This window comes from Neophocaena asiaeorientalis, unplaced genomic scaffold (assembly GCF_003031525.2).
Source record: "Neophocaena asiaeorientalis asiaeorientalis breed wild unplaced genomic scaffold, Neophocaena_asiaeorientalis_V1.1 scaffold171, whole genome shotgun sequence".
NCBI classification, from domain to species: domain Eukaryota; kingdom Metazoa; phylum Chordata; class Mammalia; order Artiodactyla; family Phocoenidae; genus Neophocaena; species Neophocaena asiaeorientalis.
In genome coordinates this window covers 227,997-300,085 of record NW_020174013.1, presented here as the reverse complement: position 1 = coordinate 300,085, position 72,089 = coordinate 227,997, and positions in this window count along the sequence as shown.

The following is a 72,089-nucleotide window of genomic DNA, read 5'->3' as shown; positions in this document are numbered from 1 at the left end:
TGTCATTTTTCTCCAGGTATTTTTTGATGTCTTCAGTGATCTCTTGGTTATTAAGTAGTGTATTATTTAGCCTCCATGTGTTTGTATTTTTTACAGATATTTTCCTGTAACTGATATCTAGTCTCTTAGCGTTGTGGTCAGGAAAGATACTTGATATGGTTTCAGTTTTCTTAAATTTACCAAGGCTTGATTTGTGACCCAAGATATGATCTATCCTGGAGAATGTTCCATGAGCACTTGAAAAGAAAGTGTCTTCTGTTGTTAAATGGAATGTCTTTTAAATATCAATTACGTCCATCTTGTTTAATGTATCTTTTAAAGCTAGTGTTTCCTTATTTATTTTCATTTTAGATGATCTGTCCATTGGTGAAAGTGGGGTGTTAAAGCCCCCTCCTATGATTTTGTTACTGTTAATTTCCCCTTTTATGGCTGTTAGTATTTGCCTTATGTATTGAGGTGCTCCTATGTTGGGTGCATAAATTTTTACAATTGTTATATCTTCTTCTTGGATTGATCCCTTGATCATTATGTAGTGTCCTTCTTTGTCTCTTGTAATAGTCTTTGTTTTAAAGTTTATTTTGTCTGATATGAGAATTGCAACTCCAGCCTTCTTCTGATTTCCATTTGCATGGAATATCTTTTTCCATCCCCTCATTTTCAGCCTGTATGTGTCCCTAGGTCTGAAGTGTGTCTCTTGTAAACAGCATATATATATGGGCCTTGTTTTTGTATCCATTCAGCCAGTCTATGTCTTTTGGTTGGAGCATTTAATCCATTTACATTTAAGGTAATTATCAATATCTATGTTCCTATTACCTTTTCTTAATTGTTTTGGGTTTGTTATTGTAGGTCTTTTTCTTCTATTGTGTTTTCTGCATAGAGAAGTTCCTTTAGCATTTGTTTTAAAGCTGGTTTGGTGGTGCTGAATTCTCTTAGCTTTTTTTTTTTTGGTATGCGGGCCTCTCACTGTTGTGGCCTCTCCCGTTGCGGAGCACAGGCTCTGGACGCACAGGCTCAGCTGCCATGGTTCAAGGGCCCTGCCGCTCCATGGCATGTGGGATCTTCCCGGACCGGGGCACAAACCTGTGTCTCCTGCAGCGGCAGGTGGGCTCTCAACCACTGTGCCATCTGGAAAGCCCTCTCTTAGCTTTTGCTTTTCTGTAAAGGTTTTAATTTCCCTGTCAAATCTGAATAAGATCCTTGCTGGATAGAGTAATCTTGGTTGTCGGTTTTTCCCCTTCATCACTTTAAATATATCCTGCCACTCCCTTCTGGCTTGCAGAATTTCTGCTGAAAGTTCAGCTGTTAACCTTTTGGGGATTCCCTTGTATGTTACTTGTTGCTTTTCCCTTGCTGCTTTTAATATTTGTTCTTTGTGTTTAATTTTTCATAGTTTGATTAATATGTTTTTTTGATGTCTTCAGTGATCTCTTGGTTATTAAGTAGTGTATTATTTAGCCTCCATGTGTTTGTATTTTTTACAGATATTTTCCTGTAACTGATATCTAGTCTCTTAGCGTTGTGGTCAGGAAAGATACTTGATATGGTTTCAGTTTTCTTAAATTTACCAAGGCTTGATTTGTGACCCAAGATATGATCTATCCTGGAGAATGTTCCATGAGCACTTGAAAAGAAAGTGTCTTCTGTTGTTAAATGGAATGTCTTTTAAATATCAATTACGTCCATCTTGTTTAATGTATCTTTTAAAGCTAGTGTTTCCTTATTTATTTTCATTTTAGATGATCTGTCCATTGGTGAAAGTGGGGTGTTAAAGCCCCCTCCTATGATTTTGTTACTGTTAATTTCCCCTTTTATGGCTGTTAGTATTTGCCTTATGTATTGAGGTGCTCCTATGTTGGGTGCATAAATTTTTACAATTGTTATATCTTCTTCTTGGATTGATCCCTTGATCATTATGTAGTGTCCTTCTTTGTCTCTTGTAATAGTCTTTGTTTTAAAGTTTATTTTGTCTGATATGAGAATTGCAACTCCAGCCTTCTTCTGATTTCCATTTGCATGGAATATCTTTTTCCATCCCCTCATTTTCAGCCTGTATGTGTCCCTAGGTCTGAAGTGTGTCTCTTGTAAACAGCATATATATATGGGCCCTGTTTTTGTATCCATTCAGCCAGTCTATGTCTTTTGGTTGGAGCATTTAATCCATTTACATTTAAGGTAATTATCAATATCTATGTTCCTATTACCTTTTCTTAATTGTTTTGGGTTTGTTATTGTAGGTCTTTTTCTTCTATTGTGTTTTCTGCATAGAGAAGTTCCTTTAGCATTTGTTTTAAAGCTGGTTTGGTGGTGCTGAATTCTCTTAGCTTTTTTTTTTTTGGTATGCGGGCCTCGCACTGTTTTGGCCTCTCCCGTTGCGGAGCACAGGGTGTGGACGCACAGGCTAAGCTGCCATGGTTCAAGGGCCCTGCCGCTCCATGGCATGTGGGATCTTCCCGGACCGGGGCACAAACCTGTGTCTCCTGCAGCGGCAGGTGGGCTCTCAACCACTGTGCCATCTGGAAAGCCCTCTCTTAGCTTTTGCTTTTCTGTAAAGGTTTTAATTTCCCTGTCAAATCTGAATAAGATCCTTGCTGGATAGAGTAATCTTGGTTGTCGGTTTTTCCCCTTCATCACTTTAAATATATCCTGCCACTCCCTTCTGGCTTGCAGAATTTCTGCTGAAAGTTCAGCTGTTAACCTTTTGGGGATTCCCTTGTATGTTACTTGTTGCTTTTCCCTTGCTGCTTTTAATATTTGTTCTTTGTGTTTAATTTTTCATAGTTTGATTAATATGTGTCTTGGCGTGTTTCTCCTTGGATTTATCCTGTATGGGACTCTCTGTGTTTCCTGGACTTGATTAACTATTTCCTATCCCAAATTAGTGAAGTTTTCAACTATAATTTCTTCATATATTTTCTCAATCCCTTTGTTTTTCTTGTTTTCTTCTGGGACCCCTATAATTCGAATGTTGGTGCATTTAGTGTTGTCCCAGGGGTCTCTGAGACTGTCCTCAATTATTTTCATTCTTTTTCTTTATTCTGCTCTGTGGTAGTTATTTCCACTCTTTTATCTTCCAGGTCACTTATCCGTTCTGCCTCAGTTATTCTGCTATTCATTCCTTGTAGAGAATTTTAATTTCATTTATTTTGTTTTTCATCATTGTTTGTTTGCTCTTTAGTTCTTCTAGGTCCTTGTTAAACATTTCTTGTGTTTTCTCTGTTCTGTTTCCAAGCTTTTGGATCATTTTTACTATCATTACTCTGAATTCTTTTTCAGGTAGACTGCCTATTTCCTCTTCATTTGTTTGGTCTGATGGGGTTTTGCCTTACTCCTTAATCTGCTGTGTGTTTCTCTGTCTTCTTATTTTGCTTAACTTACTGTTTTTGGGGTCTCCTTTTCGCAAGATGCAGGTTCATAGTTCCCCTTGTTTTTGGTGTTTGCCTCCAGCGGCTAAGGTTGTTTCAGTGGGTTGTGTAGGCTTCCTGGTGGATGGGACTGGTGCCTATGTTGTGGTGGAAGAGGCTGGATCTTGTCTTTCATCTGGGCAGGGCCGCATCTGGTGGTGTGTTTTGGGATGTCTGTGACCTTATAATGATTTTAGGCAGCCTCTCTGCTAATTGGTGGGGTTGTGTTCCTGTCTTGCTAGTCGTTTGGCATAGGGTGTCCAGCACTGTACCTTGCTGATTGTTGAGTGGAGGTGGGTCTTAACATTGAGATGGAGATCTCTGGGAGATTTTCTCAGTTTGATATTATGTGGTGCCAGGAGGTCTCTGGTGGACCGGTGTCCTAAACTCGGCTCTCCCTCCTCAGAGGCACAGGCCTGACACCCAGCCAGAGCACCAAGACCCTGTCAGCTACATGGCTCAGAAGAGAAGGGAGAAAATGATAGAAAGTAAGAAAAAATAAAATAAAAGTTATCAAAATAAAAAATTATTAAAAATGAAATATTAATAACTAAAAAGAAAGAAAGAAAGAAGAGAGCAACCAAACCAAAAAACATACACCAATGATAAAAAGAAAAAAAAAGGACAGTCATAACTCTAGGACAAATGGTAAAAGCAAAGCTGTACAGACAAAATCACACAAAGAAGCATACACATACACACTCACAAAAAGAGAAAAAGGAAAAAACAATATATATCTATATATATATAAAAAAAGGAAGAGAGCAACCAAATCAATTAACAAGTCTACCAATGATAATAAACTCTAAGTACTAAACTAAGATAAATATAAAACCAGATATGAATTAGATGCAGAAAGCAAACCCCAAGTCCACAGTTGCTCCCTGTGTCCACTGCCTCACGTTTGGGATGATTTGTTGTCTATTCAGGTATTCCAGAGATTCAGGGTACATCAAGTTGTTTGTGGAGATTTAATCTGCTGCTCCTGAGGCTTCTGGGAGAATTTTTCCCTTTCTCTTCTTTGGATCTGACCTCTGAAGGCAGAGCCTCAGCTCACAGCCCTACCCGTCCTGGCGAGTGAGCAGAGAAGCTTCTCAGGCTGGTGAGTGGTGGTCGGCACCAATCCTCTGTGCAGGAATCTCTCTGCTTTGGCTTCTGTGTCCCTATTGCTGCCCTCTTAAGCTTCCCCCCCATCACCCTCCATCTCTGCCAGTGCAGGGGCTTCCTAGTGTGTGGAAACTTTTGCTCCTTCACAGCTCCCTCCCAGAGGTGCAAGGTCCTGTCCCTATTCTTTTGTCTCTTTTTTTTCTTTTGCCCTACCCAGGTACATGGGGAGTTTCTTGCCTTTTGGGAAGTCTGCGGTCTTCTGCGAGCATTCAGTAGGTGTTCTGTAGGAGTTGTTCCACATTTAGATGTATTTCTGATGTATTTGTGGGGAGGAAGGTGATCTCCACATCTTACTCCTCTGCCATCTTGAAGGTGTCCTCAGACCTATGGTTTTTATTGCAGAATTTCTCTGAATGAAGTGATTTTCAGAAACACATATATCTCATTATCACAGAACTGACTGGGATATCTTATTAGCTGAGACTCTGCTCTCTGCTTTTCTTGCTCTATAGTCTTTTCACCATACTTACAGATTAAAGTCTTGACTGAGATGCTTGCCATAAATAAATTTAAGACTTTCGCATTTCATTACTATGAGTTTAGCTACCAAGTCATTTTGCTGGATGTTCTCTTTTTTGTGTCTAAATTCTATATTCTTTGTGCTTTTTCCATTGTTTCAACTGAAAGTTCATTTGGCAGCCAACAGACTCAGCTATTTGGAAACAAGTTATACTTTGAGATTTTACACTATGAATATTTGTAGAACTTTATGCTTAGAGGGGTATGGTCTTGCCTCATGTTTTCTAATAAAAATGACTGGAAAACTGCCTCTCCAATGTTCATGTGAATAGAGTACAACATTACTCAGAGAAAACAAATGCCAATTATGAGATTTCAAAATTTCACTAACTTAATAGCCTCTTGATTAGAATTTAGTCAAAGTATTGACCACTGCCCAGTTGATGTGACATTCAGATGTATTCAAAGCTGTTAAATAACTTTAGCTACATTTTTCTCCCTTAAATTAACCTGGTGATACCCTTAACAGATAATTTTAAAATCTGTATTTTTATCTTGATATTTTCAATAATTATTTAAAGAATAATATTGGAATCTGTCAGATGACATGAGTTCAGATATTTGGAAGATAATATTAATTTGCTATTTCCTAAGTATTATCTTAACAATTGTTAAAAAAATGGGTACCAAAATCTCTTCCTTTTACATATGAGAAACCCCAAGTCACCTTAAAGTAATTTGTCTAAATTTACATAATTACTGGTGAAGCTTGAGATTTGAACCCAGGCACTCTGACCCCTAAGTCTGTGTGCTTAATCATTACAGTAAGCCTTTAACTTGGAAGAATTGAACATAATATTTTTCTCACTGGGAGAGGCAGCTTGCCTTGTGGTATTAACATATCAAATTGGTCACTTGGTTTAGCTCCTAGATCTCTGGCCAACAAATTTCAAGTAAGAGTAGGATGATAACTGTTAGTCTCTTTACCCCCAAACTCTAGGGATTCATCTACCATACCCTCTTATTTCACTCACTAGGTGCTGGGCCAGACATTAGTCACTCTGTACTCAAGAACTGCTTCTTGGTTGCATCTGTTCCTTGCTCTAACTATATTTTATCTCAATGAAGATGGTGAATAATAGGCTAGATCTGTCTTTTAACCATAGAAAGCCACCCCTTAATATTCTCTTCTGTAGCTCTTACAACTCTAATTCCTCTAATTATCCCACAAATACTTGGCTTTCTTTTTTTTAAATTCTTGTTTCTATTGTTCATTTCTGTACTACTTCGTGTTCTACTTTAAATGATGTTTTATTTAAAACATGTAGATCTAGAATCTTCTTTTCTCTTTTTGAAATTGTATTGTATTGAAGATTAAATTATATGGGCCTTAACTAGAATTTGTCAATTATTTCTCACCTGGGGAGTTTAACTGTAGATGAATTAAATATTCAATTATAGGACCAATTACCATAGTGAAAAAAACGTTGGAGTTTGTAGGAATAAAAAGGCTAAAGATTTTGATTGTGGAACAACAACATGCTTGTTGCATGGGCCATTAACTATTTGTGAGGAGCTGAATGAGTTCCTTCTTTCATTTGATCTCAGTTGCCTCTCTATAAAAATAAGGTTTGGACTCATTGTTCTATACTATTACTCTCAGCTTGAACATTGATGTAGAAGTGAATTCTCATGTCATTCAGTTGTAGTGTGGTATATTTTTGTTAATAGAGAAGATATTTTGTTATTGATTCAAATGATAACTCATTATTGTTTTCCTGTCCATGTCTAAGAAACTTTGTGCCATTAAGAACTTTTCAATTTGGTTTTATCCCCAAGGACTTATTTTACTTAAAATTCATTTGGCTTTTGGCTTATTTCTAATTGATTAAGATCACTATTCTTTTATTATTTTAAAAAGTTTTCCTATCTGGAGTTTTTTTTTTTTTTTTCTCTGTATTTTCATTCAAGCACTGATTAGGATTAAAGCATGTCAGTTCTTCAACTGACTTCCATGGACTGGGAAAAAAAAAGTTTGGCTCTTTCAGGATGATCTATGATTTGGCAGATACAAAACATATAATATATTAGGTTTGCGTTCTGTTTTCACCAGTACTCCGAAGCTGGACAATCAGAGGCCGGAAAGAAGATTTTCCACAGTGCTTTGAACAACTTCAATAAATTTCATTTAATTATATGTTGCCATAGTCTCAACATTCATAAAGTGAATGTTTTAACTTGTACAGTTGATAATTTATTACTAAAACAATTAAGGTCATTGTGAGGTGTAGTCTAATAAAGTTTTTTGATACTTAGAAAGATGAAAATGAACATTAAATAAATGCATTATATTTTATGGTCATCTTAATAAGGGAAAATGTTGCATCCATTAAAAAGAACAGGATGTCATATATAATGAAAAGAGTATAGCAACAATAAACTATTCTAAAGCATAGAGATATTACAGAATGTGTAAATGAATAGGAAACTGGTATAAAAAGGTATCAACGGACATGGTTTTTCAGAATGAAAAGACCCACTGAGTGTCCAGCACAATGAATGGGAAAATACCCACACCGAAGGACATAGTTGTGAAATTTCAGAATAGTAGGGACAAAGGAAATATCTTTTAAAATCTTCTAAAGGAGGAAAAAGCAGGTCACATACAAAAGATGAGCAATTATCATTGGACCAGTATATTCCACAATATGAACTGTGACTTAATTCCATGTTCCATTACAGGGAAATCAAGTGGAGAGGCATTATTGAAATATGTACTTTCACTCCTAGTTTGGCTCAGTATCCAAGGCAAGCCTGAGCCAGCAAGTGAATGTTATCTGAGAGTGTGAAAAACTTGGTAAGATGAGCCAAAGAAAGTGTAACACCTACTAAGCACAAGGCTGACCTGGGAACACAGAGATGCAAGACAAAGACACTAAGCAGATTGAAGCAAATCTTTCCAGTAAAGTTCTAGCTTATATCAAAAGGGCAAAGAGGAGGGTGGCATTTAGGCCAAATCCCAATGAAGCAAAACCTTGGCATTCATTCTCAATATATTTTTAAACTCGTGTGTGTGTTTGGGAAGAGATTGGGCAGTGATTTTTTCTTTTTTTTTTTTTAGATGAAGGAAACTGTTGAGGGAATGAATATGAAGTAAGGTAGTCCCTTGGTTGGGCTTGGAGGAGAAAGATTTAAATTTCCAGAACGACTTAGAAAGAAGGACTCATTCCTGAGATGTGAGACATTCAGGGCTAAAACTGTGACAGTCCCTGGCAAAGTGGGATGATTTGGTCACCCAAAGCGAAGTTCCAGGTATTCTGGGGATGGACAGATAAATGTGGGACTGAGACTGTGATGGAACGAAGAATAACAGAGGGAGAATAATAAAAGTGGAATGGGACTAGCCAGAGCTTAAGAGTAGACTTCAGGATAAGCCAACCTTTGAGGAAACCCTTCAGCCATCCGGAAGAAAGGCATGAGGAAGACTCAATGTAGTCTATGCCCAATAGATTGTGGACCGCTCATGTCTGCCCTTTCTCAGGTTTAAATGTGTCTCTGTGAAGAACAAAATATACAAAATTTCAAACCTATCTTTTCTCAGAGTTAATTTGTAGTGCATATAAATTTAATCAAAATTAGATTTTTTTTTCTAGATAGGACTTATGAGGTTTTGTTTTGATTCTGATTCTTTGTACCTACATACCATAGGGAATCATCGCTATCATTAGAAACCAAATACCCCCATCAGAACTTCACAATGATACACTCTGCTCTCCCTCCCTCTGGTGCCCTCCTCAGGCCTTTGCTTCATTGCCTTTTTTTTTTTTTTTTGCGGTACGCGGGCCTCTCACTGTTGTGGCCTCTCCCGTTGCGGAGCACAGGCTCCGGACGCGCAGGCTCAGCGGCCATGGCTCACGGGACCAGCCGCTCCGCGGCATGTGGGATCTTCCTGGACCAGGGCACGAACCCGTGTCCCCTGCATCGGCAGGCGGACGCTCAACCACTGCGCCACCAGGGAAGGCCCTGCTTTATTGCCTTTTGAAATTCCTAAGGATGCAGTTCATTTTCATAGACACAAAATGTGACAGATATTTCAACAAGGGCCCCATGACATTGACTGCTGTCAGAAAACAAGCCTAATTGGTCTATCCACTGAAGAATATACTAAGAATGCAGCCCTAGACTGAAATCTCCAAGGCTGGTTTTGAAAGATCTGCTGAACCTGGGAGGTTGGCAATGTATATTTTGAGAAGAGAACACTAACCTGGAAATTGAAGTGTGATTTAAAATTGCATTTTAGTGTTTCCCTTTTTTTCTCATGTAGAGAAAAGTGTAAGCTTTTTCCAGGTATGCCTTCCACTTTTCCATTGTCAGTACTGTGAGACCTGTTGCCATAATTCTCCATCATCTAATTTACCCCAGCAGTTCTGTATTTTGAAATACAGAGTAATTATTCTCTACTCTCGCTCTTCATTTTGTGTTGCATATGGGATTAACTGGAAATAATGTTTTAATATTTTAGGTATCTGCAAAAGTAACAAAGAAAATGAAATATGACTTAGAAAAGCAGGTTAATGCCTTTGAGGAAAAATAAATGATAGGAAAATTCAAATACTCAATGGGAAGGTAAAGCTTGTAGAGAAATAATGCTGCATGGTATACATAAATGAGAAATAATAAATTAGGTATTGAAATAAAACATTTTTTACAAAGGACAACTGCAAGTTAGAAAATGTTTCATATTTCCCATTATGGCTGAGCCTATTGTTTTCAAAGTCACTGATGAGACTTAAAACAGACTGTCACTTTTAAAAATAGATTCAAATCTGTATAACCTTGGAGCTCTTAATTCATTTGCATTTTACCATCTGCTTTGCATGCTTCTTAATTTAATATGCATATCTCAGAATTGATTCAATTTACAAGCTCCTTAAGAGGAAGACATGCTACTATTGTACTGCAGAAATGATGATATTCAACAGCCTGTACAACGTAAATCTGAAAGCACAGCATGGAAAGAACACTAGACTAAGAATTAGTAGAATTCAATTCAGTCATACTAACTCACTTTATGACCTTGAACAACATATCTAAATCCTCCAGCCTTCGATTTTCACATGTACAATGGATTAGGCCACTTTTGTAAGACTCTTCCCAACTCCAAAATTCTCACAAATATATTATTCTTATTGAGGGAAGGGTTGATCATTTCAACTAAGAAACAGACATGAACTGGTGCCTCTTCTCCCCTCTTTTGATAATTATATTTAGAAAAGGCTTGGCAAGTTTCAGCTGAAAAATTATAGTCCTATAACAAATTTAACTACAGATAAATATTGCAAATTTGATATTAAAGGCTGAATACTAATAAAAATGAAGCATGAAAAATAAAAAATTAAAATAAGTTTGGATATATCAGTAGCACAATAATTGTAAATATAAGAAAATTCCTTGATGAGAATGTCTTACCTAGAGAGAGAGAGAGAGACTTACTACCAAACAAAAACTAAATCCAGCTATAAACTAATTTAGGAGACAGCCATATGATATAAAGATATAGAAAAGTTGAAAAGTAAGAAATGGAAAATATCTATTAAAAAAACCTTCAATCTAAGTCAGAAAGAGAAAAACAAACACTGTATGCTAACACATATATATGGAAACTAAAAAAAAAGGTTCTGAAGAACCTAGGGGCAGGACAGGAATAAAGACGCAGACATAGAGAATGGACTTGAGGACACAGGGAGTGGGAAGGGTAAGCTGGGACGAAGTGAGAGAGTAGCAGCTGCATAGCACAGGGAGATCAGCTCGGAGCTCGGTGCTCTGTGTCCACCTAGGGAGTAGGATAGGAAGAGTGGGAGGGAGATGCAGAGGGAGGAGATATGGGGATGTATGTATATGTATAGCTGATTCACTTTGTTATACAGCAGAAACACACCATTGTAAAGCAAGTATCCTCCAATAAAGATGTTAAAAAAATAAAAAAAATTTTTAAAACTTCAATCGAAAGAAAGTTGAAGTAGCAATATTATCAAAATGGATAGACTTCAAAGGCAAATTGTATTGCTAGGGATAATGAGGATTATCACTTAATGATAAAAGGAAAAAATTACCATAAAAATATCACAGTTCTGAAACCTGAATACATCAACCATTGTAACCCCAAGCATATGAGATAAATATTGACAGAATTATCTAGGAAAATTGCCAAAACAGAATTTTGATAGGGTGTTTTTATACACTGATAATCAGACAATTTAATAAACAACCTCAACTTATGGACATGTAAAGGACCCTGCAGTCAACACTGAGAAAGTACATATACTTTTCCATGGCAGCATAGCCTATTAACAAATATTTGTATACAATCTGTGCATGTCTGCATTTATGATGGCATCATTTGCATTATGCTGGTAAATGTCATAAATGTGTAGATGAAAAGCAAGCTCTACAAGGCTCCCAGACATGGGAGTCTTTCATTATGGTGGCCAAAGAGCAGAAAGGATGGGATTTTAAATGTAGTTTTATGTGATTTGATAAATGTATGTATCTGTGTAACCACCACTAAAATCAATATACAGAACATTTCTGTCACCCCAGCTTGGGTCCCAGGTAGCCACTGAGTTGCTTTCTGTCATTTTAAATAAGATTTGGGTTTTCTAGAGGTTCGCAGGTATTGTATCATATAGCTTATACTTTTTTGGGGGGGGGGGGCGGTACGCGGGCCTCTCACTGTTGTGACCTCTCCCGTTGTGGGGCACAGGCTCCGGGCGCACAGGCTCAGTGGCCATGGCTCACGGGCCCAGCCGCTCTGCGGCATGTGAGATCTTCCTGGAACGGGGCACAAACCCGTGTCCCCTGCATCGACAGGCGGACTCTCAACCACTGCACCACCAGGGAAGCCCATAGCTTATACTTTTATATGTCTGGTTTCTTTCACTCGGCATGTCGGTTTTGGATTCCACTACTTTATTGTCTTAGTTGTTTGTTCTTTTACACCACCGAGTAGTATCCTGTAAATCCTTTTCCACTTACCTCTTGAACACAGGCATCTGGTTCCTAGTTTTTGACTAATGAAGAAAGTTGCCATGAACATTCCCATACAAGTGTTTTTGTACATACATTTTTAGTTTTCTTGGGTAAATATCTTAGTTGAATAGCTGGATCATATAGTAACTATATGTTTAAATTTTTTGAAAAATCAAATTTTGCAAAGATTTAATCTTTTCATGTTCCCACCAGCCACGTATGAGTTCCGGTTGCTCTACTGCAAGGATAATAGTCTTTTTAATTTTACTTTTAAATTAATTAATTGATTGATTATTACAAGTTTGGTGAATATCCATCATCTCATATAGATACAAAATTAAAGAAATAGAAGAACATTTTCTCTTTGTGATGAGAACACTTAGGATTTACTCTCTTAACAACTTTTGTATGTAACATGCAAAGGTGTTCAGTATGTTTTATTATGTCGTACATTACATCTCTGGTACTTATTTATTTTATAATATACTGGAACGTTGTACCTTTTGGACAATAGCCTTTTAAGCTTTAGACATTTGAGTGTGAGTGTATAGTGTTATATCATTGCCATTTAAATTTGCATTTCTCTGATAATTAATGATGTTGGGTATGTTTTCCTGTACTTATTAGTTTTTTGAATATTCCTTTTTGGTGAAGTGTATGTTCAAATCATTTCCCCATTTTTAAATTGGATCTCCTTCACTTTAGTGTCTATTGCAAATATCTTCTTCCAGATTGTGACTTCTTTTTTCTTTTCCAACAGTGTCTTTAGAAAAGCAGTAATTTAAAATTCTGATTAGGTTTTATTCTTTTATAGTTTATTTTGTGTGTGTGTGACTTAAGAACTATTTGCCTAGCCCAAGATCACACAGCCTTCTCTTGTATTTTCTTGTAGAAGTTTATACTTTTAGTTTTTACATTTGAGTCTGTCATTTTGACATTTTTTTTTTAAGATGTAGGTAAGAATTGAGATTTGTTTTTCCCCATATGGTTACCCACTTGTTCCAATACCATTTTTGAAAAGGCTGTATTGTGTTCCTTTGGTGGAGTCATGTTTCCTTGATTTTTCATATTCCTTGAAGTATTGTATTGCTGTCTTTGCATTCGAAGGAGTTACCTTTTCCAGTCTTTACATTCCCCAGGTGAGATCCATTTATGCATCTTAAGTCTTCATCATCATCTTTGCATTTCCAGGGTAAACCTCATATGTTATCCATATATATCACTGGATTTTATTTACTATAAATTGTTAAGGTTTTTTGCAGTTATATGCATGAGGATATGGTCTAGTAGTTCCTTATTTTGTAATATTTGTGTCTGATTTTGGTATCGGGATGGTAAAATGATTTCAGTGTACCCTCCTCTGTTTCATGAAAGAGTATATATGTGGTTGATATTAATTCTTCCATAAATGTCTGACACTATTCATCACTGAAATCATAAGGTCCTGCAGGTTTGGGGGGGGTGGAATATTTTTGATAGAAAAATCAATGTTTTTAATAAATATTGCAAAATCTAGATTTTCTGTCTTCTCTTTTGTTAGTTTTGGTCCATTGTGATATTCAAGGAATTTATGTTTTTTGAAAGGACCATATATTTTTGTTGTTATGAAAATTGTCCTCTGTTATATTTTTAATATCTGTGGGATGTTTAGTGATGTCTTCTTTTTAATTTCTGGTCATTTGTATCTTCTCTCTTTTTTTCTTGGTCAGGCTAGCTAGATAGTTATCACTTTTGTTTGCCTTCTCAAAGAGACAACTTTTGTTTTTTACTAATTTTTCTCTATTGTTTTCTATTTTATTGATTTTAAATTGTGTGTCTATTTCCTTCATTATACTAATTTATGTATAATTAGCTTTTCTTTTTCTAGTTTCTTAAGTAAAAAGTCTACCTCATTTGTTTTTAGATCTTTCTTCTTTTCTAATATAAGTATGTAAAGCTATAAATTAGTTCTGTTTTGGCTGAATCTTACAAATCTTGATATTTTGATAATCTCATTTTCATTCAGTTCAAGTTCTTTGGTGATTCTTTCTTTGACATATTTATTTAGAAGTGCATTGTTTAATGTGCAAATATTTGGGGATTTTTCCAGATAGCTTTCTCTTGTTGATTTCTCTGTTAGTTCTGTTGTTGTCAGAGAACATGCTGTGTATTTGAATCTTTTAAAATTCATTGATTTGTTTTACAGCACAACATATGGTTTATCTTGGTGGGTGTGGCATGTTTGATTGACAGTAATGTATATTCTCCTGTTCTTTGGTTAAGTTCTCTATCAATAAATGTCACTTAGGTCAAGTGTTCGATTGCATTGTTTAATCTTCTGCATCTTCACTGATTTTCTGTCTGCATGTTCTATCATTACAAAGGTAAGAGTGTTGAAATATTCAATAATAATAATAGGTTTGTCTCTTTCTTTTCAATTCTTCCAGATTTTGCCTCATGAATTCTTTTTTTTTTTTTTTTTTTTGCGGTACACGGGCCTCTCACTGTTGTGGCCTCTCCCGTTGGGGAGCACAGGCTGCGGACGCGCAGGCTCAGTGGCCATGGCTCACGGGCCCAGCCGCTCCGTGGCATGTGGGATCTTCCCAGACCGGGGCACGAACCCGTGTCCCCTGCATCAGCAGGCGGACTCTCAACCACTGCGCCACCAGGGAAGCCCTGCTTCATGAATTTTGAAATTCTGTTTAGGCACATACAATGTAAGATTGTTGTATCTCATTAGGAATTGACTCATTTATTCATTATGGAATGTCCCTTTTTTAATCTCTATGGATATTCCTTGATTTGAAGTTTAGTTTAACTAACTGTAGCCACTACTGCTTTCTTAATATTAGTGTTTGTATAGAACATCGTTTTTGTTTTTTTGTTTACATTCTTTTATTTTTATCCTTAGGTATCTTTATACTTAAAATAAGTATTCTTAAAATGTAGACAGGATATAGTTCATTATTGCTTTTTTTTTGGTCCAGTGTGATAATCTCTGATTTTTAATTAGAGTTTCTTAGACTATTTATATTTAAGTAATTTTTGACATCATTGGGCGTAAATCTACCATCATGCTATATGATTTTTGTTTCCTTTTCTCTCATTTTTCTTTTGGATTAATTCAGTTTTGTTTTATTTTGTTTTATTAATATGCCACCTTATCTCCTCTATTGGTTTATTAGCTATATTTATTTCTGTATCTTTTTGTGACTACTCTAGATTTTATATAGTATATCTTTAACAAAACATTTAAATTATATGTATGACTTAAGAACCTTAAAATATTTCCCTATAACATTTCCTTTCTAATCCTTTGTGCTTTTGTTTTGGTACATTTTACATATGTATATGTGTTTATGTATATATTAAAGTCTATAACATTTTTGATTTAAAAAGCCAATAATTAAAAAAATTTTAAATGAAATTGGCATGTGTTTATATTTACTATGTTTGGTGCTTTTTTACCTTTCCTGTCCTTTTTCTTTCTTAACTTTTCTTTTTCTTTTTTTTTGGTTGTTGTTATCGTCTACTTTTAAAACTGGTATCATTTTATAGAACCTGAAAAATTTCTTTCAACACTTCTTTTAGTGCACACTTGCTTGCAAACATTTTTTCTGATGTGTTTGCTTGAAAAAGTCTTCATTGCTTATTTTTTTGTAAGTTATTTTCACTAACTGTTCTAGTTTAATGGGTTTTTTCCTTTCATTTCATTAACTTGGGCTCACTGCGTCTTTGATGTGTTTTCTTTGTGTTCATTATGTTTGGTGTTCATTAATCTTGAATCTTTGGGTTTAATGTTTTCACCAAATTTGGAAAACTTTTAGACAACTTTGGAATTTTAATTTCCTTAAATTATTTTTTCTATCTCTCACTTTCTTTTCCTTCTTCTGGTACTTTGATTACATGTTTGTTATATAGCTTGCAATTAACCACAAGTCACTGAGATTCTTCTTTTTAAAAATTATTTTTCTTTTCTTTTCTCTCATTGCTTTATTTTGGGTACTTGCTATTGTTTTATCTTCAAGCTCACTGATCATTCTTTATACAATGTCTAATCTGGTGCTAATTTCCTCCAGCAATAGTTTCATTTCAGATATTGTGTATTTCATCTCCAGAAGTTCCATTTGATTTTTTCTTATATTTTCTATTTCCCTTCTCATTATGTTCTTCTTTAAATTTTTGAGGATTTGGACATAGTGGTAATAATGGCTTTAACGTTATTTTGGCCTAATGCCCTCATCTTTGTCATTTCTATGTCTGCTTCTGTTAATTGATTCTTCTCCTGGTTATAGGTTACATTTTCCTGCCTTTTCATGTATCTAGTCACTTTGGTTGGCTGTTGGGCATTATGATTTTACATTTTTTGAGTATTGGACTTACTAAGTCTATATAAAGTGTGTCTTGGCAGGCAAAGTTACTTACAGATTGTTTTGATGCTTTTGTGGTTTGTTTCCAGGCTTCTGGGATTGGGATAGGTATAGAGTAGCCTTCATTCTAGCTTTATTACTAAAGCATGATTCTTTTGGGACATCTGTTGACTGCCCCATATATTAACATGGTTTTTCCATTCTGGCTGGTGGGAACACAAATTATTTCTATCTCTGAATAAGCCCTGAGAGTTATTTGTATACAGATCCCCAGTAAATTTCCTTTTCCTGAAAGTAGTTCTTTGCCTGGCCCACAGCAAACATGTACAGATCCCTATTTAGCTAATGACTCAAGGGGAGTGTTATGCATATCTGGGCCTCTTTCTCTGCATAACTTTCTCCTCTTTGGTATTCTACAGTCCCTTTTCCCAACCAAGTTGAGCTTCCTTGGCCTCATTGAACTTCAATCTCTGTCTCCTATATTGAGACAGATGGCAGCTCTATTTGAATTATCCTTCCCTATTGTTCAGTCCTAAACCTGCCTGCAGGAAGAAAGCCAAGGGCTTCTGTTTTCAGCACATGTCTGTGCTATCTGTTTTCCAGTGACTGAAAAGAGTGGTTTCATATATTTTTCCAGTTTTTAATTTATTTACAGTGGAAGAATTATTTTTGTGCTATTGCTCCATTGTGAACAGGCAGGAATTGAATTTCTTTTTAAAGATATTTTGATATGTTTTTCTGCTGTGTAAAAATTCTGTTTATTCCAAAATGTCAATCTTAGCAGATTTACTACACAGAGACAATAATTTTATCTTATCAAAAAAAATCATTTCCAGAACTGTGAGAAATCTAAAGGTTAGATCATGAATATAAATATACTTTGAAATATGACCTCCTTTTTCCTTGCCTGCTCCATTTTGATTGCCTATTAATGATCTATGATTGCTCAGTCAGTCAATGGGGCCAGGTCAGATAATATATGGGACACAGTGAGTTTTAAAATATTTTAAAATATTATTGTTTCTCTTGACCAGGTTATAATCTAGTAAAAACAAGTCAAGACATAAAACATAATCCTTAGTGAAGTACTAGAATTTTTCAGAATCTAGAGAGGGAACACTTGGGTGGTATATACAGAGAATTCCAATGACCAGATTTTAACATTTGGCAGTTCTAAGAGTAGTTCTATGGACAAATCACTTAACAGTTCCATGTTACAACCAAGTAGTGGCTTACTCAGAAGTGCCTGAGAGCAGGTGAGACCCTAGGCAAAACTTATACCCTGGATAGATTCCATTCATCTGGAATAACAGGCTTTTCTCTTTTTGCATAATCTTCTCATATTCTTTTCTACTTATGGGCAGTTATGTGCTGGGTATAATGTGTAGTTTATGTTTTCAATTAATTTGTACTATTTATATTTTGTATATCCTTTTGATTACTAAGTTCTGGTAACTGGCATTAACAAAGGATTCCATGAGTGACCAGAGCTTTACTGGGTTCTGACTGGTTAATTTCACTTGTGGTTTGATTTCTCTGAGTATCAATCAGTGAAATAAAATTGCAGTATCCTTGCAGTGAGGTAATGCTGCCTCCATCTTACATTTTACACAGTAAATAATAGTTTTAATTTGTTTTTAGTACATTTCTGAGACCATCTACTTCAATGGAGTCTGCAAATGCAATACCAAATAGTGCAATTCTCTGTAGAATGGCTAAATATATGTGCACACACATTAGTGAAGAGGGAACATGCTCACCAGCTATGACTGAGCAGTTCCACTTCCTAAAGTTAGCCCAGGAGGGATGTTTACTATGGTTTACCTCAAGGTCAGTGGTTTGGGGAAACATCTACATATGCAAAACCTTAGGTAGGCATACCATTTACTTTCTGTAGAGCAGCTCACCAGGATGAATTTTAAAATCAAGTAAGCCATAAAGGTGTTGATTTCCATAATTTCAATTTCCCTTAACAGAAAAATTATCTCCAAGGTTCTTCCCTTAGTTTGGGCTTCAAAAATGAGAACTGAAGAAGTTAGTAAAGAATCTAAATTTATGTGGATTTCAAGGCACATGATGGAGGAGATAGATAGACGGGGTAGATATCAATAGAACACCTTAAACTGTTACTAAGAAATTAATTTCCTGATTGACGAAGGAGAACCACAATGATTCCTGCTCTGCGTATGCATCTTGATGCAGCTCTGCTGTGTTCTATAATTTTATTTATACTTTGCAGTGCAGAGAGAAGGAAGTTGATGCTCTTATCTGCAAATTTTGGAGAATTCTCTGACTAGGAATCAGAAAAACTGATTTTAAATATTTCTTATTTTTCTATCAACCAACTGGTTGACCTGAGGTAAGTCATCATGACTCTGGGGCTCAAGTTTCCTATGACTAATATGAGGAAGTTAACTAGATAGGCTCTAAGTTTTCTTCCAGCTTATTTTATGATTTTATCCATTTTAAATTAGGAGGATAAAGCTTAGAAACTTAGAAATAACCAGGACTGGTCTAGATTAATATTCCATCCAGACCCTCAATCTGTGCAAGCAATGGCCCTGGGGAATGAATTGTGAGTGGTTGTAATTTTTCATCTTGACATCAACCTTAAAGGTAAGTAAGCATGCATCAGCTCCTCATAATCTCCAGTGATGGCACTGTGGTATATAAATCCAGCCAATCCCTTTTAAAATTCACTTACATTTGCTGTACCTCTTAGGGGTTAAGAGTTTCATAAGATCATTGTCTGCTGTATAAAGAGTGCTTAAGTACTTCCTTTTTTTTCAGTCCTAAGTTTACCTTGTTCAATTTTAAAAAGGACCTTCCCTAAAGGAGACTCATCCTAGTATTTTAGATTTTGAAAGTTAAGTCTCTGCTTGTTTTAGGCATATCAGTCACCACTTTTTTATATTTTTAAGCTCTTAATCTGGTTGGCATCCTCTGGTTTTGTCTTTCCAGGTTGAAAAGTTTTACTCTTTCAGTTCCTTCTTGCATTGCTGGTTCTCTTCCCTAGCACTATTGCCACTTTGAATCCTTGTGATTGCTTTAGCTTTCCTTTTCTGAAATTTTACCATGTCTGTTTGGCATTTCTGAAAGTGCAAAAACAAAGAAATATATAGGGTTATAAAGGGAGAAGCAGAAGGAAAAGGCAATGTATTGTCTTATATTTTTGCCAACAATCCATGCCTGGCTGGACTTTTGGGTTACAGAAGCACCCTATGTCTGTGTTCTCAACGGGGTACCCACTACTTACCTAACTGAAATTAGATTTTTAAAAATGTCCTATTTACTCTTTCTGTTTTTTCTCTTCCTGCCTCCCTCTCTCTTTCTCTCCTTTCTACTCTCTTTTTCATTCCCCTTCCTTTCTCACTTATTGTTGCTTAAATAAGCCAACCACTTAGGCTGTGGAGTTTTAGAATGGGACAACCCATCCCCTAGTGATTTATTACCTATATTTCAATTTAAGATATTAAAGGATAAGAAATATTATTATGTACTACCACTGTAAGTCCACTTCCTTTAAATTATTGAAAATATAATAAGCCTAATTTAAATATATAGCATCAAAATAAATAATCAAAATAAAAGGCATACATTTTCTAGAAAGCAATGGAGAATGCTAAAGAAAGGCCCTCAGAGAGTCAAGCTACATGAATTAAAGACATATAAGCTTGAGCTATTCCATTACCTGTTTGAGATGTATTGCTTTGTTGCCCTGTTTCTCCTCAGGTCTAGTCCTTTTTCGGATTCAATCACTGTAAATTTATGTTTTCTTCTTTCCCTGATTCCATCTCACCTGAAGCCAACAAGCACTGAATTTGCTTTTGTATCTGCTGCTCAGCCTGATGGTCAGTAGGGATATAAAACGAGCAGAAGAGGACACGGTGCCAACATTTACTGAGTACCTACTATATGCAGGCACTTTATTAGGCACTTTTATTGTTTCATGAAATCCTCCCAACATCTCTGTGGGAGAATTGTTACATTCTTCCTTTTACACATGAGTTATCTGGGGCTCATTAAATGATTTTCCCTAGGACATGCAGGTGGAAAGTGACAGAATTAGAATTTGAGCTCAAGCTTTACCCTGCCACTATGCAGCTTTCAAACACCTCCACTAACTATGGCATTAAGAGATTGTTACAATCAAAACTGTTCATTATTTAGTTAACCTTTGTTTGAACATTACAACATAGAACTATCCCCTTCATAAGGTACTTTTTCTCTCTATTCCTATTTTTCAGGTGACTAAAATTTACTACAGAATTTTGTAGATCAAGCAGAATGGCTCAAAACTAAGCCTTTTTCATAAAATGGGTCTTCAGAAAATATTGAGAACAAGCTTTATGCACTCATCAGCCATTCTTCCTTTATATACTGTTCTTTGCTCTCACATAGTCAAGAATGAAGGTGTAGGTCTTTTCCTATGTTAAGAAAACAGTCAGAGGTGGCCTTTCTTTATGTGGACCAGTTACTGTTACAGTTGTTGACAATTTTTAGTATTTTTAGAATAATGCCGTAGATTAATTTTTAATTGTAGCAAACTTCATAGACTTCATAGTAAGTGGTTTTCTCTATTTATATCTAAACTTCTAAAAGATTCTAGAATTGATCAGATGTAGCAGACTTAAATGCAAATGAATAAATATGAAATAAAATAAAATAAAGTTTCTTGGTGGGTCTCATTTGAAATATTGATTTGAAATTAGAGTAGAAGTTGACTTAAAAAATATCTACTGATGAACATGCATGCTTCTAATGTTAATAAGTTATCAATTAGCTAATTTTATAATTGTGTATGGTCTGCTGAACATTGAATTTCCTCAGTAGGAAAATGTTATACCTTCCTTCTTAGGGGACCTTAAGGGGAAAAGAAGTAATTACTGTCAATGGTCCTTCACTTCCTAAGTGCCATAAATTGCAAACCCACTCGTTTGTAATTCTAGCCATGGATTTTCTTTCTCAAATTAGTTTAGGTAATAACTGGGGGCTGACAGTATGCTTATTTAAAATCATCACTAGAATATGTGTGTGTGTGTGTGTGTGTGTGTGTGTGTGTGTATTTATTTATTTACATGGTCTTTAGTTACTGAAAGAGGATTGGAACATTATTTATAAGACAAAAAATGATGGAAGTGATGGGATTTATATTTTTTCATTACCCCTTCCAAATTCAGTACAACCTGTACTCATGTTCCCTAACTGGTAGTCAAGTCGAGTGATTTGACTCAGCATGATAATACCACTTACCCTTGCATCACCATAACATGTAAAGACTTCAGCTATAGCAGAAACAAAAATTTTTATCTTTTCTATTTGTCAGCAGGGGTTCTTCACCCTTTTAGGTGCCCTGCACCCATTTGGAATTCTGATGAAGTCTGTGTATCCCTTCTCAGAATAATGTTCTAAAATTCATATAATAAAATACATAGGATCACAAAGGAAACCAATTACACTGAAACGCAATTAACAAAGTATTAAAAACAATTTTGTGATATAGTAATTTCATGCTTTCTTATTAACACATTAAATAATACTATCTAGTGGTGAGTCTAATAAGTACCATCATTTTGAAGTTGTGATCAATATGTCAGGATTTCTGGGACAACTTGTTATAGGATGTGAAAATTTCTGATTTCTATTGATGACAAAATTAAAGTTATTGTTATATATTACTGTTTATTTTCCTATATCCATAACTGAAAATAATTCTAATTTCAGTTAGAGGTTAGTAAAGCTAAGGATATCTTTTTTCCCATCATGAACTGCCTGAATTCTATCCATGGCCGCCTTGGGAATCCAGGGTGCTTGGAGAAACACAGTGCTTTCTAGTAACAGGTGATAAGTGCAATCTCATCTTTATATTATAAATATAAAAATTATTTATAATTTCCAAAGTGCCTTATTTTTTCCCTTAGCCTCTATCAGAGAATCCTTCTCATGCCACCTAGTATGTTAATTTAGGATGAAAAAAGGGAAAAGAGACCTTGGGAAAAGGAGCATATCTTAGTAGAAATATGTTTCATAAATATCATACTTCAAATTAAGCAAAAGACACAATTTGTGATAAGTGTAAAAGACACATTTAATTACAGTAAACCCAAGGATGGCAATGGGAAGTCTTCAGTCATCAAGTTAGTCAGTTAGTTTCCCTCTCTTGTTCCCCCTCCTACTTCCTACCTGGTCTCTTATTTCTGCACTTTCTTTGTGATTTCTCTATTCTTCTCTCTACATTGTGTCTTTTTCTCCTTCTATATGCATATGGCCACCCATGCAGCTTTTGAATTTTTTCCTCCTCAGTTCAATCTAGCAGATACTGTTGTCAATGAATCTTAATTCCAAATTTTCGAGAGACAAAATTTAATTAGTCTAACTTGAGTCTGTTCTCTCCTTTTTCAGTAGCAACTGAGGGACAGGGTCATGAAATATAACCATAACTTCTGGGTTAACTGCTTTTGAGGTAGAGGAGGTGTTAAAAGTACTCAGAAAAGTATATTTATGGGATGGGCTAACCGCTCTCAAATTTCAATTTAGAATGGCTGAGTCAATCCTCATAGACTTGCTAGAACTATGTTCATGTGTCATGTCTTCTCACCCTTTGCCTACCATAGATCATGTCCTGGAAATACGGATTCACCAAGAACTTGGTCTGTGAGTGGCAACCAGATAACCAAGGTGTTCCTTCCCTTTCCTTTCCTTCCCCTCTCCTTTCCCTTCCCCTTCTCTTCCCTTCCCTTCCCTTCCCTTCCCTTCCCTCTCCTCCCCTCCTCTCCCCTCCACTCCACTCCACTCCACTCCACTCCACTCCTTTTCTCTTTTTTTCAGTAACCAAGAACCAACTGCCAGGCACTGTGCTAAACTTTGCATGTAGGAAGCAAAATAAGACATGGCCCTTTCCTGAAGGTTCTCAGAGCCTTTTATAAAAGACAGATACTTACACAGAAGTTATTTACATGTAGTACATAGCAGACTCTGAAAAGTGACATAAGAGAAAACTGATAAAAAATCAGAGGCAAATAAATAACCAAATGCAAAGTTGTGTAAGGCACTAGGAAGGTTTAGCATAAATGCCAAATAGCAGCCTTATAAAAAGGTATTAGATGTTATAATTCTAGATCCATCCACTATTGTCATCATTACCATGCATTCACTAATTCATATAGATAATTCCTATAAATTGGCTCCTATAAGATTGCACATTTCAAACCAGGCTGCATATAAATCTGGAGATACGTGATCGTGTTCCAGAGAGTATAGAGTGTTACAAATAAACATGGCACATAATCCAAAATCATAAATTTTCTTTGAAAATCCTGGGATATAAAGATAGCATTTACTCCATGAGTGCTGTTTTAAGAGGCCCATGGTCACTGTGATCTCAGTCAACTGGTAAGTGTTTCTACCTCACAGAATTTCTGGCTTAGTCCCACACATATGGGGACAATGCTACTGCATATAGTAGCACACAATAGATGTAAACCACTGGATCTTGGGAGCCTGTTATGGGCTAGGGCTACCTATACTGTAAAGGAATTTGTAGGCACAATCTTGAACATAAATCTTCAGCTTATTCTGGATCCTTCTGTCAGAAGGAATAAGCTAGCTTATGCTGCGGTAATAAACAACTTCCAAAATTCAATGGCTGATGTATTAGTTTCTATTGCTATATAATAAATTATCAGAAACTTTGGTGACTTAAAACATACTCATTAATTATCTCAGTCTCTACAGATTAGAAGTTGGGGTTCTGGGTTCTCTGAATGAGAGTCTCAAACAGGTTGCATTTGAGGTGTTGGCGGAGGCTGAACTAGGGAAAGGTTCACATCTAAGCTCCCACATTTTGTTGGCAGAACTTATCTCATATTGGCTATGGGACTGACGCTTTAGTTTCATGCTGGAGGCCATATTTATCTCCTTGAGGCTGCCCATAGTTCTTTGTCACTGGCTTCTCCAACACACGTCCTTATTTTATGGTAGTTTACTTCTTCAAGGCCAGTGAGGGGAGTCTGTAGTGTGTCTGTTAGTGAGACAGTCTTATATGTATTGTAATGTAATCACAGAAACAACCTCCCGTTATTTTTGCCATATTCTGTTGGTTAGAAGCAAGCCGTACAAGCAAGTCCCACCCACTCTCAAGGGGAGGGAATTACACAAAAGTGTGAACACCAGGAGATAAGCATTATTGGGGATTATTGTAGGCTGTATCCAACAGAGCTTACAACAATACAGGTTTACTTCTCAATCATATTATATGTACATGTTTATTGGGGACAATCAGGGAGCCAGGATGATGGAGACTCCATCTTGACATGTATTTCCTTAATCACTGCAGCAGTGGGAAGGGATATGACAACTTGTGTGTGACTCTAAATGTCTTTGCTTGAAAGTGACTCAATCACTTCTGCTCACATTTCATCTCCCAAACAAGTAGGGTAGCCATGCCTAAGTTCAAAGGGGATGGAGAAACACAATAGCACCATGTGTCAGAAAGAGAGAAGAAAAAGAAATACTTGTCAAGCAGTACTCATGACTGCCAAACCTTCTTAGTAAAGTGGGGGGCCGCTTAAGCTCACTTAGTGCCTGCAGTTGACTTCTGGGTCTGCACTGTACTTACCTCAATTCAAATTTCCCCCTCACTTTCAGTGTGCCAGCCTGTTTATTCTTGATCCCAGAGGGCAGCTAATGTCACATCACTCTCTCTTTCTCTGAAATAGATTCACTAATAGTAAGAATTTAGGGGCTTATAATCTGTTCATGCTGTCAAAATTTTTTCTAGTAAAGCATTGCTATAAATTGCTCCCTGGGTCTGATTTCCAAGCACTTTGTTGAATGGTTTAGTTGAAGTGTCTCACATATCTTAAAATATTTCTGCCCCATTCTCTTCCTGCTGGTGGTCAGAAATTTGAACTTCAATCATGGAATTTCTCCATTTTTTGGAATACCCATTCTAGTGTTATAAACTCTTCTATTGGGAAGATAGTTTCACCAGTGGCTTTAGTACCATATGCTGTATCTTCCCAACTTTCTATTAATTTCTGTCACTTTTTCACTCTCAAGATCTGTGGCTGTACTATAATATTTCAAGAGCTTGTTTTCTTCACATCACTGAATCCTCCTCTGCAAACCCTAAATATATGCACCCTTAAAATGTCCATTGCTTCTCGTAGTTTGTGGCCTGATTTAGAGATTCCAATACCTGCCTGTTAGGCAATGGTATAGTAGCAGTCCAGTCCAGGGATTCTGCTCTCAATGGGTGAAATAGGAGAGAAAAACTTATCAGTTTAAATATATGTACAACAGACTTTTTCCCCCCTTCTAGAAAATATTTCTTCAATTTCTTAAAGCATGGTGTGTCAGTTAAGCTGTGTTAAAAATAACCTCTAGTCAGATGCTTCATGTGGGAGTTTCTTAAAACTGCTGAGCTAATAAGTTCACACCCCACTTCCTGTATGCCTACCTTTCCATTTGATGCCATTCAACAGTGTAGGTAGTAGTTTCCAAAACTTTGCTTTGACTTTGAGGTGTATTCCTAGAGCAATAAGGATTTGTGCCTGGACAAGTTCTATATCCTTATCTCCTTGTTCACCAGACTTGAGTCAAGGTAACAGTATCTGCAACCTTGATTGGGTTTGAGGGTGGATGACTACATACAAACTGTAGCTGACCAAGGCATGCTAGATCACAGGCTCTAATTCAGAGAGTCAAAAATAAAACCTGAGTGACTCCAGGTACAACAGATTTCTATAAACTTGCTTCAAATCCACAGCATTTTATTACTTTTGTTTTCTTACCTTTCTCTTGGCCATCACCTGACTGTGTCTATCCTTTTAGTCATAACTTCACCCCTGCCATATGAGTGCAAAACTCCAACTTTCACCAGTTTCTCACAAAATCTACTGTTATGCAAGCATTTCATGAATTTGTATCTTTACATAGATATTCAGCAACACATGGGTGGGATCACATTTTAAATCATGGGGCCCTCCATTATCCATCACCATTTCTTTGTCTTTTGATCTGCTCCTTCCTATCCCAGATGAGGAACAAGCAAATTCTTTTTCGTCTGTAGAAAAGGCTATGGAATGATTCTGCTCATACTCAGGCCCCTCGAGATTTCCCTTTGTATTTGAAAAGAGCTTGTGCATTAATTTATGCTGAACAAACACATTGTACTTCTGGAAAGATATTACAAGGAAAAAAAGTTATCTTTTTCACTAGATATAATTATGTTTATGCCAAATAACATATGGTAGATATGAGTGATGTGTAGGCTTTAGGAACACAGAGGAATAGATGACTGATTCTCATGTGGAAAGTTGGGTTGAAGAAATAAAAGTGAGATGGGAAATCCAGGACATGGGCACAGTAGATGTGAAGGCATTCGTGATTATGATGTATTTAAAGAAATATGAACAGAGTGGTACTGAAACAAAGCATAGGAGAAAGAGAAGAGGATTGATGTGAAATGCTAAAAAGGTAGACTGTCATACCTAGGAAGAGTCACTCTGCTTTTGTATGTATAAATATCTTCAGGGATCTTCTGGAAAAGTTGGATAGACTGCAGAACTGAGTCATTATCTTCAAAGCTTTTATCGCCTTAAAATTTCTGCTTCAAGTGGCAAGTGTGAATTTAAAATTTTGTAGAACAAAGTAACTAAGCAACAAGATGGAACATGTTAAGTCAAGAAATAGTGGCGTTTGGTTTAATATTTCATAACAGCGTATATTGTGCTTAAGACTATATGGAACATACAAAAGTAACAGAATTTCGTATTCTGAAAATTTACTCTGTGTGTATGTAGCCTTAATAAATCAGTAAGAGTTTGCCCAAGCATTACTTGACAGCCAGAAAGAATAATTTCCCTTTCTTTCATAAGCTCAAACGCAAAACTTAAATTATATTGGATCTAACTGCAGTGAAAAAGTGCTTCTATTTTGATATATTTTACTTTGAAAATTATGTAAGGTTAAAAAGAATGATGGATATTGAAGGTGCGTTGACCAGGAGTAGGAGAGGAGGGTTTCTTCCTTCCTTCCTCCCTCTCCCCAGCTATTCCTTCCTTCTACCCTTTCCTTCCTTCAACAAGTATTTATTGAGTGGCTGCTATGTGCCAGGGACTGTGCTAGGTGCTGGGAGACAAAATGGCAGTTATAATACTATGTGATAAATATTCTGAAAAAAGAGTTTTCTAGAAGTATATAGGAGGAGTCTCAACCCAGACTTGAGGGATGAGAAAAACATTCCAATTCTTTTAACTTCTGTTAATTTTAAGTGAAAATGTGAAGAATGAGAGATGGCAAAGAGGGTTGAAGAAGAAATTTTGAATATTTAAAGGATTATTTACAGTTAGTTGACTTTTTAAAAATAAATTTATTTATTAATTTTTGGCTGCATTGGGTCTTCGTTGCTGCGCGCGGGCTTTCTCTAGATGTGGTGAGCGGGGCCTACTCTTCGTTGCAGTGCACGGGCTTCTGATTGCGGTGGCTTCTCGTTGTGGAACAGAGGCTCTAGGCACACGGGCTTCAGTAGTTGTGGCACGTGGACTCAGTAGTTGTGGCTCGTGGGCTCAGTAGCTGTGGCTCATGGGCTCTAGAGCACAGGCTCAGTAGCTGTGGCACACGGGCTTAGTTGCTCTGCAGCATGTGGATCTTCCTGGACCAGGGCTCGAACCCACGTCCCCTGCATTGGCAGGCAGATATTTAACCACTGAACCAACAGGGAAGCGCAGTTGACTTTTAAATAAGTAATAAATTTATAAAACAAAACATAAGCCTTTAAATTCAATATATAAATTTTGAAAGAGTTTAGAGGAATACGTTAAAATATCAATAATCATATTGACTTGTGCTTACTAATTTGAATAAACTCAAATTGAACACACCAAGCCCCCCTTAAGTAATCAGTCTCATTTATTACCTCAGTTAATCAAATTTCCTTAAATGTAATGGAAAAAATAAAACATGATACAAAAAGCAACTCAGAGAGGTGGGTTACAATTTTATATAAAGGAGTTATAGAAGGCTTTTCTCATGAAGTGACATTTGAGCAGTGACCTGAAGAAAGTGAGAAAGAAAATCTTAAAGATATCTGTGGAGAAAGCATTCCAGGAAAAGGGAACACCATGTGCAAAGACAAGCTGTTCATGTATGTGCAAAGGCATGCTTTTGGAAGGTTAAAGATGCACATTGTAACCTATCCAGTAAACACTAAAAATATGACAAAGAAGCATAGTTAAAGTGTCAATAGAGGACATAAATGGAATATTAAAAGATACTTGATTTAGTACATCGTACTGCACCCCCCCCCCCATAAAAAGGTTTGGAAGGAGGAGCAAAGGAACAAGAAATACAGGACGTAGAAAACACCAAGATCGTAGGCTTAAATATAGACCTCTCAATCATTACATGAAATATACATAGCTTAAAAAACCTGATTAAAAAGACGCAGATTATTAGGCAGGATTAAAAAAAGCAAGAATGATCTACATGTGGCTTATAAGAATTGCTTTAAAAACAGAGGCACACAGGCACTGGCTGTAAGTTAAAGGACAGAAATATATACATTTCCTGCAAACACTAAGCATAAGAAAGCTGATGTGACTGTGTTAATATCAGATAAAAGTGTCAAATAATCAAGAATCTACATTAATTTTAAATGTGTCTGAATCTAACATAAAAACTTCTAAAGGTTTTTTTAACCAAAAATTGTCAAAACTAAAAAGAAAATGGGCAAATCTACAATATTATTTGGGGATTTTAAAGACCCCTCTTTCAGAAATTGATAGTATGAGTTCACATAGTTATATAGAAGAGTTGATTAAGACTATCAACCAAATTAACCTAATGATATTTTCAGTACACTACAAAAATAAATAAATAAAACAAGCCTACAAATGGGATATGCATTCTTTTCAAATGATTATGGATTTTTCATGAAAATAGATCATATTCAGGGCCAAGTGAAAAAACCCAATAAATTTCAAAGAATGAAAATAATACAAAGTGAACTCTTGAACATAAATGTAATAAGCTAGATATTAATATCAATAAAAATTGATAAATTTCACAAAGTATTTCATAATTAAACACAACACTTCCAAATAACTCATGCATCAAAAAATAAACCACAAGATAAAGATAAATTTAGACCTATTATGAACTGAATGATAAAATGCACACACACACCAGCATACAGACATACATACACACACACACCCCATATCAAAATTAGTGGGATGCAACTAAAACAATCCATTAAAGGAAATGTGTAGCTTTAAATGCTTATTTTATGAAAGAAAAAAGGTATGAAATGAATGATCTGGTCTCCTACCTTCAGAAGACACTAAAAAGAAGAAAGCAAACAAAAGGAAATAAAAGAGTTAAAGATCAATGCAATTGAAAATTAAAAAATAATAGAGAAAATCACAAAGTTAATTCATTGAAAATATTAATAAAATTGATAAACCTACTAACAAGACTGATCAAGAAAAAAAGAAAAAACCCTCAAAAAACAAATTACTACGGTCAGGAAAAAAAAAGGGATATCACTAGAGATGTTAAAGGAAATAGGAAGATATAATGAAGAGCTTCCTAACATTAAATATAACAATTTATAGGAAATTGATATTCTTTTAAAGACACAACTTACTATAACTTTTACAATGAGAAGTGGGATTTTTAAATTGTCGTATATGTGTTAAAGAAATAGAATTTCCCACAAAGAAAACTCCAGGTCCAAATGGCTTCACTAATAAATTCTATTAAATACTTAAGGAAAAAAATCACACCTTTATTACTGAAACTCTTCACAATGTAGATAAGGACAATCACCCTCCAGTTCATTTTATGAGGCCAGCATAATCTTGATACCAAAATAAGACAAGGATATTACAAAAAATTGCAAGAAAATAACGTACAGGATAATATCTCTCATGAGTATAAATGCAAAAATCCTTAAAGTATTACCAGTAGATAATAGGAATAATACATTATGACCAAATAGGTTTTATGCTAGGAATTCAAGATGGGTTCACATATGAAAATCAATCAGTATAATTCACCAGAGTAACAGATTATGAGAGAAAAGTTACATGATCATTTCAATAGAGCAGGAAAAGTATTTGCTAAATTCAGTGACAATTGAATTTGTGATTTAAAAAAAATCCCAGCAATAAGCCAGGAATGGAAGAAAATTTATTCAACCTGATAAAGAACACCTATGAAAACTTTATAGCTAGTATCAAATTTAATTGTCAGCTAAGGGTTGAGAGTCTTCCTCTTCTCCCCCCACCATCCAATTAGTCCAGCAACTTTTTCTGAAAAGACTTTCTGTCCACTCACTGAATTACTTTGATACTTTGGTTGACAGTCCTTTGGTTATACTTGCGGGAATATTTCTAGACCCTCATTTTGTATTTTGATCTATTTGTGCTTTCACTAATACCACACCCTCTGATTACAAAGCTTTATAGTAAGTCATGAAGTAAAGCATTCAAATTAATCCCTTTTCTCTTAGATCAAGGACAAAAAAAAAAAACTGCTCTCATTTTTTTTTTTCAGCATTGTAGTAAAGATTCCAGAAATTTAATAAGGAAAGATAAAGAACTAAAAGAATAAAAAAAAGAGATAAAGTTTGGAAAAGATGAAATAAAGCTATCATTATTCATAGACAACCCAATCATATATAAAATATCCAAAGGAACTTATAGTATCTGTCCTATGAACTAATAAGGGAATTTTGTAAGATTTCACCAAATAAAGTCAATATACAAAAATCAATTGTTTTCTTTAAATTTTCAAAGTATAATTCAGAAATAAAAATTTTAAATATTCCCTTTGAAGTAACATACAGTGTTTAGAAATAAATCTAATGACAGATACTTTAGATGTGTACACTGAAAACTACCAAACATTTGAGAGATTAAAACTCTAAATTATGGGAAATACATAGCAAGTTCATGGATTGGATGAAGCAATACTGTTAAGGTATCAGTTCTCCACAACTTGGTGTAAAGATTCAATGAAAATCCAATAAAACTGCAATGGATTTTTTTCCCCTTTGTTTTGCTAAAAAATTATAAGGGACTTCCCTGGTGGTCCAGTGGTTAAGACTCTGCACTTCCAATGCAGGGGGTATGGGTTTGATCCCTGGTCAGGGAACTAAGATCCCACATGCCGTGAAGCATGGCCAAAAAAAAAAAAAAGATACTATATATAAAATAGATAATAATGAGAACCTACAGGAAACTCTACTCAATGCCCTGTAGTGACTTAAATGGGAAGCAAGTTCAAAAAAGAGGGGATATATGTATATGTATAGCTGATTCATTTTGCTGTACAGTAGAAACTAACACAACATTGTAAAGCAACTATACTCCAATACAAATTAATAAAAAATTGTAAGCACATTCTGAAATCTAAGTTGCAAGGAAAAGAACCTAAAGTGACAAAAACAAGTTGAAAGAAAAGAACAAATTTGAATGTTTTATTTTTACTTCAAGACTTACTATTAAGCAGTGTAATCAAGAGGGTGTGGTATAGTGAAAGCACAGATAAATAGATCAAAATACAAAATGAGGGTCCAGAAATATTCCCGCAAGTATGATCAAATAACTGTGACCAAAGTATCAACAATCAATTGGTGAAGGGACAGAAAGTCTTTTCAGAAAAAGTTGCTGGACTAATTGGATGAGGGGAGAGGAAGAAGAATCCCAACCCTTGACTCACATCATACAAAAAAATTGACTTGAGTTAAATAATAAATAAAAAATGTTAAAGTTAAAGCAGTAATGCTTCCAGAAGAAAGCCTAGGAGAATATCTTCACAACTTTGGGGTAGATAAAGATTTCTCAGCACACAGAAAGCACTAACCATAAAAGAAAGAAAAAAAGAGATAATTTTGATGTCATAAAAATTAAAAATTTGTGTTCAGTCTGAGCAATAAAATACATAACAATAGTATTGTATTATAACCCAAAGAGTTAAATATGTATTCATGAGTTCATACTAATATATATAAATTACCAGATTAATAAGAAATGGAGGAGAAATGACAACTTCTCCTATGCAAGGATTACAATTCATAAATGAAGAGGAATGAAGAAAACAGAATATCCCCATTAGAACATCACAGTAATGACTGCCACAATCAAGTTCCACCAATGGGTGCTAAAACTAGTGGGCAAAATTTTAAGCAGAGACAACATATCTGGGTACTCTCAAAGTATCTCCCCCCAAATATTTATAAATTTCAGAGCAAAAAGTACTAACTTTTCAGTGGAGAATCTTGGTAGACACTTCTTTAAGTTAAGTGATTAATGTTAATATCATTAGTAATACATATCAACATTATGTGCCCCTTGAAAAGGTCACATCACTCTGTGGTATCCTTCTTAGTAACACGTAACCTCAATTTCATTATGAGAAACTCAAATTGAGCGATATCCTACAAAATATGAGACCAGTTTACTTCAAAATGCCCAGGTTGTGAAAGATGAGAATAGACTGTCACACACTGAAGGAGACTTAGGAGATATGACAACTAAGTGCAGTGTGGGATACTGGAACAGAAAAGGACATGGATGGAGAAACTGGTGAAACATGAATATATTTTGTACCTTAGTTTTATGTTATTATATCAAATTTGATTTCTTAGTTTCGATTACTGCTATATGGCTATGTAAATGTTAACATAGGGGAAATTGGGTGAAGGGTATATGGGAACTCTCTGGACTATTTTTTCCACTCTTTGTAAGTCTAAAGTTATCTTAAAAGAAAATTTGAAACAAAACAATGACCAAAACCAAAAGCTAATTTCCAAGTCAGGAGTTACACCCCTGAAATCAAATTACATTGATAGTTGTGTATTCAGCTGTGTTGAGTTTAGATAATCTTTATAATATTTAAAAATTCTAAAATATATTTTACTGCTTTAAGAACGAAAGTTGCCTCAATTTCAGAAACTCAATTCAGCACATTATCTTTCCACCCACGCTGTATTAATTTTGAGAGCTGTTGAGACAGCACTCTTGGTAGTCCGAACAGAGTACATCAGAAAGCTCACAATGCTAATTTAGAGTAGAAAAGAAGAACATAAATTAAGTGAAATTAATAAAGCAAACTGAATAACAGTGAATGTAGCCCATAGGTAAACTTCCTTCTGGACTGAAAACAAAAGCAACTTCATAAACATTTTTAACAGTACCCTTGAGTAAACTGTACTTAATTCACAAGGTTTCATCTTCACAAATGTTATTTAAAGATGAACCATGTTTATTAATTTTCATGTTTCCTCTGTCATTCTCAGTAGTGTCAACTAATGGTTAAATATGTCCATTATCTTTTTGTTGTAGCGGCTCTTCAACCAGGGAAGTAAATATACTGCACCGAAATTAGAGATAAATTTTTACCCCATGTTACAAAGCCATAAACTGCTTGTTTATTTAGTGGTTTTCACTGATGATAAATATGCTGTTCTATTGAGTGTTGATTGCAGTGCTTCCCTTGTCATCAATTGCATGCAATAATATTGATACTTTGTGTTTAGAGGTGTTTTCTCTTGAAGAGCTCAGTTCTTCTTGAAGAGAGACCTACCCTGGCTCTATGGACCAAGTATGCTATGTCAACTTCCTAAGGCCACTGGGGGACAATTTAAAGAACTGCAAACTTAATGGCAAATGTAACGCTAAGTGGTATATCCTGCAATTCTTCAAAAAGTTTTCTGAGGTCCTGTTTCTGGTGATCAGGGTTGGAATACCTCTTATGTTTGTTTCATGACATTCAAGTCTGGTTTTGGTAACACTGCAAAGTGGAAGGGCAGATATATCAATACCTAAAGGAGCATAGAAGGTAGATTCCTTTCCCAGGTTATTTTCTTACTACTTACTAACTTTAAAATTAGGAAATTTACTAAGCCTACTCTTAGCTTTATTTTACTTAACTATTTTTTAAAAAGTAATTTATAAAGGCTTATCTAAGTGTTCCATAAGGATATTACAGGGATCTAGGATGGGGTAGTTTTGTAAACTACCAAGAAAAATTCAAAGCAGGGTATTATTACTTATATATTATGACTTATAACAACTGGAATTCGATTTTCAGAATTGGAATTACTTATAACAATTAGAATTCAATCTTCAGGCACCTGGTATCCAAACGTTTACTCATATATTTTTAAAAAATCCTAAGTTACACTTTCTGGTGACTATGATTTACTCTTCCATACAATTCTTTTTAAAAATTTTTCACATTTTAATGCAATACAGATATTGATCCAAAGGAACAAGGCTAAAATAATAGCATTTCATGTAGGATAAGGCATCTCCTAGAGATGTGATACAGTATATTTTTCTCCATGTCTCTGAACCAAGTTTAATTTATAACATTAACAATTGTCAAATATCTTGGGGGAAGAGTTGCAAGTACCTAAATGTGCTAGGGTTATTTCAAATTAAATTGGCCTTGATACATTTTTAAGGCACTGTGATGATTGGAAAACACTGAGTTGGCACTAAACAATGGCTGAGAAGCAACTTAGGAGTTTGGGAGATGAGATCTATTATGTAATTTATACTTACGTCTGTGAGCATAATGGGGTTATAAATTCCTCATATTACATGTGGAACAACTGGGGCCAGAAAAGTTGAGTAACTTGTTCAAAATGACAGAGAACCCAGTGGAGGTGCTACAAGACCAGGCACTGATGCTTTGAACACTGTTTCTCCAGAAGGAGGCTAAAAGGGGTGATGGGGCAGACCCTGTTCGAACCAGAGAAACTCTGTTTTGTTTTCTCCATTTTTTTATTTGAAGGTTCCCAGTGAGATTTTGTCTGAGAAAAGTAAAATAGTTCAAATGCAAACATTTATCAAACCAGTTGATTAGACTGAGTGCACATTGTTCCCAGTCATACCGTTGCCTCCCTTTGTATCCATCTACAGTGACTCAATTAAAAAAAAATAGAATAGGTCAATAGCATTAGGGAAGTTAGTTTAAAGCAGTAGCTTTCAATATTTTTTAACTGCAACCCATAAAAAGAAATGCTGTAAAATCAAGATAAAAATACCAACACATAGCAGAAGCAGAAGCACTAAAAAGCAAAGACTATGAATTTTGGTATTTTTATTCTTTCCTATTGAGTTGAAAATTAGCTTTATGATCTAGTTTGGAAAATAGAAATATAAAGAAGGATCATTTAAAATATTCTTTTCAACTTCAGTTACATTTATTTCATTAATTAAGATGTTACAGCAAAAGAGTAAAATATTCTAGATTTAAAACTGATAGATGATACCATCTAATAATGAAATTTTAAATCAAAGGGGACTTCATCACCATTTCAAGAATTAATCTTTAGTATGAATTATTTGAATCACCAGTGGTTTCCCCACTGCACTAGAAGTTGTCTTATGTTTAAGTTTTCAAAATTGACTTTAGTAGCAACGATATTGGTAACATGAATGAGGTTAGGGTAAATGACATTTGGGATAGGAATCATTTTTCTGTGCAGTCTTAACCATTTTATTCCAAAAAGTATCAAGAACACAGGAAGCTTAGAGATAAATAATAAATAAAGATCATTATGATTAACTTTTTGAAGACCCTGCTGAGACTTCCAGGATGGTTGTTAAATGGCACATTAAGAGTTGTTGGTGACCATTTCCCATGTTTCCCCTGCCTCTTTCTTGCCTCTTTCATTCAGTTTTCTCAAGTTTTCTCTTGTATCCTTTCCTCTATTTCCTTCTTTTCCTTTTTTTACTTTCTTCTGACTGTGCCTTAGGCTTAGGCAAAATTGCAACTTTATCTACTTTTAAAAGGCAAATGAGTCTAAAATGCTGAAGATACCCTGAGGGGGTCAACAATCAAATCTCAGAGAGAAGGCTGTAAATTGTTTAATTTTAATTAGAAAATGATGTTCCTTTTTCATGCCTTTATTTTAGCACTTACCAGTTATCACTTCTTGCCTTGCATTATAAATAATTGGTTGTCTGTTTTTGTCCTCTCCTGATATATTCACTCAATATGTAAATGAATAATGAGCAGAAATTCAACTTAGAAATATTTATACTTGTTACCAGATATTTTTGGAGTCAGCAGAGGTGCAACGTACATATGTTAGCAGTTTAGTTAAATCAACAAAACCAAAGGTGGCAAATACTTGGCAAGCTATTTACCATTCTTAGAAGAATGGTAACTGGCTTGCCATTCTACTGGGCTCCAGGCAGAAATCCTTAAACACAGACTCCTTTCAACTGAGCTGGGGCTGGACCTTAGCATCCCCCCTAATGTGGCATTTTAGAAGTTGTGATTAGTTCATTAGACTTGGCATTCTAAATATAACATGACTGCCATCCCTCTCTCAAATGAGATAAATTCAGATATTAAATATTACTTTTTTCTGTACCTCTGGTTTACATTGAGGAAATTGCCAAAGATACTGGTAAGTGAATTGCAGCCAAAGTGAGCGAACTGCTGGAGGTGGCATCTGTTGGCTCTCTTTTTCTTTCCCTCCTATTATAAACTAGATTTTGCTTTATTCCTTTTGTCTTTATTAATGATCAAAATATAAGAAGCCCTTTTCTGAAAGTGTTATCTAGGAGTCTATCACCTCTGATTCAAATGCAACCTTTCCTTCAAAGCCTTATCTGAAGCTCAATTGCTATTAATTTGCCATCATCTGTCCTCATGTCCCAGATGGTTATTGATTTCCCAGCATCAGAGAAATCAGCATCCAAAGACTGTGAGAGGAGAAACATTACAAAATGATATTCCATGCTCATGCCTGAACCCCTCTTCCAGGAAGAGGAGTGAGACCCCACAATAGGCTTAGACCAATCAGCAGATTCACTCTCTCCAATTATTGTTGGAAGCTGGTTCCTGAAAATCATGGCCATTTGGAGGATACTGAACAAAATGGGGGTTAGTTAGAAGGAAAAAGAGAGGGAAATTGGATAAGCAGTGGACAATGTCTGCTACGTGGCACTGATGTGACCTTCAAATTTTTGATGGTGTGGAATCAATTATTGAAATACATTTCAAGACCACCATATCCTCAGTCCTAGATCTTGCCATCCCTCATGGAAAGCAAAAAAACTTGATAATCTCTTGGGCTCAGTTTGACCATATACAGAATCTATTAATTTTCAGTGAGCATTTTTGTGGCTTAATAACCTATTGATAGGGACCTGCACGTGAATTTTATTATGTTTGTGTTTGATGGTGTTGATGTGAGAATCATTTTCTGTAATATTAGAAATTTATAGGGACTCTTTTACTGTGAGTTAGGCCCTGGTCTAAATAGCCTTTATTTTTTTCAGATGAGAAAAGTTTTGAAGATGAAATATAGAGTTAATCATTATAGGAGTTCTAGAAACAGAACTGATAATATTACATCAAATATAATAGAAAAATCCATTACATATGTACAATAATATCTTCAGTGATGCAAGTAAGTGATGCATCTAATATTTGTAAAGACTAATGGCAGCATATTTAAACTTTAAGTGATATATCCACACATCTATATCTACTTAAATTGTGCACAGTCTATATTAAGTTCTATTTAGCACTTTTTACTCTGTTGTCATTGCAGTCTGGCGTCTTGTCATATTTTAATCTACTTTTGGGTACCTTCAGGAAATTGCTTTGGAGTGTGGTTATATGCCTATAGAACCCCATTACAATGATTTGCAAATAATGTTACCACCACTATTGCATTCTCCACTTGGAAAAGTATCTTAACTAGGAAATCTCTTTTAAGGCAAGCAATAAACAATTTCATTAGAAATAGGGTTTTTGTTTTTGTTTCTGTACATTTCACAGTTATTACCAGTTTTTTTTGTCATCTTTGTAAATTTGCAAGAAACTGGGTGATCAGTTGTCTTCAATTATTTTGCGTCCTCTACAATATGACCGTGTCTTTCTAAGCATCAAAACCTGACCCATCATGGGACACTGCATGGATAGCCTTACTGTAATAGTCTTCTGTCTATCCTTTAAACATAAACTTAGAAGGTCAAGTGAATTAACCTGTCGCATTACTTATAAACTTCCTATGGCCTCCATATGAGGCTGGACCTGAGGCCTGCTGGGTAGAATGACTTGAGAAAAAGCCATTTTGGGGCTTCCCTGGTGGCACAGTGGTTGAGAATCTGCCTGCTAATGCAGGGGACACGGGTTCGAACCCTGGTCTGGGAGGATCCCACATGCCACGGAGCAACTAGGCCCGTGAGCCACAACTACTGAGCCTGCGCATGTGGAGCCTGTGCACCGCAACAAGAGAGGCCGCGATAGTGAGAGACCCGCGTACCGCGATGAAGAGTGGCCCCCGCTTGCCACAACTAGAGAAAGCCCTCGCACAGAAATGAAGACGGAACACAGCAAAAAAATTAATTAATTAATTAATAAACTCCTACCCCCAACATCTAAAAAAAGAAAAAGCCATTTTGGACTTTAAGAACTAAAAGGAGGGGGAGAATCTGCATCACTTGAGACTGGATGACTAGATGCACTTCCGTCTGTGATGAGTTTGTTGTGGGAGTGAGAGTTTGAGGGGAAACAGCCTGCTCTTTCTTCTGTTATATTCCACATGGAACCATCCATGTCCGCACCTCCCAGGAAACATGAAAATATCTCCAGCTAGTGGAATAGCAGCCTCTTTCCTACTGTCTTTGACTTTTCATTTGGCTGCTTTTGAAATGACTCTTAAAACATTGAAAGATTAAAGGAAAGCAGGCTGCCAAGTACCTGAAAGAAACCAGCTTTTGGAGCTAAGCTTATAAACAAGGGCTCAGGCTTCAATAGAAGAAGGAAGGATAAAAGGGCCAAGGAATTCCTCTGTCCTCTGTACTCTGAGGATGTAGCTTCCTTGTCAGAGGAAAAAATGAATAGAATGAACCTCTCTTGGCCTCACAGTGTGTAGCGAGAGTGTTGAGAAGGAGGAAGATGAACTTTCAGACATCTGTGAAGGGCAGAACATTTTCTCCAATATGATTGGTTTAGACTGTGTGAAGCCACCATTCTCATGGGCCATCCTGCATACCGTGGCAAGGGCAAGGCCATAGGAGGAAAGGGGAAGTCACATGTTTGGGATTTTCCTGCAATTGTTCCTAGGTTCCCAGTCATGCTAATTTTGGAGATAAGAAAGACACTTCTTAATGGACCTGTGACAGTCATCTGTGACTGCCAGATGACGTCTTCCTTTCCCCTTTGTATCTGACACAGCTGTACTTCTGCCTTTGTTTTTCATTGTACCCTTCAGATTAACTCTGTATGTAGAATACATGGCTTTCTTCAGGAATCTAGCTCCTCCCAGCATTCAGCCCAAGGTTTCAATATAGCTTTGAAAATGAATGAAGGACATCTTAGCATGATGAGAGAAGCTCTGTGAACAGTTACGGCTCCACTTTCTGAAGCTTCTGCTTCAGGAAGACTGTTTTACATCTCCACATAGTACTCTCATCTCATATAGTCAGTTCTAACCTTGGAGCATCTTCCTTAAATAAGTCTGAATTATTTTACTCTATGCATCTTCAGTATTTTATCTTGCTTCTCACAGATGGTTAGGCTCTACTTGAATATATTATTCATATGTTATGCTCCTCCTAGCAAAGATAGAAATTGTTGGGATACTACTCTTAAATCATTAAGAAACATTTCTCTCATTCTGATAGTCATCCATTACTTTTATTATGACCACAATAGCAAAACACAATCTTGCCCCAAAGGGACATTATTATTTTACATTTATAACTTTGTAAATACCTGTCATATGAAATGCTGAAGGCATCCTTTAATTATTGTTGTTTCTTTCTGAGAAGCAAGAAAGTGAGACCATATGATTGATTCCTGTGTCTGTGCCACATGACCATTTTAATTACATGAAAAATGGTTATAGTTTAAATTAGTGGGTACCTGGCATAATTCGGGCTTTGTAAAATGAATATCCTCTGGCAATCCCACTGCCACAACAATTTACATTTCAGTTACTCTTATGACTAATATTTCCAACTAAGAAGTACTAGAAAGGAGCAACAACAAATTCTGAGAAGTAGCAATTTAAACTTTTTACTTCCATTATGACTATTTTTAAACTTAAGAAGCCAACCTACAGGATGGTTAGGGACACTACTCGAAGGTACTTCTTTCTCTCTCTGAGCAAGGCCTTCTGAAGAGATGTTATTTATGAATAAGTAAGAGAACAAAGAGGATCAGGCCACAATAGGCTAATGACAGAAAGCAGACTTCTAAGTACAGGAATGATGGCTGCCCTAAAATAGTACAAAGAAGTTAAATACTAAGGGAGGAAATGAGGCCCCATAGATAACAGACTCTGTGTTTGCAAATTCTCTTAAAATATCTTCTTAAGTAAATGGCAATGCTCATATGGCCCACAACTATGAGATATTTTGGGTATGGAATTAAAAGATACAAACTACTATGTTTAGAATAGATAAGCAACAAGGATATATTACACAGCACAGGGAATTATAACCATTATCTTATAATAACTCTCAATGGAGTACAATCTGTAAAAGTACTGAATCACTGTGCTATAGATCTAAAACTAATATAATATTGTAAATCAACTATACTTCAATTAAAAAAATACTTTGCTAGTGTGGGGGAATTTCCATGAATGATTTATTGAGACTCGATCTATATGTCAAGTATTTTACTTCTAACTAGTACTCTTAAATGATTTGGCATGTTGAGTAGAAACCAAAATATTTTTTAAGAAGCAGGTTGAATGTCATTTCAATAAATTCTCCATTGTCTTTAACGTATCAGTTCAGAGCATCAATTATGAACATCAGTCATGACCATTATAAATTGCTCCAAATGTTTCTTGTGTTAACATGGATTTTTCAGAAAGTTTTAGTGGTAGCATTTGCCTAATGTCAGTCCCAGCCACATGACATGGCTTGAAAATATGTAGGAGAGTTTAGGTGGAATGGAAGAAAAAGCAGCTGTTTGTTCATTTTTGAACCAGTATCTTAGGAGCTGGTGAGAGCTGACCTAGGTGGCAGGAGGGACAGGTTCCTGGTGCTAAATGTTAAATTTCGTGTCTCTCTCTAGGAGAGCAGGTGCACAAAGGAAAGTACTAACTTATCTGCTCTTGCCTCATTGATTTTTCAGTGAATAGACCATGAACTATTCCCACTTCATTCATAACATCTATGTCACAGTCACCTCACCTGTCATAAAGACACAAAAGTGAATGAAGTAAATGTTTTTTTTTTTTTTTTTGATGAGTAGAGCTTGTCAGTTGCTGCCTGACTGTCAAACTGAGCTGAAACTCTGGGAAGTTTTGGGTTCTTTGACTAGCTTATGTATTTGTTCAGCTGCTGGAGATTGCTTTGTTACCAAATAAGTGCATTAATTTTAGATATTAAAAAATAAAAATAACCAACCTCTGGAATAGATCAGTATATTTATAAAGCTTTCTTCCTTTAGCCACACTCATTTCCTTGAAAGTGAACTATATGACTGTTTTTTTTTATCAAGCAATATTTACATTTTATTTTCTCTTCTTGCTGTCTACAAACATAATTCCACATAGCTTCAATATAATTTGCCATTCTTTTCATATTAAATTTAAATTTTATGATTCATAGTTATGTTTTTTAACATTGTATTCACAAGGTTTCATTGAGTTGGTCAATTTTCTGTTTTACATTTTTATTGGAGTATAATTGCTTTACAATTATGGTGTGCTTTACACCAATATGTAAAGCCAATATGCTTTACAATTAATGGTGTGTTAGTTTCTGCTTTATAACAAAGTGAATCAGTTACACATATACATATATCCCCATATCTCTTCCCTCTTGCATCTCCCTCCTTCCCACCCTCCCTGTCCCACCCTTCTAGCTGGTCACAAAGCACCGAGCTGATCTCCCTGTACAAATGAAGCAACTAACAAAGGATTAATCTCCAAAATTTACAAGCATCTCATGCAGCTCAATATTCAAAAAACAAACAACCCAATCCCAAAATGGGCAGAAGACCTAAATACACATTTCTCCAAACAAGATATACAGATTGCCAACAAACACACGAAATAATGCTCAAAATCATTAATTATTAGAGAAATGCAAATCAAAACTACAATGCGATATCATCTCACACCAGTCAGAATGGCCATCATCAAAAAATCTACAAACAATAAATGCTGGAGAGGGTGTGGAGAAAAAGGAACCCTCATACACTGTTGGTGGGAATGTAAATTGATACAGCTACTATGGAGAACAGTATGGAGGTTCCTTAAAAAACTAAAAATAGAACTACCATACGACCCAGCAATCCCACTACTGGGCGTACACCCTGAGAAAACCATAATTCAAAAGAGTCATGTACCACAGTGTTCATTGCAGCTCTATTTACAATAGCCAGGACATGGAAGCAACCTAAGTGTCCATCAACAGATGAATGGATAAAGAAGATGTGGCACATATATACAATGGAATATTACTCAGCCATAAAAAGAAATGAAATTGAGTTATTTGTAGTGAGGTGGATGGACCTAGCGTCTGTCATACAGAGTGAAGTAAGTCAGAAAGAGAAAAACAAATACCATATGCTAACACATATATATGGAATCTAAAAAACAAAGCAAAAAAATGGTCATGAAGAACCTAGGGGCAAGATGGGAATAAAGATGCAGACCTACTATATGACTGTTTTTAAATGTAGGCTTTTTGTGGGGTGGTTTTTAGCCTTGAAGATGACACTCCGTATTGATCATATTGTATTATAGTAATTATTACAGGGAAGTGGGGATGACCAATTATGTAGGCCCAAGCCTTGGTTACATTCTTCAACTGATCATAAGAGGCTATCAACTCTACCCCCATTTTAGCTTACTGTCAAATAAAAGTATACTAAATTTGTAATACAGAATATGGCAATCCACATATTTTTCAGAGTACAACCCAGATTTTTTGCTGCCAGATATTTATGAGAAGATTAGTTGTGAGAAAACTGTCCTGAAGAATGATTACTGAAGGATTGATTGTGAAAGGTTGTCTGGAGAATATAGTATATATGTGTGGTGTTAGAATAGTGTTTCTCACACTAGGTTTCCTGAGTCACAGTGTTCCTCAAGAGTTAATAAGGTGTTCAGAAACTTTAAGGAGAAAACAGTTGCTGCTCTACCTCCTTTGAATTTCAATCTTGACTAATTTAGAATATTAAAGCATTGTGGTTTTGGAGCACAATATTTTGGCTTTCATTGAGTTGTAATTTGGTGATAGCTATTGTCTTTCATTGAGGGATCTTCTGGAACAGACCTTTGAAAATCATTGCTAAGTGTACTTCAGGAATGTTGTTGAGAACCTGATTTATTATAGTCACACTTTCCCTTTAGCAGGACCCATGAGAAGAAGTTCCCTCAGGTCTCACTGTTAAGTGCAGTTGTTGTTTTTTCTTCAAAGAAAGATGTATTTTTATTCATTGTTAAGTATTTTAAATGCAAGAACTACAAGAACTATAAACTGAGGATTCAAATATGCTTTTACTTCACACTGAGTACCAGCAAGCGCAGAGTCAAATTTGCCACTGATCTCTATAAAACCTTCTAGACCTTTTGGTATATCTTTAATATACTTCAAGCTTCATTTTCTTTTTCCTAAATTTATTTTACCGTTTCCCAATCTTCTTCAAAAATTTAAGCTAGTTTTATTGCATATATCTGTGCAGAACGATTTGTATCTTTTTGGAATGGGATGGAGATATAAATACAGTATGATTTTATGCTTATTCTTACCAACTCTACTTGATTCTAAGCTTTCCCATGACAACTTCACATCATAATCACGTTATTTCTGTGTCAGATAATCACATTCTCTTGCTTATAATACATAGTGTATTCGTTTACCTGTTATGTTTGAGTCACCATTATAGGTACTAGAGAAACAGTACTACATTGAGTGTGTCCTAAGGGAAGTGAAAAGTGGAGTTGCCATTTACTGAGATGAGGAAGACTGCAGGAGCAGGAGTTTGGGGTGGGGATGGGAAATTACAGGAGCAGTTCTGGATAAGTTAAGTCTGAGATGAACACATTTGCAATTATATTTTCCTAAGAGCTCTTTTGGTCCCACTTACAAGCAATGAGTCACATCTAAGAAGCAGTGGTGTATTGTAGATTTAGGCCATTACTCAATGATCTTTTCCCTCTTCCTTTGATGGACAGTCAGGCAGCATCTGTCTTGTCAGGGCACATCAAATACATCATATCCTCTGAATCCAGGTCTCAGATCCTTGATTCCTAAAGAAGACAAATGAATTTGCAGTGGTGATGGCGTGGGCCCTCCCCTGGCGTCAACCCCTTCATTGTCAGAATTCAGGAAGATCTGCAGATTCCAGCTAAAACCAGCATACCATCATTGGCAGAGATGAGGAAAGAACTCCAGAACTCAGCATGCTTTGCTTTCACCTTTTCCAAACACATTTACAGTCCCCTCCCCCACCACTTTTTTGAACCTCAGGGCAGGACTAAGATGGGGCCAGTGAAGCACTGACCTCAAGGGTCAAAATTAAGGAGACCCCAGAAAATCTCAGTAATCAAAATAAACACTATTTGAATATAATATTTTTAAAAAATCAAAATTAATGTAAAAATCCATGGATTAATAAAGTGCCATGCCTAGCCATATTGGAGTCTGAGCAAAAGGAAAAATCAATCAACATTAATACTGTTTTTATTTAAAATTCTGATCATTTGTTCATCATAATTTGTGTGTGTGTGTGTGTGTGTGTGGTATGCGGGCCTCTCACTGCTGTGGCCTCTCCCGTTGTGGAGCACAGGCTCCAGATGCGCAGGCTCAGCGACCATGGCTCACGGGCCCAGCCGCTCCGCGGCATGTGGTATCTTCCTGGACTGGGGCACGAACCCGTGTCCCCTGCATCGGCAGGTGGACTCTCAACCACTGCGCCACCAGAGAAGCCCCATCATAATTTTTTTTATTTGGCACACCCTTAAATTTTGCCCCCAAAAGCCAGTGCCTTACTCTCCCCTGACTGTAGCCCCTGTTTATATCAGTTACCCCAGGAATACTAGGTCTCATCCTCTGGGTGTCAACCTTATATGATTTTCCTTTGTCTCACTCCATTCAACTTTTCCTTTACTATTACCCTGCCTTCTGGAACTCATGGCTATTTAAGAGCTTATAAGAGTTATATTAAGAGCTTATATCTCTCATATTTTCAAGATGTTCTCTGAATGCTTCTTTAATCTTTTGCCCTGATTCTCCTATTTCCATTGTTGTGCTCTCAAGTGGTAGATGTTTTCTTTCCCACATTCCTTATAACATTGAGATGTGGTAGAAGTCTTTGCTCATTATAACTTGAGATGGGATAGAAGTCTTTGCTCACTATAACTGCTTCTAGACGACACTTCCACCTTCTTTCTCCCTATAATCACTAAGGTTTGAATATCATGTGATCAAAACATACCACAAACTACCTTTTCTTTGCAGTTATCCATGGACCCCAACATCAATTCCTGGAAGATTTTATTTCCTTGCCAACTGTGAAATTCCTTGGTGATTTCAATATCCACTTAGATTATTATTCTAGTAAACTGTCCTCAAACTTCTTTGCCCACATCCCCTCCAATGATCTTGTTCTTCACCCTTCCACAGTCATTCAGTCCTGGGGCCATACCCTAGATGACATCATCTTCATTATAAAAAGTAGCATCTTTGTAGTCTTAATTTCAAGCATCACACTTTCCAAGCAGCTCTTCCTATCTTTCCATCTTACCTTTTCTAGTACCCCCAATTCAACATTCTTTAAGCTTATTGGCATAATCTGTAGATCCTTCCAGTTTTTTTGCCCTCCCTCACCACCCTCTTATGTCTATAGATGCTTCTTTATCCAAGTTAGATTCTGCCATTGGGCATTAAGTCTCTCCTTTACATACATCCTCACTTCCTTACCCATCTCACTTTTCCATAGTTGCCTGACAAAATTCCAGACCTGGTTAAATACCTCTTTCCACCTACATTGTCTCTGCACCTGCACAGCCAATGTAGTTGGAGCAACATACAAAACCAGACTTTCAGGTCTCACTTTAAATTCATGATGTCTGGGCTTCCCCGGTGGCGCAGTTGTTGAGAGTCCGCCTACCGATGCAGGTGACACGGGTTCGTGCCCCGGTCCGGGAAGATCCCACATGCCGCGGAGCGGCTGTGCCTGTGAGCCATGGCCGCTGAGCCTGTGCGTCTGGAGCCTGTTGCTCCACAATGGGAGAGGCCACAACAGAGAGGCCCGCGTACTGCAAAAAAAACAAAACAAACAAAAAAATTCATGATGTCTAATCTTGAATGGACTCTCAGTGCTGTGGAGTCATTCTCCTCTACTGCCCTAGTTCATTCACTCTCACTCTGCCAGGCCAATTTTTCCTACTTTTTCCCTCTTTTCCAAACTTCCAGTTTTTGTTTTTTTTTTTGCAGTATGCGGGCCTCTCACTGTTGTGGCCTCTCCCATTGCAGAGCACAGGCTCTGGACGCGCAGGCTCAGTGGCCATGGCTCACGGGCCCAGCCACTCCGCGGCATGTGGGATCTTCCCAGACCGGGGCACGAACCCGTGTCCCCTGCATCGGCAGGCGGACTCTCAACCACTGTGCTACCAGGGAAGCCCCAAACTTCCAGTTTTCTATTCTCATTCTTAACTGATTACTTTGCTTTAATTCACTGAGAAAATAATGCAAATCGCAAGACAATGTGTACTGACTCTCACCACCACATCTACCTATTTACCTACATTTGCACCTATATATTATGATTTCCATTCCCCATGGATAAACTGACCATGTTACTAGTAAAGGTGAACTATCCACTTGTGCATCTGAACTACTTTCCTCTCACCTGCTCAGACTACCAGTGTAGACATTTTCTTCCTACTCACCTGATTCCCCTATTAGATCATACTAAACAGTTTATAAATATGTACAGTTTCTCCCATCTTTAAACAAGCAAAGTAAACACCAGAAACTTTCCTAGTCTCCTCATTTTCTCTAGTCTCTTATAATTTCATTGTCACCTTTTAGAAACTAATAGTGGAAATCAGTGTCTATACCTGCTGTCTCTGATTATGTTCACCTTCTCTCTTGAAAACTTCTCATTTAGGTTTTGCTTCCATCCACCACTCTATCAAAACTGTTCTTTTCAAAGCACCAAATTTTAATCCTTTGTAAACCCAATAATCTGTTCTAAGTCTTGATCTTTCTTGACCTATCAGCTGCAGTTGACTCAGTTGTCAACCTTCCTCCTTGAAATACCTTCTACACCAGCTTCCTAGAACACCACTCTTCTGGTTTTACTCCTAAGTCACTGCCACCCCTTTGCTTATTCTTATTTATCTCCTGAAACTTTAAATATTAGAGTACCCCTGGTACAATCCTCAGAACTCTACTTACATTTCTCACACATTCTCTTGGTTAATATCATCCAGTTTCATGATTTTAATTACCATTTTTATACAGTAGAATCCCAAAATTTATCTTTAGCCCAGACATCTTTAGCCTATTTGAATATATAAAAAGCATCTGAAACTTAAATTCCCTATCAAGCCCCCTTCCCCGCCTCACCCATAATGGAATCATTTCAGTCCTCTCCATCTTGGTAAATGTTGACTTTACCCTCCAGTTTCTCAGGCCAAAAAACCTTGGAGTCACACATTTGACTTCTTCTTTCTCTTCATGCCACATACAATCCATTAGCAAATCCTACCTTAAACTATATTACAAATCTGAGGACTCTTCACCATTTCAATTGCTTTGATGTTGGTCTAAGTCAATTCTCTCCTCCCTGGATAGCCTCCTTAAGTAATATTCCTGTTTCCTGCCTTTCCCTCCTACACTCTAACTCAACACAGCAGCCAAAATGATGCCTTGAAATATAATATCAGGTGATATCATATCTCTGCTCTACACACTCCTTGCCTTCTGTCCCCCTCAGAGTAGATCCAACTTACTTAAAATGACATACAGCAGCTTACATGATTTGTTCTCCCATAACTTCCCTGGCCTCACCTTCTGCTAGTCTCCCTCTTGCTCATTCATCCAGATACTCTGTTGTCCTTTATATCTCTTGAACATGCCAGTGATGCTCCCATTGTCTCAAGTCCTTTGCCCTTGTTTTACCCTCTGCTTTGAGGGTTCTTCTCCAAGATATTGCATGGCTTGTTTTCTCATCTCCTTCAAGTATTGTTTTCTTAAGTGATACTTTCCCTAAGTACCTTTTAAAAAATTGTTTTGACCCAGACTTCCCTATTCCCTTTTCTTGCTTTAATTTTCTTAAAACCTGTCATCACAATTTGACAATTGTATTTTAAAATGTTTATTTATTTTTTATTCTCTTCTTTCCCCTTTCTCCCTAAACACTAACACTAGACAAGATCTGAGGGCAGGGATATGGGTCTATTTTTTTCCCTGCTAAAATCTAGCATTATGAATAATGCTTAGCAATATGTTCAACAAGCCTTTTTTCAACACTTTGGTGAATGTGTGTGTATACATATGTATATATATATATATATATATATATATATATATATGTGTGTGTGTGTCTATATCTATATCTCCACATATTGTTTCTTTAAGACCAACACATTAGTTTTCCTTTATTCATTGGTCAACTTCCCAGTTCATGGCACCAAAACAGGAGACGGAAAGAAAGGCACATCTTTCTGCTGTCACCAGTCTGGCAAGAAAGAAGCCTGAGCAGTATATTATACGATTTAGAGATATCAGCTTATTTTCCCATGTCACATACCCATAGCTACAGTGCTTTTATTATTTGTTCTAAATACTAATACTTTAAAACTGAAGACATTTATGTACATGCAGTCACCTACATTAGGTTTTCTAGATGACGACAGACCAAGAGTGACAAAGTCAAATGCCTTGAAAGTTCAGCGAAGAGGCATACATTTGTGAAGAATAGCAACTGGAAAAATAGGGAATGCTTTCCCCATCTGAAGTGGACAGCTGGTACTCAGACTCAGTCAATAATTGCTATATATTAATTTGACATCAATAATACCAGATCTTCAGGTTTTCAAAAAAAATGTTGGAAATACATATTTCTATCTAAAATACCTCCATGTTTAAAACCTGGCAATAAATTACAAATTTGAAAAATACTGGTGCCCACCAAGGGTCTCTGCAAGTTGGATTTTGTTCCTGGGCCTCCCGTCTGCATTTTTTGCCTTTTGGTCTTGTGTGCCAGGCTGGCTAGGCTCAACCACTTCTAGTAATTAAGGCCGGCTGATAGGATGTGGGCAGAAAGCCCCCTTCCTTCTTCCCTAGGGCTTATAGTATTTCCATATTGTGAGCACATGCATCCAAATTCTGTGACAGGAGTTTCATTCTAGGTTGTTAAGATACCTCCAAGAATTGTAAAGCGTGTCCTCTCTGGATAAAGTTAGAGTTTCCAGTTTTAGATAAGACTTTACAGTTTATTGTACTTTATAAATTTGTCCCATTACCATATGCTTTCTTCTCATCAGTATAATTCTAGGTCATTCATTCACTTGTTTCTTCAAAAAATATTTAGTGAGGTTCTACTACCTGCCACACAACATACTGGATGCTGTGTAGATGCTCAATGACAAGTACTATTTGATAAGACAGACAATCAATATTGATTCTCTTCTTTCATAGTAACAGCATCAGTTTAATTTGAGATGGTAATATTTAGCCAATGATGACACTTCCCCTGATGCTTGCATATTGTTGTGGACATGTGACTAAGCTCTGTCTAATGAGATTGTTATGGGTTGAATTATTTCCCCCAAAAAGATATGTTGAATTCCTAAACCCTGGTACCTCAGAATGTGACCTTAGTTGGAAATAGTGTTATTGCATATGTAATAAGTTAAGATGAGCTTATACTGGAGTAGGTAGGGACCTCAACCCAATGATTGATATCCTCATAAGAAGAGAAAACACACAGACAAAGGGAAGAAAATAACATGGGAAAACACAAAAAGAGAACACCGTGTGACACCAGAGATAGCAATTAAAGTGAATCACAGCTGTAAACGAAAGAACATAAAGAATTGATGGCCACACCAGAAGCTAGAGAGGGGCAAGGAAGAATTCTCCCCAGGATCTCAGAAGGAGCATGGCCCTACTAATACCTTGATTTCAGACTTCTGGACTCCAGAACTGTGAGACATAAAGTTCTTTTTTTCTGAGACACCCAGTTTGTGGTACTTCGTTATAGAAGCCCTAGGAAACTAATACAGAGGTATAAGCAAAAATGGTCAGATGGGATTTCTGCTAATACTCCTTTTAAAAAGTTGTACATTTAGTTAGAAAGATGGACATAATAACCTGAGCCCCAGCTGGCATGTTGAACCATGTGGCATATTTGAGGATGAGATGCACACACTAAGGATGGTGGCAAAGAGCTCTAGAAGAAGTCTGGGACATGGAGGTATTGTGAATTGCTTTTCTGGTCCTGGAAGCCCTACCTCTGGCTTTCTTTTATATGACATTTAAATAAAATTCTTTGTGGTTTAAATGTGCCATTTGGACTTAATGTTTATGCAGCCACACTAATCCTAACTAATATACTGGTCTTCAAACAGATGTTAAGTATAGTGTAGAGGAGTCTCATGGGTGGAGGCAGGTGGCAAATTTCAGGAAATGCTTCATGGAAGGGGAGATCTTTAAAGTGGGGGAAGAAAAGAATAAATGGGATTGGGAAAGCACCCCAAATTAAGTTCATTTATATTATCATAATATTTATTGGTGGCCTTACTGATACCAACTACTAGGGTAATACAGAAAATTATCTCATGTTCATGTTGATTGTCATGTGCAAATGCCTGCTTTGGAGAGTCGATTCCTACGTGACAGCCAAATGTTAGAAAGGCGCAGATTTTGAGGTCCAGCAAGTTTATAATGTTTTCTCTCTGGTACTTATTAACTGTGTATTGTGACTTGTTATCTAATATATCTGAGCATCAGTTTTCCCATCTATAAAATTTAAATAAATACATCTAGCACCCAGGCTCTTACAAGGAGTAAATGAGATAGTACATGCACCAGTGCTAAATGAGGATTAAGTGAGATAGTTCATCTAGGAATAACTGATGTACAAATGAGATATGAGGAATAAATTAAGATAATATAAGTGAAAGTGCCTTAACATCTGCCTTTTGTGTAGCAGATAGTCAATAAATGTTATTTCCCTGCCATTCTTTCATCTATCAATTTTTCTTCAATATCAAGTAAGTCAAAGAACTTAGACTTTTGGTGGGAGAAGGAAGTAATTCTTAAAGCAAATTGTCTTTATGCTTTGCTGTGTGTAGCACATCATGTTGTAATACACTAAAAGGCCAACCTTGTGTGTTTAAATTACAGCTTCAACAAGGATACTTGCTTTAGGGGAATAAATAGAGCTTCTGGTGCCTGCTTAGTTCAACCAGCTCAAGGGTATATTATCTTTCAGGTATTAAGTGGAAACCTTTAATACAAGAAGGAACTTCTTTACAGTATTCTGGGGAAAAGGCTGTATGCTTAACCATAGTCAACTGAATTTTTTTTCACTTGAATCTTTTTATAGAAAAATTTTATAGAAACAGCTTGGCACCCAATGGAAAAAATATATACTTACTCTTAGATCTAGCTTAGCCATTTAGTCAACATGATTAGGACATTTGGATATTTCCAAAATATTTTATATATATGTATATATGAAAAAATATATATACTTTTTCCTATATACTTTCTTTCTCCTAGTGTAGCTCAGGACATAGGAGTTATTATGGAATCCTTAGAATATATCACACCTCCCCATTCCATTCAGATCCTTCCTCTTCCTTCCCCACCCTGGTCTCAGAGTTTTCTATATTTTGAGGTCAGTTCCTCTCCTGGATAGGAAATCTATAAGAATTTGTGACTTTTATTTTGGATTAATGATCCTCAAAATCCATCCGTGTATCCTCTCTAGATCATTGTTCCAGGTACCCAAATGAACTGCCTCACGGTTCTGACTTTGAAACCACTTGTTCATTTCTGTTACAATTTCCTCTATTCTCTACAACTTCAGTCACCTTTACTTAAAGCCGTAGCCCCACTCTAGGTTATAGAAATAGTTTGGCTTCCAATGAGAAAAAGGTAGCTCCTCTTAGACCTATAGATTCTATATGAAGCCAGCTGTGTTATTGGTCTTACTGTGTTTGGTAACGTGGTTCTAATTATCAGGCCATATACTACAGTTAACTGGGTTTCCTTTTCATGACATTTGACCTGAGAGCATTTCTTAGTTTTAGAAGTCTAATGGATTCTGTGCAGTTCACTTGGGAGGTGACATTTACCCAGCACTGATTTCTGATCTGTATTTATACTTATTGTAAGGTGTTAGAGCCCACCTCTTGCTCACCATGAATATACTTGACATTGACTACTTGTCTCTAGCTATGGCTGATGGTAAGACTCATCTTCCCTGCCTGCCCAGTCCCCCAAGCAATCTCCCTCTAATTTGGTACACGTTGTTGATGACTGAACTGCTGCTCTGACTTTTCTGCCTTAATTGATTTTCCTGGACTGGATCCTATAACTTTCAAGTTGGTACTCTAATGTCCTGTAATAAGGATAGAGGATAATAAGCTTGACTAATTTGATGGTTTGTTTTCTGTGCAGAAAAGAGTAAAAGACTTAAAACAGTAAGCTGTAGCTAAACAATACCTCAGTGTGGCCTTTGGCAAAACTGTAATGTGAGTCAAGTGTATTAAGAGTGTTTTTCCACCTCTTCATAAGGTGACCCTTTTTCTCCTTTTTTCTTCAAAAATTCTAATCTTTAGCTGCCCCAGGTTATCCCAATTGGAAGTTGATAAGCAAACTTTAGGTGTGAATGATAACATGTTAAGTCTTCTAGAATATTTGCATGATAAAAGAGCACCACAGAAAGGATCTTTGAGAGTAGATTTTAAGACTTTGTGGCCCCCTCCAACTGCATTACTTTACAGAAAATTATCTCCTATGCTTTTGGATTCAAATAACTAAATCGATTAACAAAAAATTGAGACAATAAGTGTATAGTTATTAACATTTTTATCTTAAAAAAGAATGCCATTTAAAAAATGTATCATAAATCATCATTTTCTATATGATGGGAAATTTTAATAAGAAAAAAGTAGAGGGGTCATCATCTCAAAATCAAGGACAGTATTTTTCAGGAAAGAACATACATTGTTAATTTTAAATGCAGAAATTTTACACAAAATTTTGTATTGTATGTGCTTTTGTGCTAAAAGTATTTCAAATTGACATAGTTTCATAGAAACAAAAACAAAAGAAGGAAAAAAGGAAGGAAGGAAAAAACGAAAACCAAATGTTCATTTTTTTCCCAGGACACTAAAGTCACAGCCTTTGTTAAAAATCTAGCTTCATGTAAATGTATTTATGATGACAATGTTGAACTTTATCTGAGTCCTGTGCTTCCTTAAGGTAAGGTAAGGATGGTTGGAAAATTTCCTCCCACCCCCTTCTCTGTTCTGACAGACTGCTAGGTTAACAACAGACCACCCTGCCCCAGCATCTTCCAAGACAAGACACACCCCCACCCCTCCTCAATAACTCCCTTGTTTTATAAAACCCCAGGTTTTCCCTCTCTGCTTTTAGACATTTCTTATTAATGAATGTTTTCCCCCTAATGCAAGAGCCTGAGTAAAATCATCTTAATTATCTGGTGCATTTTGTCTTTCACAATGAAAATATCCAACCTCATTCACCTCCCCCTCACCATTTCTGATGTAATCAATTCAGCATTCTCTTTGGATTCAGAAAAGTCAAGTTGCAATTGCTTTGTCCCCTTTCTCTTTGCCAGCAGAGAACAAAAGTGGGCAGGGAGTCTGTCCACTGCTGCTCCAGGTGGCCCTTTAGACAGCGGACCCTTAGCCTGTGGTAACTGTTATTTACTCAACACGGTATAGGTATTTTCCTGACTGAGATGTCATGTGTCCCTGTGAGGTTTTTTTGTTTTGTTTTGTTTTTTTCCGGGACGCGGGCCTCTCACTGGCCGCAGAGCACAGGCTCCGGACGCGCAGGCCCAGCGGCTATGGCTCACGGGCCTAGCCGCTCCGCGGCAGGTGGGATCTTCACAGACCGGGGCATGAACCCGTGTCCCCTGCATCGGCAGGTGGACTCTCAACCACTGCGCCACCAGGGAAGCCCTCTGTGAGGTTTTTTGTTTTTGTTTATGTTTTTGTTTTTCCCGGGGTTGATGGAGAAAGGCTTTTGTGAGCAGAAAATAAATGAATGATTGTTACTTGACACTTTAAGTTAGAATTCAGTTTATTAAAGGAATAGTTTAAAACCTATTTTTTCTTAAGCCTTTAAACTCAATGTCCACGTGTGATTATACTATTATTAATCTAGTAAACTTTAAGGATCACTATGGGGGATGGGTGATAATTTTCCATCAATTCAAATTGAAATGAATAAACTTAAGTAATCAGGCTCATTTTAAACTTAGTCTATTACATTCCTTTAAACCTTTAAAAATATGTTTAAATTCTTTCAGTCTTTGATTTTACAAAGTACAAAGTAAATTTGCTCATCTGTATACCTAATTCTAAGGTTTGCTGGGGTTAAGAGACACTTTCTCACTAATGAAGTAGCTTTACTATTCCGGGTAAGTTGGAGCTTCCCATCCCACAAGAACCTGGACAGCTTGTTGACTAGAGCGTTTTTTTCCTGTGTGCTGAATGAAGCCAATTCATTTTGTACCACTGAGATAACATGCACTCTTGCTTCTAGTTGTTTTTACAACAGCCATTCTTAGTCTAAACCCTCTAGATTCAATTGGTTTCTGTTGCATTTCAGTCACGTCTCACCAAATATTTTTCACCTGACTTGAGTTTGCAACATCCCAGAAAAGTAGCAGCTTCCTTTAACCAATCTTTCTCTGATTAATTGAATGCTAGATTGTTTTTATATTCTTTTTCTATGACCACAGCAATTTTGTGGATATTAAAAAGACCTGCACTTGGACTCTGCATATCTCCCGTGATTTGGTCTGTCTGTAAGACCACAATTTCTAAGATCCCACTAATTACATCATCAATCTACACACACTTCTTCATGGACTAGTGTTTGTAACTCAATGGACAAAACTACCACAGCCTCAACCAATGTGGAAACCCAAGAGTCCAAGATTCTAGAAGGTAGGGAGAAGATAGGGGAGCACAGAGTATAACCTAATTGCCAACATGATCTTTGGTCATGTACCAACGGCAGTCTCAGGTTCTTTAGCAGTATAATATCTATCACAAGGTGTGTGATAAAAACTCAGTGAAATCATATGCTTGGAAAGTGTATGAAATTTTTTTTTTACAAATAAAAGGCATGAGGCCTATGATTATCATATTTATATTTTTCATCATTTGGATATAAAATAATTCTTTTAGGAGTAAACATCTAATGCATATTTTATTTTTAAGAGATGTATTGTGGATGAAAAAAGATTGCATAGAAAACACCATACAACAAGAGTAGTCCTTCAAATTTTGTGAGTATATATCACAGAAGGAAATAGTCTTGGGTAATAAAAAAACCCAACTCTGCTATATAGACTATGTGACACAAAATATGTATTGCTTCTGAAGTAAATTAAATATGACTTAGGAGAATGAGCTAAAGAGACAATTTCTGGGACCGAGAGCCTAGAACCTTTTACAATAAATAAAATAAATCCTAACAAGTACCCTTTTTTTCCCTTCAGGCCTTTCCTATTAAAGTGATAAATGCTTACAAAACAGATATTCAGCTACATAACCAAATAGATTGAACTGGACTGAGGAACAATTCACAACTGTAATTTTGATTCTTCAAACTTTTGGAAACAAAACTACTTTGAGATAAATAATGAAATTTTAAATCAGAATAGCATCTGATTGAAAAGATTTTAAATCTGTGACTTCTTTTTGAAGTTGTATCTTTTTGGATGCTCACCGTTAATCTCAAGAGTGAGTTGGATTTACAGCCACAAGTCAAACTTTCAGAAGTCCTTGGCTGTATGAGCTTGGCTGCCCTCACCCAGCCAGTAGGCCTATAAAACACCTGAGTTGATTCTATTTATTCTGGAGGGGAGGAGCAAAGTTGTGCAAAAAAACACAGGAAGAGAGTTCCCTAGGCAAAATTATGATGGATTCAAAATTTCTTTATCTTCTCACTGTCCTTGTGGCATCTGTTCTTTCTCAGCCTCCCACACATTCCCTGTGCTCTCGTGATCAGAGTATGATCATGCTTCTTGATCATAGCATCAGTTCATTAACCCATTGCTTTATTATAGGATTTGTCAACCCCACCATCCATACAAACTTGTTGGTTATCTGTGCCACTCTCTCCTTACTGTGCTTTTTAGGTGGAAATAGGTTTTAATAAATTGATCATGCATAAAAGTAGTCTATTAGTGTTTTAGCTTGGGCTGATATAACAAAACACCATAGACTGGGTGGCGTAAACAGCAAATATTTATTTCTCATAGTTCTGGAGGCTAAACATCTAAGATCGGTGTGTTGGCATGGTCTGGCTCTGGTGAGAGCTCTCTTCCTGGCTTACAGATGACTGCCTTCTTGCTATATCCTCATATGGCAGAGAGAGACAGACAGAGACAAACAAGGAAAATGCACACTCTAGTCTCTCTTCCTTCTCCCTCTCTCTTTTTAAAAAATATTTATTTATTTCTCTGGCTGTGTCGGGTCTTAGTTGCAGCACGCAGGCTCTTCATCGCGGTGCACAGGCTTCTTTCTAATTGTGGCATGTGGGCTCAGTAGTTGCAGCACACGGGCTTTCTAGTTGTGGCACAAGGACTCTAGAGCACGGGGGCTCTATAATATAGCAGGTAGGGGCAGATAAATGAGTAAGTAAGGGAGATAGTTTAGCAGTGGCCAGATCTTTAGCCCTCTTCTAAATGTTTTTCCATTCACCTCTGTCTGGAGCTGGTCCAGGATATGTAGGGTTCAGTCAATAAAGGCATGACATCTTTTTTTCCATCTCATGAACAAAGATGGATTCTCTGTTTGTCTTTGTGCCCAACTACACTAGCAGGTAGCTGTAGCAAGGACAAGGTGACTGTTTGCAATAGACTAAACCCCTGTACTTCCCAGCCAGAGGTCAGCTATTCTGCTTCTGAAGAGGTAAACAATACCACCTTATGAGTACTTTTCTTAAAGAATGTGGATGCTTTTTTAGTGTCAGCATAAGTGAATGAGTAAGAGGATCTGGAGGACACAACATAAGGAGCCAGGATGTGAGTGCCAGGAACGCTCTGAGCAGCGAGCAGGTGATTAGACTGGTAAGACTGGGGAGGTAGGTTTCAGCTGTGGGAGAGGTGAGCTGAACAAGCAGCTCCAGTAGAGTTGCTGGTACCCACAGCACAGAGCAGCAGGGACCAGGAAACTGGAATAGAGCTGCCAAGCAAGGAAGGGGAAGAGGCAAGCCCAAAGCCAGTCTGAGGTCTCAGAGAAGGGGTCTGGAGATTTAGTGGGGATGGAAAAGTCAGAAGATGAGCAGGTAGGGTAATAAGAACATGAACCAGAGCTGAGGAGAGGGGTCTATTTAACTGACTTCCCAGGTCATTCTCTTGGCAGGAGGCAATACCCAGTGTTAGGAGAAAGGATACTAGGTGTCTCCAGGCTGAGAGGCGGGTATCCAGAGGACAGCTGCTGGGAGGTAAACCCTGATGTTCTATGTAGCCAAATCAGAGCAACCTCATATCCCTTCCACCTTCCACCAGTTCTTAGATACCAGGAGCACTACCTGAAGGAATGCTGCATGATCAGAACATTCTGCCAGACCAGAAACAAATATGAGCAGTGTCCCACAGAACTGCCCATATCTGAGAATCAGAGACTCTCAGAGTCAGAAGGACCTGTGCCAGTGAGTGACCCTACTGAACTGAGATTTGTCCTGACCTCCTGAAAGCTTTCCTTCCTAAAAGACAAAACCTCGGAGCCCACTAGAAGAATCCTGAGCCTTATTTCTTTGTCTTTAGTATTGCTCTTTACCCAGAACATCCTAAAAGAAGAAAAGGAGTTATTTCGACTGCTTTCCAGTCGATTTATTACCCAATGTAAGGCAGGGAACCTTTTGCTTGCATTCAGCCCACAGACATGTTTCCTTATGTATCTGTTTCCTAGGGTTGCCTTAACTAAGTACCACGAAGTGGGTGGCTCAAAAGAACAGAAATTTGTTGGCTCACAGTTCTGGCAGCTAGAAGTCCAAAATCAAGATGATGGAAATGCCATGCTCCCTTTGAAACTTAGAAGGGTGGTATTTTCCTTGCCTTTTCCTATCTTCTGGTCATTGCTGGCAATCATTGGCATTTCTTGGCTTGTAGACGGATCCCTCCAATCCTCTGTCTTCACATGATGTTCTCCCTGTGTGTCTCTGTCTTCACATGGCCGTCTTCTATAAGGACACCAGTCGTATTGAATTAGGGGCCCACTTTACTCCAGTATGACCTCATTTTAACTAATTACATCTGCAAAGAACCTATTTCCAAGAAAGGTCACATTCTTAGGTACAAGAGGTTGAAAGTTCAACATACCTTTCTGGGGGGGACACAATTTAACACATGACACTTTACGTGAGAATTTTCTAGCCATTTGTGGAAGCACTCTGGTTTCAGCCCTAGTAGCCCCAACACTAAAATTGGATTACATGAATTGAGGGTAAAAGAACTGATTTTACTTTCACAGGACTTTTATCCAATGTGAACTGAGGTTATTCTACAATAGTAGGATACATGACCACCTCTTACTGTTCACCCTGAATCCATAGTGAAGGAACATCTCACCAACCCCTTCTATTAGAGACACTAATAATGCTTGCTTCTCAGTCTAGGAGAGTTACATGATACTACAAAAGGGAACATGTTTTTAGGGTAATTTTCAGATTTTTCCAATTCTGCTCTGAGAAGTTTTAGTTCTAGTTTCAGTTTAAAAGTATCTAGCACTGGTCTCAAGGGTTAGGGTCAAATGGGAGCTGGGTAAGGGCTGAATGTGTCCCCCTCAGAATTCATATGTTGAAGTCCTTACTCCAAATGTAATGGTTTTTGGGGATGGAGTCTTTGGGAGATAATTAGGTTTAGAAGAGGTCTTATAAGGTGAAACTTTGTAAGAAGAGACACCAGAGAGCTTGCTTGCTCTCTCTCCACCATGTGAGAATACAGTGAGAAGGCATCTGCAAGTTAGGAAAAGAGCTCTCACCAGAAACCAGCTATACTGGCACCCTGATCTTGGACCTCCAGCCTCCAGAACTGTGAGAAAATAAATTTCTGTGGTTTATGCTACCCAGTCTATGGTATTATGTCATGGCAGCCCAAGAAGACCAAGATATGCTCTGTATTCTCATGCTACCTCGTCATTATGGAAACTATTAAATTACAAGTGCCTTGTGGGCAGTAGCTGGCTCTTTTATGCATAATAGACAGTAGTGCTTTACCTAAGCCCCACATTTGTGTTACACTGAAAATGCCCCTATTTTATAGATGAAGAAATAGAATTGGGAAGATTTGATGAACCTAAGCTGAGCTCAAATTTCTCTTACAACCTGCCTGTCTACCCCACTGCCCTGCCCTATATCTGGTATCGTCTCAGTGTCTTGGACATAACTTCATTAAATTGAATCTGCTATGTAGAAACATGTTGTGGACAGTATGGGAAAAAAGGAGACGGTGTGGGTTGAGTCCAGTGAAAATAGTGTGGTTAGGTTTTTTTGCTTTCCCTCTGGAGTGTACCTGTAATTGTAGTTATTACAGCTTTACAGATATCCTTGTCTCCTGAAATCCATACAGACAAGCAGAAGGTTGGAATGGGCAGGAGAGATACACCTACTGACAAAGGCAGGGGGTGGCCAGACAGGAGGAAATGAGCAGCCCTCGGTGATGGTGATGCAGAGGCAGGTGGGGTATCTAGAGAGAAGAACTGCAATTTCACAGCTTCAATACGCCCAGCAGGTCTTTTGCTCCTGCTGCGGTTCTGTACTTTCATCCTCCTGATTGGTAAAGACCACACAGTTTCATACTGGCTTATGAGCATGACTGAATGTTTCCCAGTGTGGACAAGCAAATGGAGGAAATTTAATCAAGTGCCTGTGAGGGCCTTGAAGTACAAATGGGCTCTAACAGATTTAATATTAAAAAAAAATTATCATCCGGGTTGCCAAGTGCATTATTAATTTTTCTTCATTATATATAATATCCCAAGCCTAAGTATTTAGGGAGAGATTAGTCAGAGTCATAACGCTCTCCTTGACAGATATACACACAGGGTCTTCCTTGGCTACTTTTCTTGAAGCTCACAGAAGAAAGGGTAGTCTAAGTAGGATCAATGAAATCTGGGAAGGAAAGTTTAAAGTTAGCTATTGCACATTCTTTGGAAATTGGGTGAATGGTCTACATTCTGGGGAAGTGGGTAAATTGGTAGCGATTCTATTCTTGAGAGTCATTGTTTATAAATCATGGTGTTAGGTATCCTTTGGCGATGTGGAGGGAATGAGGACTGTTCCAGCTACCTAAGAATTTATAGTCTCCAGGTGGCTGGTATAATTTAGAATGAGTGGAGCTGGGAAGACTTAAGAGGGGAATATTGGGAACAACTGAGAAGAGTATTTCATTAAACATAATGTGGTTATGGACCACTCAGGTAAGCTGATAATAATGTAAATTTCTGGGACCTGCCACAGACTCTAATTCAGATATTTTTTATAATCATCTCTGGTGGTTTTGATGCAGATGGACACAGTCAAGAATTGTAGGTTCAGAAAAAGAAGAATTCTGTGGTTTGGCTGTAACAAGCCATTCTCAGTTAAAAAAAAAAATGTGGCATAAGATGAAAGCAAGCATGGGGCACCAAAACTTGCTAGACTAGAGAGGTAGAAGACAAATGCAATGGGATAGGTAAAAAAAAATCTTAAACAGACACAACACTAGAATTTGGAATACCTTTTTAAATTTCAAAATTCTTTAACACTTCCTAATTTTTTCAGCAGTTTCCTTAACTTCAGCCCATAAGTTAGAATTTTTTAAATATCCAAATATTATTTGTTTTTACAATTTTATTATCAAAAATACAAGTCATCAATTTTGCAAAGCTTAACCTTACAGAATTGAAGCAATACCTTCTCAAGCACTGTCAGCTGCTAGATTGTTCGGTAGGTAATTACTTTGCATTTTAAAAAATATCATTTTATTGAAGAATGACTGACATACAAAATGCTGCACATGTTTAATGTATAAAACTTGATGAGTTTGGAGATAAGTATACTACCATGAAACCATCACCAAAATATATGCCATAAATATATCCATCCTCTCCAAAAGTTTCCTCCTGCCCTCTTTATTATTAATTTGTCATAAGAACACTTAACATAAAATCTAGCCTCTTAGCAAAATTTAAGGATGTATGATGCTTAATTTTTTGTGTCAACTTGACTTGCCAATGCCCAGATAGCTGGTAAAACATTTCTGGGTGTGTCTGTGAGGATGTTTCTGGAAGAGATTAGCATTTGAACCTGTAGAATAAATAAAGAAGATTGCCAGCGCAGGTGGACATCATCTAATCCATTTAGGGCCTGAGTAGAACCAAAAAAGATGGAAGAATGGTGAATTTGCTCTCTTTGCTTGAGTTGGGACATCTGTCTTCTCCTGCCCTTGGATATCAGTACTCCTGTTTCTCAGGCCTTCAGATTCAGACTGGCACTTGCTCTGTCAGCTCCCCTGGTTTTCAGGCCTTTGGACTCAGACTGAATTCACCCTCAGCTTCCCTGTTTCTCCAGCTTGCTGATATTAGATCATTGGACTTCTCTGCCTCCATGATCACATCTTGATCCTTCTCTCTCTCTGGAGAACCTGACTAATAGGATACAATACAGTAATGTTACCTGTAAGCACCATGATGTACAATGGATCTCTAGGACTTATTCACCTTACATAATTAAAATTCCATAAATTGCCGTTTTAATGTGATGATTACTACTACCATTATTGTTCTGCTAGCTATTTTAATGCCTTTGAAATCAGAGACTCTTGCTTTTCTTCTTAACCCCTCATGGAACAATGGTCATCAAATACTTACTGATTATCTAGTTTGGAAATATGGCACATATGCATGAGGTTGACACACTTCTACAGATTTAACCAAAGTTACCACTTTGCTTTATTATTTTTTATCATCTATGTCATTTAACTTTCCTTGTATATTTTTCATCTCCTAATTTATTTGTGTACATTCTGGATGGTTTCCCCAGGTATTTCCAAATTTATAAATTTTCTTCTCAACTGTATCTGGTCTCCACTTATGCATCTATTGAATGTTTTAAAATTTTTGAAGATTATATTTGAATATCTGTATTATTCTTTTTCAGATTGGTTTGTTCTTTTTCGCATGATGTTATATTCTTGTTTTATGCATTCTCTCCCCTTTTTATTTTTTTGATTATTTAAAGTATATTTTAAGGTCCTTTAAACTTGCTCTATTTCCTTCAGTTGGTCAGATATGGATTCTCTGATTTTGTTGCACTTTCTTCCTATTGTATATGGTGGTGTGTTTTCTTACATTTTTGGACATTTTGTTAATAAGTTCATCCTTACTGGGTTTGTCTTCCATGGGCATCCCACGTATGCCTTGAGCTGTGTAGACACTGTAATTGGATGGTTCAGGATGTCCTATGAGATTTGCTGATCATAGATCAATTCTTAAGTTAGTCTTTGGTTCAGGATATCTTCATCATTTTGGTAGTCTAACTTTGGTCACCTTGCCCATATTGGGCACAGGGTAAAGACTCCAGTTTTATTTAGAGCCCAGATTGACTGGCTCATCTTCAACGTAATCCTGGGCCTCTGGATGCAGTTTTTTTTTTTTTTTTTCTGGTTCCAGCTCACAGACTATGAAATCCTTTCTTCATTCTTAGCTTTAGGTAGCAATCCCAGTTTCAGGTACAGGGCCTTATGACCATAACTCCTGACTCTGCCCAAACATTAGAACTCTAGTCCCTAGTATCTGATCCTGTTATCCCTGTGGGTGGTGAAGAATTTCCCTCTTGCTTAGCACTTTTCATATTTCCCTCATTTATGACGTTTCCTAAGGAAAATTTTCCCTTTTTCCTTTTGAGGTCAGCTACTGGTTTTGGATTTCTAAAGCTTATTTCATCCAAAAGTACTACATAGTTATAGCAAGATGAAGAGATGTCTATATCTGCCTAGATCACCATCTTTTCTGGAGGACTTAGAGAATTTTATCATTATTCCCATTTTATTGATGAAGATAGAGGAGGTTGGGGTCAGCTGAGTCCATGTTAGAGGCACAAAATTGATATTACTGAAGCACATTTTATATTTGCCTGTTAATAAGTAGGTGAATTTAGGTGAACCCAAGGAAGTCACATAGGAAGTTAGAGGTGAGGAGGGTGGTGGGGAATGATAAATGTAGGTTATAAGAGTCATCAAGGCATGAGGTGAGGTACAGATTCAAATGTATTCAAGAGGCAGGCCAGAAACAATGGCAGTCACCATATTATAATACAAAAGGAGTGGTGAGGAGATTCTAACTGGGGCAGGCATACTCTGCTAAACATCTTCAAATTCTAAAACTTTCAAATAACATTCTGGCAAAAACCACAACTGCTGACTAAATTCAAATTGGCCGCTATTTTGCCACCTGTGGATTAAGTCATTCAGACTTTGTCTTTTAAGCAGGGTGGGTAGGTGGTACAAGATCCCTCCTTTGCAGTCCACTTCATTATTCTTAGCATAGTTGATTTTCATAATGCATATCAAAGTTTATTTTGCATTCCATGAGCACATAAAAAATAAGAGTTGGGAGAGGTAGCCAAACATATGCTAAACAATATGAGATACCTTATTAAAGTGACCCTTTTACAATATGGGTAATGTGCTCATAAAATTTTGAAAACAAGTCTCTTTTATGATTTGCAGACCATAGGGAATAAATAAACATTGTTTCATACATACCTAAGTTTCCAAAAGGCAGATTTCTTTTGTCTGGTAGAACTTCAAGGTCTCAAAGTGGGAAAAAAGGGAAAGATGTATGCTGATGCCATGGATCTCTTTGAAAAGGAAAAGCTGGTCTAGGGCAAGATAACCAGAGTAATACAGGGACAAACCTGATGAGATATGATCAAAATAGGGTACCAGAGGATGGGGCTGTTAATTATCCTCCTCCTCTTCTTCTCCCTCCTCCCCCTCCTTTTCCCCCTCCTTTTCCCCTTCCTTTCCCCTCTTCCTCCTCCTCCCCTCCCCCTCCCCCTTCTTCTTTCTTCTTCCTTCTTCTTCCTCTTCTTTTTGGCAGCGTGACCATTTGGATCTTTTTCAGCCTTTGTAGGGTCAGACTTTTTCAGCTTCTTGTTCTAGGGTGGGGGTTCTCAAAGTGTGGTCCCTAGACCAGCAGCAAAACATCACCTGGGAACTTGTCAGAGTGGCAAATAGTGTTCCTCTCAGATTCACTGAATCAGAAGCTTTCTGGGTGGGGCCCAAAAATGGATTTTAAGAAACTCTCCAGGTGATTCTGATGCACTGCTGATGTTTAAGAACAACTATCCTAGGGAAATAAATTTTATATGGTAGACATTTCTGCATCCTTAACTGACGTGCAGTAGATGGAGCCATCAGGATCAGGCAGAACTTAAAAAATAGCAAGACTGGACTAATAATAGCTGGTTCTTATTGAGTACTAACTACTTCTCTAAGTATTCTACATGCATTGACCTACTTACCCTACAGGAACACTGTTACTATTCCAATATTATACAGGAGAAAAATCTCAGAAGCTCAGAGAAGTAACTAGTCCTAGGTCACACGGTGCTGGCTGCATACCAAAATCCATTCTTGAAAACTCAACTTGGACTGTTCCCTAAGTGAGAAATAAACTTCCCATGTTGAATCACAATGTATTTGGGGGTCTGTTTTTTGCTGCAGTCTGGGTTACCCTAACAAATAAATACAAGTAAATGGCAGGGCTTACAGTTTAGCCATAGTAGTTTAGGCTATTTAGGGTAGCCTAAGAGTTCAGGTTCTATACTCTTAACTTTAACATTGTATTACCTGTCTGGAACTGCTGCAGATGCCAGAAATTTACTCAAAGGATCTTATCCTGCTTTTTTCTTATATTGTCTATTGATCTCTGCCCTAAATTGAGCCCTTCAGTTTGGTGATTTTATGCAACTTTTAGAGCATCATGTCTAATACAAGAATGTAAATATTTATTTTCCATTAACTTAGGGTGTTCATTCACCAATGTCTTTCCCTCTTAAAAAATATATTCTTGCATTATTTTTTGAAAATCTCATATTACATTGTGATATTATTGCTTTGCTAAATTCTTGCCTGTCATATTCATTCATTTATAAAGTCATATTCCTTCCTCAACCCCACCTTTAGAGAATTATCATTAATTAGGCTATCTTAGAATCCTGATGCTCCCTTTTACTCTTATGTCATTTTTTGTGACCTCTTCTATGTCTCTTCTATCTTCATTTATATGAAAATAAATACCTCTCATATTATTCATATATGTTCCCATTGTTAATTTCCACTATATTTAAGAGGCTTCTACAAATTTGGTAAAAAATTGTATATATAAAGAAAGGATAGAGCCATAAAATTGCTTATTAATTCCTCTAAGATAATTTTGGCCAGTAGCACTGAAATATATATCTGTGTGCAGAGTTTGGTATCAAACAGGTAAACATACCACAGAAGAAATATGGAATAATGGAAATACTCTGGACATGGACAGAACTAGCCTTGGCATTGCCATTTAAGAACTGTGTGAGACTAGGCATGGCACTTGGAACAGCTCCTTATTGTGAAATGACAGACTTAGATGATGCCTAAAGTTCTTTCTAGCAATAAAATTCTAAATTCCTCATTCTACACCTGAAGGTTAATTTCAATGACATTTCCCGCTGGGTCTAATTTCCCAAAGAGAGGCCCTTGATGCTTAAGCTTATAGAATATAAGGTCAGTGTATCAGGGTGAAGCCAGTCAAATGGAACCTATTCTAAATTGTTCAGTAGAAGAAACTTAATATGAGGAACACATTTTAAAGGTTTGGGAAGAGCTGAAGAGGCAATAATAGTATGATACTTCCAGCTCCAGTGAAGGAGGGACAAAGGGAAGAGGTGGTTTTCCCAGAACCCAAGGACAGGGCTACCAGGAAAGCATTGGGATCCTGATGGTAGAGGCTTTATTAAGTAAGTGCTAAAATCAGTGTGGGAGGAGTCCCGTGAGTGAGATGGAAACATGTTGAGAAGGGCTTCTTGAATGTGCTTGATCCACAAAGAGATATAGTCAATGCCAGAGACCATGTCAGAGTCAATGCTGGAGCCATGAGAGAAAGTCTGTAGCTTCCCTCCCCTTTGTCCTATCTAATCCCCTTCCAGAGCCTCCCACTGGTCAAATTTAACTAGAAGTCAGTGGATAAAGAATCCTAGCAAATGTAGCTTGCAGGGGTCAGTTTCCTGTAACAAAGAACATAAAAAGGAAAAGTTTTAACTGATTGATGCAGTGAATACAGGGCATCTTTCACAGAATCCTTCACTTCCATTTTCAGTGAATCTTCTTATCCTAAATTCCAGGCTGGTTGGCCATGTATTTGATTCTCAGCCCCAACTCAGATTAATCAGCTGTGGAGACTATAAACCGAAGACACTTGCTCCAGAATATTCCTCCACAACTCCTGTCAACATAGTTACCTCCACACCAAATGCTGATAGGATGCAAATCGTCCATGAAGGGAGCCAGAATAAAGAGATTTATCCTGGAGCTGGTCATCAGGAGCAGGCTCTCTCTGTAGAAGAGGAGTATGTGGACCTTTTGTGGCAGTAGGAGTAGCATGTCACTTCCTCTGCATGGACAGAAGCATGTTTTTCAAAAAGCAGCTAGATTTGTTTATGGCGGTGCCTCCTAGCTAAGGGCACAAGGGAGGGCCTCCCCCCCTAGGCTGCAACTAAAAAGCCATAGTGCATCAGCTGAATCAGATCAAGGGGATTCTTTCCTTTTTACAGCTTCCCACTAACTGCTAATTGGGTCCCATGGTATTAGACACTCTTGACATCGTTTCCCAGCTCATTCTTCCCCTTTTGACTTGAACTTGGTAGCATGATTCTCAATGGACTTAAGTTAAAGTCTGAATCTCTAGCATAGAGCTTCTCAACTTTGATACATATAATATCTCCTAAGATCTGATTCCTGACATACAGATTCAGATTCAGTAGGTCTGAGCTGGGCTCAAGGTTTTCTAGTTCTAGAAAGCTCCCAGGTGTTGTTGATGGTGTTAGCTCACATGCCTCACTAAGGATTTTTGTTTTTGTTTTGTTTTTGTTGTTGATCTAGGAGGTATTCCTCAGAATTGTGCTCAGGTACCACATTCTAAAAACCCCCCAAAAACATACAACTAAAAGCAAAAACAAAGCCTTGTGTGTCTGAGTGGATGTAGAATCTAAACCACTCTGTTCGATCATCTTACTCTGTTTGAGGACCTCAAGGTGGCATGGAGGTCACTAACTGATGAGACTGGGTAATGCTGGTCTCCTGGGAGTAATAAATGAAGATGCTTCACTTCAGTGTATGGTGGCTCCGTCTTAATAACTGGCTAGAGAATATCCTTCAGGCAGAGCAGACAGGATAGAAGTAAAGTGAGATGGGAATAACTCTGGTTGGGTCACAGCCAAGTCATGAACCATGTTGATTTCCCCAATTTACTATCACTTGCTTAGTGCCTGTCAGGGCAGCCAGCTGGTTTTCCTCCAAGACACTGTCAGCATACTCAACTCTGTTTTCTCTGCTTCCAGAGATACTGCAATGATTGTCCCCACAAGGAAGAATCCGAAAGTTGAATGTCTTAAAAACTGGAGATTCCTTTTTAACAGCTGTAAGGAAATTTGACAGCTCTAGATCTCTGAAAATAAGATTATTTTATTTCACAGGGTATTGTAATGGCTGATTTGCGTTTTGATCCGTTCTGCCTCTACATTGAGGGTCTAGTGTTTATTTGTTGCCTTCTTGTCTATTTTCCTGGACTTTCTAGATCTGTTACAGGAAACAGAAATTATTCCATAGGAGCAAAGAAATAGTAGGCTGTTCCTATTTTATACACAGACTGAAGTGAGTCATTAGTAATATTGGTGGTATCAGTGAAAGAGAAAAAATCGGTCAAATTCCTAGGGAAAAACAAATAAATAAGCAAGCAAGCAAATCAAAAGCAATGATGAATTGGGAATTGCCCCAAGGTTAAAAAGATTCTCAGGATATTGGTTTCCTTTCCTCATAATTCTTAGTGATTTTGAGGTCCTTTGTTGACAATTAAAGGTATTATATACACAACTGATGACTCCATGCCTGAACAGATTGTGTGTGTGTGTGTGTGTGTGTGTGTGTGTGTGTGTGTCTTTGTCTGATTTGGATGTTATTATTTGGAAAGAGAAAGAGTACTCTGGGAAGTCAGCTTCACTTTCTTCATATGTGAAATCAGACAACATATCTCAATCTCAGAACAGTTTTATTAATTGAATGTAAAAAATATATAAAAGGCTCAGCATTTTCACTTGCACATAAAATATCCTCAAGAACTTTCAACAGTCCATATGAGTATTTCATAGGTTTCTATCTCTGACTCCACCTCACTTAATCCTGAGAACATTCTTATGAAGGAGATCTTGTCTCCTTTTGAAAACACCTGCCTGAACTGAAGCTTAAAGGGGTTAGGGGATTTGCCTAAGGTCACATAACTGGGAATTTACACAATTAAGTTTAAACCCCAATTCTCTGATTTCAAATCTCTGCCTTATATCTACACACTGTTAAGAAGTGAATGTCTGGAGCATCAGGGGAATATGAGCACATACCACTTTAAGGATCTTGGAGCAAGACGTTATATAGGGCATGGATGAACTTCTCTCTGTTATAATGACTAGAGGTGGTCTGATTATGTCCAAACCTCTTAAAAATAAACTCTCTTGGGTCATCTCTGGACCAGCAACGATCAGTCTCATTAGTATTTTGTCATCTGTGTGTAGACTTGTTGATTTCCCTTAACTCTTCCCCGTTTAGTTTCCAGTCACTTACCCTGCTTTTAATTCAGCTTGCTGATCAATTATTATAGTTTTGTCATTCCTTCCAAACATTTCCCTACTCTTCACCCTCACTGAAACTTGACTCCTTTATATAAGAGCTAGAGTGGATTGTTTCCTCTACTACTTTACTTTTTCTGCTTTCAGCACCATGCAAGATTGATTACCTTTAGAGTTAACTCCATTTTATTTATCTTTTGAGATGTGTCTTTAATTGCTAAAGGAACTTCCTGCTATTTCTTTTCAAATTATACTGAAATTGCTGACTGAATATCACTACAACTACCTGGAGGCATATTTGGTGGAAAATATTTTATGTTGCTTCCTGAGCCCCATAATGAAACAAGCAATGTTTGTTTCAAACTACAAAGCTGGCTTCAGTCCTAAATGAAGTTTCTAAATTTTTTTCTAACCAAACATTTAATTGTTCGAATTTTTAAAACTGCCAGCGTAAACAGCTAGGTTCTTCTAACTGTGCTTGTGAAATATTTAATCTCATTTAGAAGCAAATCACTCACACCCTCTGCCAGGGGGACTATTGTTGATAAAATCAGGACTCTTGTATTGCCTAGGTACTGTCTCCTCTTGAGTGGGATTCTTAATAAGATGGCTTAAGTGCTGCCTCTGCCTGGTTGGAAACGGTACTGCTTGTTGCTTTCTGGTTGGCAGAGGAAATCCCTCCATCTGCATTTACTCTTCCATTTGAGCCTGAAAGACCAAATACTGCCTTCAGGTTCTGCCACATGCCTGTGGGTTGGATTTGGAATCTAGATGTCCCCTTTATCTAAAGTTTTGTGAAAAACTTACAAAAGGGGACGCTTGAGGGGAGGTAGTATGAGAGATACCTTGTGCACATTTACAGGAGCAAATGTCTTGAGAGCATATCTCCTCCTCACCTCCTCCTTCTTCTGTTTTCGCCTCTCAGTTGGGTCTTTGTGGAGGTGAATTCCCTGCTCACTGACATAGTGCATCTACTGTAGAGGGTTAGATTGCTTTCTGGGTCATAGGTAATATTTGTGGTTGCTGAATGTTAGGGATGTGTTACAACTGGTGGCAAAATGAGAGCTCAGATCTATCTGCAGATGTTACCAATTAGGGCCAGTGCCATTTTCCACAGCTGTGGGCCCTGAAACTCTCTCACCTGCAGGTTCAGAACTATCTAATCCTTAAACCAATGAGAGCCTGGGCTGATGGAATTTTGTAGTTCCTTTCTTTTTGGATAAGTGAGCTCCATAAAAGATTTGTTCTCCCCACGGACAGCCCAGTCTCCTGGCTTGACTTTTTCTTGGGACTCTGGTGACTAGCTCCCAATCCAGCCACCTTCTGGGTCTGGCCGTGACTCTCACTTAGGGGTCCTAAATTCCTGGCCTGGCTCTTGGACCCCAAGGGTGGCTTCTGCTTTGGTTACCTCTTTTAGAACCACCCACGTGTATTCACAGCTGTGGCATGGATTTCTCCTTGTACTAAAAACTTCTGCTAGCTGAAGCTGTGCCCTGCCCTGCACCCACAGGGCAGATCTCTTGGGCCTGAAGACTGGCTCACATTGAAATCAAGAGCACCACACCTCTTGGACTTGGTAATCTATACTCTTGGCTCCTCTCTACAGTGAACCAGCCATTTATTTCTGCCTGCTTATCCCCATCCATTTTCAAAACTGTGCTTGGCTCATAATTTCTTGCTGATGGGATCTTCCAGCATGTCACCCTTTATTTAGAAAGGTTTCTCATGCATGTAAAATCACCTGCTACAATGTACAATTTAGCATGGATTAATAGCATCACAAGCAATAAATAATAAAATAAAAATAGAATTTTACAGTTTTCTTATATCTTAATTTAATTCTAGTTTATTTTCTTTCTGACCCCTCCCCAGGATTGTGTAAGATTTCTTTGTTTTAAAACAAATATTAAGAATCCAATAGGTGACAAATAGTTTTATGTCTTTTTTTAATCTTTATTGGAGTATAATTGCTTTACAATGTTGTATAAGTTTCTGCTAAAAGTAAATCAGCTATACATATACATATACATATACATATATCTCCATATCCCCTCCCTCTTGCATCTACCTCCCACCCTCCCTGTCCCACCCCTCTAGGTGGTCACAAAGCACCGAGCTGATCTCCCTGTGCTATGCAGCTGCTTCATACTAGCTATTTTATATTTGCTAGTATATATATGTCCATGCCATCTATTGAGATTATCATATGGTTTTTATCCTTAACTTTGTTAATACGGTGTATCACATTGATTGATTTATGTGTATTGAAGAATCCTTGCATTCCTGGGATAAACCCCACTTGATCATGGTGTATGATCCTTTTAAAATGTGCTGTTGGATTCTGTTTGCTAGTATTTTGCTGAGGATTTTTGTATCTATGTTCATCAGTGATACTGGCCTGTAGTTTTCTTTTTTTGTGACATCTTTCTCTGGTTTGCGTATCAGGGTGATTGTGGCCTCGTAGAATGAGTTTGGGAGTGTTCCTCCCTCTGCTATATTTTGGAAGAGTTTGAGAAGGATAGGTGTCAGCTCTTCTGTAAATGTTTGATAGAATTTGCCTGTGAAGCCATCTG